Here is a 56,477-nt window from a genome sequence, read left to right as displayed (position 1 = left end):
TTCTGAGTTTTTCTGTTTTATGTTGTTCTATCTCCTAGCATTTAAAAAATTTCTCGTTTTGAAATAATGGGTTATAGTTTTCATCTATTTTTCTGCTTCATATTCTCTTTTTTATTATAACAGCTTTAAATAGGATTCAATTACTATTCTTTTCATGGCGTAATTTTAGGCTAAATAAGTTATTCTATATGTGTAGACAGCAGTGGGTAGAATAGCTTTTCTAGCTTCTAGAGCTTCCTTTTCTGATGTTTTCATAAAATCCTGGTCATTTCTTAGCTCTGTCTCCTCTTCTTTTCTCCCACTTTTATCTGGACCTTTTTTCTTTGCCTCTGTTGTCCCTGTCCTGTTCAATTTGGATTCTACTCCCCAAAGTTTCTCCTTAGTGTTGGGTTTTTTTTCAGGTTCATTAAGTTTTGAGAGTTCTTGGACCCTCACACCCCATGAGCACTTCCAGACCTTCCTGTTCATACTTTTGTATTCACTCTGAAATTAGAGTCTGTCAGTTTTACTGCTAATCTCACATCCATCTCCCTTGCTTTTCAGTGAATACCTGTTGGCAGTTTGAAGTCCTCCCATTCTCATGGCCTTCAGCTGCTCTGTTGTCTTCCCACTATTTCCTCTTACACAGATGCTGATACTAAGTTGGTGTTTTGCTCCCACCTGTTCATAGTTTGAGCTTTATAAGGATTCTTTCTTGTTGTAGCCATGATTTGTTCTTGTAATTAGCATCGTTCTGCTATCCTAGATGTTCTACCTGTTTTATGAAGAGATTCAGACTACAATCTCCATAGTCATCTTCCTAGAGTCTTCAATAACTTAAGAGGGGGGAATAAGGTATTTTTTAAAACATTTAAACTTTTTCTATATTTTTGAAGGCAATCCAAATGCAAGTTGAAATGATTATAGATGATAGGTTGATTTTAGATACCTTTCACATCATTTAAAAGAAATTAGGTTCTTTTTGGCTTTCTTAGCCTCAGATTAATTACCCACAAGTGTAACTCTATTCCCAGACCTCCCCAACCTACTGAAGAGTACTCTCAGACTTAATAAAACATCAGAACTCGGCTTAAAATAACTTGTGATGACTGCCCTATGTTTTCAGGCCAAGCATCTTAGAGGATCTCATAATTTTATTTATTACCATATTTTTGTGTCCTAAAATTCTGTTTTTATCTGTACTACAATCTACAGTCCAATTTAACAAACTGGCTGCCAATTGTCTGAATGTGGTCCAAGACATGTTTTGTTTAGCCTGCTCAGTACTTAAAAACAAACAAAATAGTTGCCAACACTTAAAAATCAGATTTCATGTAAAAATCCAGATTTCCGGCTGCTGTTTAAAAAAATTGAGATCTGGGCTTCCCTGGTAGTGCAGTGGTTGAGAGTCCGCCTGCCGATGCAGAGGACACGGGTTTGTGCCCTGGTCCGGGAAGATCCCACATGCCATGGAGCGGCTAGGCCCGTGAGCCACGGCTACTGAGCGTGCGCATCCGGAGCCTGTGCTCCGCAGCAGGGGAGGCCACAACAGTGAGAGGCCCGCGTACCGCAAAAAAAAAAAAAAAAGAAAAAAAAATTAAACACGAATTTTACGAATCAATGAAAATAAGATTATTTCATATTATGATTTTTACCTTCCTGTATTTTCTGAATGCTTTCTATATCTTTGGTTAAACTGTCCATTTTTTGCTGGTGCTTGGTTTGGATTGATACTAGAATCATTTTAAATTTCACACCCTATGATTATAAAGTTGAATAGCTATGTCAAAAGAAAACATTGACCCCACTGTTAAAATATGAGGGTTTTTAAAGTAACTTAACATTTTTGTTTTAAATATCTAAGGATATCAGGTATTAACGCTGAAAAAATATATATAATTATTCATAAAACAGATCCCTGAGGGACAACTGAACAGCTGTTGAAAGTTCTGGCACATCACTATGGCCAGCCTGAGTTTAATGACCTACATGTGAAGGGCTACATATCCAATTACTAATCCTCCCTCAGCTACTCGTTGGCCTGATATGGAGGCAGCTGAAAAAAGATGCCCTACTAACAGATCAGAAATGGATCCAGACTTCTCTGCCAATGCTTAGTTAAAAGATCTTTTGGACTGGAGATAATGAAGAAGCAGACATGGCTTACAACCATGTTACAGCTGACATAGTTTTTCAAGTAAAATTTGATGGTTTAAAGCAAGAGTGACTTCCATTTTGTAACTAAATTTAGAGAAATTTCAATTCTTTAAGAAAACTCAAATTCAGAATTTAATTTTCTATTCACTGAAACCTTTAAACATGTTAAAATGTTTTCAAATATCAAGAATAATTTACTTCAGAGTTCTTTCCATACTGAGATGGCAGTCTTCTATTCATTGAGTCAAACAACATTCTTCTATTCAAATTCTGCAATAATCACCTTTTAGAAGTAGGACCAGGGACTTCCCCGGTGGTCCACTGGCTAAGACTCTGCCCTTCCACTGCAGGGTCCGAGGGTTCGATCCCTAGTTGAGGAACTAGGCTCCCACATGCAGCAAGGCGCAGCCAAAAAAATAAATAAACAAAACAAAACAAAACAAAGGAGGACCAAATTAAAAACTAAATAGAAAATGACAATCTACCGGATTATGTTTCAGCCCTCCCTCAGTTGACTTGATCTATATATAGCAAAAAGATTACATAAGGTCAGGTATTATAAACAATGAAATGTCACCTGACGTTTTGCAAAATAGCATATGTAAAACGGCTCAAGAAATGAATGGAGAGTGAGACTTGCGGTTGTAAGCAAGAAAAAGCTTAACCATTCCAGGTTTACACGCATCTTATTGGGAGTTTGACTCACTTTTAAAATTTGATTTTCCATTTGAGTTGTGTAAAATCATGTGATACTAACAACCTTCTTATTAGTTACAAATAGTTTAGGCAAGAGATGCTTTCATCTCCAACACGGAAGAATTAAGAGCCCCTCAACAGTATTTCGCACTTGTAATTTTTAAGAGTAGGAATGTCTTAACATCCCCCGCCATCCCCAAAGAAATATGAGTGAATATATGACGCAGGCATAACCTTGCCTTGAAGTGGAAAAACAGACATCACGCAACTACCTCCCACTCCAGAAACCCTAACTCCAGACCCCGCCCCACATAAACTCCCGCCCCTTTCTCCGACTGCGGGTACGGAGTTGGCGCAGTTAGCTGACGTAAGACGTAACCTCCGTAGCCTCCTACGCGTAGCTACCGTGTCTGCCTCTGGGAGTTGAAGTTTCCGAAAGAGGACCTTCTGGAGTGGTAAAGACCACTACAAAAAGCTTTCTGTGCGGGCTCTCAGGTTCCCCGACAACTCCTCCGTTCGGTAAGTCTCTTGGCATGGAGGCTATCGCTCGCCTACCCTTTGATATAATCCGAGCGCAAAAGGAGCGCGCGCCACTGCTGCCTTCCGCTAGCAGTAGGGCTTCCGAGGGAGAGGGGAGTGGGACACTGGAAGCAGCAACCGAGACCCAGCTTCCGAAGGAAGTGACGTCAGAGAGCGCGCCCCCTCGCCTTGCCAAACAGATTTTTGATTCGTCGGCTACAGTTTAATCCCGCCTCCGGAATGCGTCCGCCCTCGGGCGGCCTGTAGGGAAGAGTGGGGCGCGGCTCTGTCCACAAGCGTCGGGGCTGTCGCTGTCGACGTTTGCTTGCGGGTAGCGATGCGGTCCCTAGCATGTGAAGGGTGTGCGCTTCCAAAGAATGAAGGGAGAGGGAAATCTGGACTTTGAAGGGCCGGTAAACGAGTTGTGGTTCTGCCACTTGGTGGCTAGAGAGCGTGAGCATGTCGCTTCACCTCTTTAAACCTGCCTTACCTCAGTTTTCCAAAGACGTCGCTGAGCGCTCTGAAATGTGGGGAGAGGCTAGGGCGAGGTTGCTGCAGGTGCTGTCAGCCCCACGGTGGTGAGCTGAGGACGATTTTAAGAAGTCCGTGGTGTTACTGGATTTCACTGAAATATTTTGTGTTAAAATTCGGGACTTTTTCTAGAGATATAAAGAGGATAGCGACAGAAGACTTTCTCACTTTATTTTTCTTTGTTTTAAATCTTGCCCCGTCTCCCCAGCCCGGCCCAGCCCAGCCCTCTCTGCCTAAGGGCCTCATAGCTGAACCGAGCTATGCACGTTTGGCCCGCGCGTTTTAAAAAGGGTATTCTTTATCACCGTAAGGTCATTTAATTCCATTTTGCAGTTATTCCGACATTCATTTGGATCTTTCTGTAAGGGAGGCTGTGTCATAAATTATGAAGACTTTAGCCCAATCAGTAAAACCATGAAATTTTTTTTTTTTTAACTTTTGGCCAGTCACTCATTATGATGTATGTCGTCGTTGCCGGCAGTTGTGCTAAGAAGTGGGAATACAAGGACGATTGAGATACTATTTTTTAATGTATTTATCCCATCCCAAATTGCCTTAGTCATCCTTATCCAGTTGTTAATTTTATAAGACCATCAGATAACCTGGATCTGCAACTAAATGAAACATTTTAAAAAAATTCAATGCCCCGGTAAACTAAATTTCACGCACTTATTTCTATAATTGCTACAAAATTTGTTGAACGTGGTGAATGAATGAAAATGAGCTGTATCACTGCACGTGAGGGAGGAATGCAAAACTCCATGGAGTTTATACTTTGCTTAACAGGTTAATCCAAACAAGCGAGTACATAGTGAAATGCTTATTGTATGTTGTAGGCAGTAGGAGTTGGTACGTATCTTTGTATGTAAATTATGCTGCAAGCAATAATTTATAGGATCTCAAGCTAGCATCATTTTTGTTGTGCAATGTGCAATGTATCTAGCTTATTCAAAGCTTAAAAAAATTCTCTCACTACAGTGCATTTTCTTAATTGGGAATAACTTTAAAAATAGTAGTGATAATGATGTTGACTAGCTCATGACCTTTTGTATTTGATAGGCTGTTTAAACACATTAGTATGCAATGATAAGCAAATTAGATTTAACTTAGACTTCTTAGATAGGAAAGGCGAAAGCTCCCCCTGGTGTGCATAAGCTGTAAAACATTGCTATACTTTTCTAAAATTTTCACATGATAAAGAAAATCAACACTTGCAGTTTGGAACAGAGTAGAGAACTAGCAAAAAATGCCACTGATAATAGAAATATTCTCTCTTAGAATATTAATCACTGTTTCATGAAGAAAGCAATTTGTTTCCTCTGAATTTTAATTGTGCCTTTAAGTTTGCACATTTAGCTTAATGGGCAGGTTTAGCTTATGTTTTCTCCACCCTATATTGTTTTGAATACATTTATTGCCCATTTTTATTAACGTACTATCTATGGAAAGGAAATAAAATTGATCCTAGGGGTCACAATATATAGTTATTTTCTTCTGATCTTTTCAGGCTTACTGTGTTTCTCCTGTCTCCTGTTCCTTAAATTGAATGCTAACCTTATTTTCCAGATTAAAAAAAAAAAATTAGTGAATGCACTCAAGGTTATACATTTACCCTCATTTACCTTTTTGGCCTGTAGTTCTCTCATCCTGTTATTTGTATCTAAATGCTCGGACATACTATTTTTTTGTTCTATTTTTCTGTCTGAATTCTGAGTTAGATTCTGAGGATGTCTTCTAATTCATCAATTACCTCTTGGACTCCAGGTAATCTGGAGTTTGTCTCATACGTTGAAATTTTTATATCTTCATTTCCTAGTTTCCAAATTGGTTCTTTTTTACACATTCTTGTTTTCCTATTTTTATGCCTGCTTTTGTGTCCCAATTTCCTGTTTTGTTTTTATGGTTATTACTCTTCATGAGCTCTGAAAGATTTCAACCAAACTTATTTTAAAGTCATTTTCACATTGCTCTATTCAATTTTTATAGAGTGAATTTATCTCCTGCTTATTGATTTAGCTGGAGTTTTTTTTCATCATTTCTGTCTTTTTGTAATTTTGCTTTGCAGACTCATCTTGAATGGAATTATAACTTTCCTCTCCAAACTACTGATTTTCTGGTTTCTCCCATCCATGACCCTTTTCAGTGCTTCAGCCCACAGCAGAGCTTATATATGTGGTTCAGAATTCTAATCATGTAATAATATAAGTTCATATGTCACCTCATGCTGGACCCAGGTTGTAGCCAAGAGGCTGTGTCTGTTTCCTTCAGGTTTCCCCCAAGTAGTCAGTTTTGTATAAGCTATAGTCTATAATTTTACCTGTTTTCAGGCTTTTTTCATGGAAAGAGGAGACCCACCCCTAACACTAGTTTAAGGGTTCATCTTAAACTGTCTCCCATCTTTCTCCCATCCTCTGTCTTGTATTCTTCTTCTCTTTACTTTAAAGCTAGGAAAACTTCTAGCTGCCTTTACACAGAAGGCCCAGTTCTTAACCTGGATTTTGAGAAAGGCTGTACCTTTTTTGTTTCCCCTTTTTATATTTTGTCTACTGTTGTCATATATTTCAAGATTGGGAGGCAGAGTGCATCAAAACATGAACTTTTGGCAATGATCTCTAGGAAGTCTGTCCCAATTTTTTTGGTGCAGAGGCATAAGAATAGAACTGGAGCTATTTTTTTCTCCTTATGTTTCAGTGACACAGGTCTTTTCAGAGCCCTCCAACAGCAGGGTTAAAGCAACACAACTCTTTAACATTCTTTGGAAACCCTCATTTTTTAAATAAGACTGGATTTCTGGGAGATGGTAGAGTTTGATGTGGGTTGGAATCTTAGCTCCATCACTTCATTTGTCTATTCATTCAAGTATTTTGAGGACCTACTTTGTGTGACATTTGCTCTAGGTGCCTTGTTTCTTAGGAATTATTTAATAGCTTTCTAACTTTGGGCAAGTTATTTAACCTTTGTACCTCTTCCTTTGCAAAGTAGGTATATACTATCTACTTCATAGGGTTTTTATAAAGAGTAAATTAGATAATACATTTTTTATTAAGCATAATAAGAATTAATGTTTGCTCTATTTTCATTACTTTAAAAAGTCCTTTGTAATATCGTATTCACTCATTTGTTTATTCTACCAATGTATAATAAGCATCTACGAAGTGCCAAGCACTGTATTAGTATTGGCAATATAATGTTGGGCAAAATCAGACTTATCCCTTACCCAATGGAGTTTCCAGTGTAGAGTCAAAGTTGAGTTGTCATTTCTAGGAGATGTTCTCCCTAAGGAGAATTGTTTGGTTGGTGGCATAAGGAAAACTTGTGAATTCTTACTTGTATTACTAAATGATTTTTTTCCCCTCTTAGTAATTTTGTGACCTAGTAAAATGCCAGGGCTTTTGCTCCAGCTCCTAAAGCACGCATCTTAAAATTTCTTGTCTTTCAGTCAAAATTCAGTAAACTTTCTAAGTTTGCTTTGGTTATCCCCATATGTCCTGTTATATCATTGCACTTTTAAAGAAAGCAAGAACCATATAATAAAACTACTGCTCAAATTATGTTCTGCAAAGGTTTTTTCCTTCCATTATCTGAATTGTGGGGATTGTTCTTTTTTCTTTTAGATGTTAGCTTCTCTGCACAGACTTGTTAGCTATCTCTGTAAGAGGGAAGAATCATGTATTTTTCTATAAGGCCAATAGAACATTTGCAAGCTTCATGCTTAGTCTTTGGTATGGATAAATAACATGCATTCTTAAGCTTTGATGTTAAGAATCAATTAAAGAGAAAAGATATCTCATATTTCTAGCCCTTTCTGTAATCTGAAAGCATGTTCAGTTTTAGGCAATGGATGTGAAGATGTGGGTGTTTAAATCCAAATAAAGATGTTTGAATTGGCCCTAAGTATTCCACAGCTGATTACAGAGTCAACTTGCGTATTTTGTTTTTCAGCTGTGACTTAAGTGGAAAATTGACAATTACATATTTACAGTGAAATATATTGGGGTGGGGGCAACCGAAGTTGTTCTCTGCACTGGCCAAAAGATAGAAATATATAGCATGTCTGTTGTCAAAACCCAATTGTTGAGGGTACGCCCAGATAGTGAAAGTAATATTTTTCTTGTATGGACAGCATTAAAGACAAGTACAAAAAGGTGTCTTCCATCTCTTTTAAAAATTAGTATATATTTTTTATAAAACTATATTTTCACTATATAAAATTTTAAAAATGCAGAAAGCCATGGGTGGGTCAGAATTAAAACCTGTGTATGTATTTTTTAAAACAAAATTGGACATTATGTATTGTTTTTTGCTTTGATTTTCTTATTTAACATAACCATTTCCCTTTATCATTAAATAATTTTGGGAAACATGATTTTTCTTGGCTGCTTAGTATTCCAAGCCAGTGTTATTGATGAGCTTTAATTTATTTTTAGTCCCCATTTGCTGACATTCAGGTAGTTTCTAATTTTTTATTGTTAAAAATAACAACAGTACATATATCCTTTTGCATTAATTTTGTGTGTATTTCTAATTAATTTACAGGAATTTATTCTAAGGAAATAAATTACTATGTGAAAGAGTATCACCACCATTTTAAAGCTCTTCAAACATTATAGGTCTGAGTAATTTTCTGGAAAAATTGTGCCATGGCCACCAGTACTGTATGAAAATATCCCATTTCATCAAATGATCTTTGCCAGTAAATGACAATTAATTGCCCAAATTTGCATTTTTATTCATTACTAATATGGTTTAATTTTAATCACATCCTTCAGTTTTTTTTCTTACTTTTTTTGTGTTTGTAAGTCATCTGTTCATTTCAAAGTTGCTTTTCAATTTTTCAGAGGCATCAAATAATGTCATCTGAAATATTGCCAGCATTTAGTGAGACTTCTAATGTTGAAAGAAAGCAAGACTTAAATGAAGACCAAGAGGAGAATCAGAAACCAGGATTAGGTGAAGGGTTTGAACCAATATCTAAACGGCAAATGAAGAAGATAATGAAACAGAAACAATGGGAAGAACAAAGAGAACTCCGCAAGTATGTATCAGAATGCATGTATTCTACCCCTATTCACAGGGGTATATTCCAATATACCCCTATTGGAATGTTGGACCTTGCAATAGCCCTTTGACATATTAAAAATAATTGTGTTAATTAAAATTCGGGCTCTACATATTGTTAGCTAACATTGTCAATTGGCTACTAAAACTGAATGTGTTTTATTTTTTTAGCAGTGTTGATGAATTTACACTGTACACTTTTCTCACCCAGAACCTATTGTGAGTAGGAGCACAATTTCTAAAATAACTGATTTACAAAAGGGATATAGTTAGCATCCATGTCCTAGATATGGAACAAAAATAACCACCTCAGAAAGATCAAATTTGGGCCTAACATTGATTTTGCTAGAAGAACTATTGCAGGTTTTGGTGAGAGCAGTTAGGCTGAAGCTGTCACTGCATAAAGACAGAATTTACTAGAAGAAAATATTGTTGATGCAGATGAGAGAAAAAAATAAGACTTTTTTTCCACAAACAATTTTACTTTTAAATAGGAATAGTTTTTAAAAAACCATTTTATTTTTATTGAGGTATAGTTAATTTACAACGTTGTGTTAGCTTCAGGTATACAGCGAAGTGATTCAGTTATATATATATGTATAAGTATGTACATGTATATATATTCTTTTTCAGATTCTTTTCCATTATAGGTTATTACAAGACATAGAATATAGTTCCCTACGCTATACAGTAGGTCCTTGTTTATTTTATACATAAGTAGTATGTATATGTTAATCCCAAACTCCTAATTTATCTCCCCACTCCCCTGCTATCCACTCTCATAACCAGAAGTTTGTTTTCTATGTCTCTGAGTCTACTTCTGTTTTGTAAATAAGTTCATTTATATCATTTTTTTAGATTCCACATATAACTGATATCATAAGATATTTGCCTTTCTCTGACTCACTTCACTTAATATCATAATCTCTAGGTCCATCCGTGTTGCTGCAAATGGCAATATTTCACTCTTGTTTATAGCTGAGTAATTTTCCATTGTATATATATACCACATCTTTATCCATTCATCTGTCGATGAACATTTAGGCTGCTTCTGTGTCTTGGCTATTGTAAATAGTGCTGCTATGAACATTGAGGTGCATGTATCTTTTTGAATTAGAGCTTCCTCCAGATATGTGCCCAGGAATGGGATTGCTGGACCATATGGTAACACTATTTTTAGTTTTTTAAGGAGCCCCATACTGTTTTCCATAGTAGCTACACCAATTTACATTCCCACCAACAGTGTAAGAGAGTTTCCTTTTCTCCACACCCTCTCCAGCATTTGTTTTTTGTAGACTTCTTAATGATGGCCATTCTAACTGGTGTAGGGTGATACCTCATTGTAGTTTTGATTTGCATTTCTCTAATAATTAGTGGCACTGAGCTTCTGTTCCTGTGCCTCTTGGCTGTTGCGGACCACAGGCTCCAGATGCGCAGGCTCAGCGGCCATGGCTCACGGGCCCAGCCACTCTGCGGCATGTGGAATCTTCCCAGACCGGGGCACAAACCCGTGTCCCCTGCATCGGCAGGCGGACTCTCAACCACTGCGCCACCAGGGAAGCCCCTGTCCATTTTTTGATTGGGTTGTTTGGTGTTTTTGATATTAAGCTGTATGAGCTTTTTGTTTATTTTGGAAATTAATCCCTTGTCAGTCACATCATTTGAAAATATTTTCTCCCACTCCAGGTCCCATTTGTTTATTTTTGTTTTTATTTCCATTACTTGAGGAGATGGATCCAAAAAAAATATTCCTTCTATTTATATCAAAGAGTGTTTTGCCTGTATTTTCCTCTGGGAGTTTTATAGTATCTAGTCTTAATTTAGGTATTTAATCCATTTTGAATTTATTTTTGTATATGGTGTTAGAGAATGTTCTAATTTCATTCTTTTCCATATAGCTGTCCAGTTTTCCCAGCACCACTTATTGAAGAGACCATCTTTTCTCCATTGTATATTCTTGCCATCTTTGTCATAGATTAGGTGACCATAGGTGCATGGGTTTATCTCTGGACTTTCTATCCTGTTCCATTAATCTATATTTTTGTTTTTGTGCCAGTACCATACTGTTTTCATGACTGTAGTTTTGTAGTATAGTCTGAAGTCAGTGAGGATGATTCCTCCAGCTTCATTCTTTTTTCTCAAGATTATTTTGGCTATTCAGGGTCTTTTGTGTTTCCATACAAATTAAAACAATTTTTTTCTAGTTCTGTGAAAAATGCCATTGATAATTTGGTAAGGATTGCACTGAATCTGTAGATTGCTTGGGTAGTATGGTCATTTTAACAATATTGATTCTTCCAATCCAAGAATGAGGTATCTTTGCATCTGTTTGTGTCATCTTCAGTTTCTTTCATCAGTGTCTTAGAGTTTTCAGAGTACAGGTCTTTTGCCTCCTTAGGTAGGTTTATTCCTAGGTATTTTATTCTTTTTGATGAGATGGTAAATGGGATTGTTTCCTTAATTTCTCTTTCTGATATTTCATTCTTAGTGTATAGAAATGTAACAGATTTCTGTGTATTAATTTTGTATCCTGCAACTTTACTGAATTCATTGTTGAGCTTGAGTAGTTTTCTGGTAGCACTTTAGGATTTTCTATGTATACAGAATTATGTCATCTGCAAAGAGTGACAGTTTTACTTGTTCTTTTCCAATTTGGATTCCTTTTATTTATTTCTTTTTCTTTCTGCCTGCTGTGGCTTCGACTTCCAAAACTATGTTGAATAAAAATTTTACTTTTTTTATATGGTTATAAATGTAACTCAAAAATCATGTAGGAGAAGAATGATAAAAGTAAAATTTATCGTAACTCTCAAACTCAGTATTTTAAAAGTTTTGTAAGTATGTTTAACGTGCTACCAGTAGTAAATAAAATTATTAGTATAGTTCGAATTTGTGTAAAAAGTACTATACTGTTTTTGCAAACTCATTTATTATGTAAAGCTTTTAGATAGATTATATATAATTGCTGATATCTGACATTTTTTTTTTTTTTTTTTTGCGGTACGCGGGCCTCTCACTGTTGCGGCCTCTCCCGTTGCGGAGCACAGGCTCTGGACGTGCAGGCCCAGCGGCCATGGCTCACGGGCCCAGCCGCTCTGCGGCATGTGGGATCCTCCCGGACCGGGGCATGAACCCATGTCCCCTGAATTGGCAGGCGGACTCTCAACCACTGCGCCACCAGGGAAGCCCTCTGACAATTTTTGATCCATGGAAGTGGCAATTTTGTTATGGTTTAGTCTGCTAATTTTTAAAAGTAATTGTTTCTTTGTCTACTTAGAAAAGTATTGTAAATGTATGAATATACAAATCATGAAAAGTTATTTTCAATTACTAATTTTAGACAAAAGCGGAAGGAAAAACGCAAGAGAAAGCAGTTAGAGCGACAGTGTCAACTGGAATCAAACTCAGAAGGAAGTGACAGAAAACGTATTCGAAGAGATGTTGTTTACAGCCCACTCCGCCTTATCATTGACTGCAGTTTTGATAGCTTGATGGTATTAAAGGTATCATGAATCATTGTCAGAAAAATCCTGTAACTGAACTAGGCTGAATAATTTTTGCTTTAATATGTAATATGACTTTGATATAACTTTATGTACTAAAATGCATCTTTTTTCTTTTTAATTGTGGTAAAATACATGTAATGTAAAATTTACCATCTTAACCATTTTTAAGTGGACAGTTCAGTAGTGCTAATTACATTCATGTTGCTGTGCAGCCAGTCTCCAGAAGTCTTTTCATCTTGAAAAACTAAAACTCTATCCCCACTGAATGAACAACCATTTCCATTCCCCCTCCCTCAGCCCTTGGCACCACCATTCTACTTTCTGTCTCTATGAATTTGACTACTCTGTGTACCTTATGTAAGTGGAATCCTACAGTATTTGTCCTTTTGTGACTGGTTTATTTCACTGAGCATTATGTCTTGAAGGTTCACCCACATTGTAGTGTGTGTCAGAATTCCCTTATGTTTTAAGGCAGAATAATATTCTAGTGTATGTATAGACCACGTTTTGTTTATTCATTCATCTGGTGTCCATCAACATTTGTGTTGCTTCCACCTCTTGGCTATTTTGTTCTTCTTGTGTGTGTGTTTAAAATTTATTTTATTGAAGTATAGTTGATTTACAGTGCTGTCTTAGTTTCTGCTGGGCAGTAAAGTGACTCAGTTATACATTTATACATATTCTTTTTCATATTCTTTTCCATTATGGTTTATTACAGGATATTGAATATTGTTCCCTGTGCTATACAGTAGGACCTTGTTGTTTATCCATTCTATGTATAATAGTTTGCATCTGCTAATCCCAGACTCCCAATCCATCTCTTCCCCACCCCTCCTCCCCTTTGGCAACCAAAAGTCTGTTCTCTGTGTCTGTGAGTCTGTTTCTGTTTCATGGATAAGTTCATTTATGTCATATTTTTAGATTCTACATGTAAGTGACATCATACAGTATTTGTCTTTCTCTCTCTGACTCACTTCACTTAGTATGATAATCTCTAAGTCCATCCATGTTGCTGCAAATGGCATTTTTCATTCTTTTTTATGGCTATAATCTCTAAGTCCATCCATGTTGCTGCAAGTGGCATTATTTCATTCTTTTTTATGGCTAAGTAGTATTCCATTGTATAAATATATCACATCTTCTTTATCTGTTCACCTGTTGATGGACATTTAGGTTGCTTCCATGTCTTGGCTGTTGTAAATAGTGCTGCTATGAACATAGGGTACATGTTTTGTTTCGAATTACAGTTTTCTCTGGATATATGCCCAGGAATGGGACTGCTGGATCATATGGCAACTCTATTTTTAGTTTTTTGAGGAACCTCCATACTGTTCTCCATAGTGGCTGTACCAATTTACATTCCCACCAACAGTATAGGAGGGTTCCCTTTTCTCCACACCCTCTCCAGCATTTATTATTTGTAGATTTTTTGATGATGGCCATTCTGACTGATGTGAGGTGATATCTCACTGTAGTTTTGATTTGCATTTCTCTAATAATTAGCGATATTGAGCATCTTTTCATGTGCTTTTTAGCCATCTGTATGTCTTTGGAGAAATGTCTGTTTAGGTCTTCTGCCCATTTTTTGATTGGGTTTTTTTTTTTATATTAAGGTGTATGAGCTTTTTGTTTGTTTTGGAAATTAAGCCCTGGTTGGTCGCATCATTTGCAAATATTTTCTCCCAGTCCATCCTTTGCTGTGCAAAGGCATCCTTTGCTGTGCAAAAGGTTATAAGTTTGATTAGGTCTCAATTGTTTATTTTCACTTTTATTTCTATTGCCTTGGGAGACTGACCTAAGAAAACATAGGTAGGATTTATGTCACAGAATGTTTTGCCTATATTCTCTTCTAAGAGTTTTATGATGTCATGTTTTGTATTTAAGTCTCTAAGACATTTTGAGTTTATTTTTGTGTGTGGTGTGAGGGTGTGTTCTAACTTCACTGATTTATGTGCAGCTGTACAACTTTCCCAGCACCACTTGGTGAAAAGACTTTGTTTTCCCATTGTATATTTTTGCCTCCTTTGTTGAAGATTAATTGACCATAGGTGCATGGGTTTATTTCTGGGCTTTCTATTCTGTTCCAGTGACCCATATGTCTGTTTTTGTGCCAGTACCAAACTGTTTTGATTACTGTAGTTTTGTAGTATTGTCTGAAGTCTGGGAGGGTTATGCTTCCAGTTTTGTTCTTTTCCTCAGGATTGCTTTGCAAATTCTGGATCTTTTATGGTTCCATATAAATTTTAGGATTATTTGTTCTAGTTCTGTGAAAAATATCATGGGTGATTTGATAGGGATCGCATTAAGTCTGTAGATTGCTTTGGGTAGTATAGCCATTTTAACAATATTAATTCTTCCAAGCCAAGAGCATGGAATATCTTTCCATTTCTTTGAATCATCTTCAGTTTCCTCAGTTTCCTTTATTGATGTTTTATAGTTCTCAGCATGTAAGTTTTTCACTTCCTTGGTCAGGTTTATTCTTAAGTATTTTTTTTTTGGTTGCAATTTTAAAAGGGATTCTGTTTTTACATTCCCTTTCTGAAATTTATGGTTAATGTAAAGAAATGCAACTGATTTCTGTATGTTAATCTTGTATCCTGCTACCTTGCTGAATTCATTTATCAGTTCTAGTAGTTTTTGTGTGGAGTCTTTAGGGTTTTCTATATATAGTATCATGTCATCTGAATATAATGACAATTTTACCTCTTCCTTTCCAATTTGGATACCTTTTATTTTTTTTGTCTGATTGCTGTGGCTAGGATTTCCAATACTATGTTGAATAGAAGTGATGAGAGTGGGCATCCTTGTCTTCTTCCAGTTTATAGCAGGAAGGCTTTCAGCTTTTCACCAGTGAGTATTATATTGGCTGTGGGTTTGTCATAAATAGCTTTTATTATGTTGAAATATGTTCCCTCTATACTCACTTTCGTAAGAGTTTTTATAATGAATGGATGTTGAATTTTATCAAATGCTTTTTCTGCATCTATTGAGATATCATGTGGTTTTTGTCTTTTCTTTTGTTGGTGTGGTGTATCATATTGATTGATTTGCATATGTTGAACCATCCTTGTGACCCTGGGATGAATCCCACTTGGTTATGGTGTATGATCTTTTTTATGTGTTCTTGGATTCAGTTTGCTAATATTTTGTTGAGAATTGTTGCATCTATTTTCATCAGAGATACTGGCCTGTAATTTTCTTGTCATGGTTTGTCTGGTTTTGGTATCAGGGTGAAAATGGCTTCATAGAGTGTCTTTGGGAATGTTCCCTCCTCTTCCCTCCTCTTCAGGCTTTTGAAAGAGTTTGAGAAGGATTGATATAAGTTCTTCCTTGTATGTTTGGTTGTTATTTAAGTCTAACTGTTCTATTTTATCATTTATGATATCTGTTGCCTTACTGATTTTCTGTCTAGAAGATCTGTCCATTGCTGTGAGTAGGGTGTTAAAGTCTCCTACTATTACTGTTTTCCCATCAGCTTCTCCCTTAATGTCCATTAGTATTTATTTTATGTATTTGGGTGCTCCTATGTTGGGTGCATATATGTTGAGGAGTGTAATATCATCTTCTTATATTGATCCTCTCATCATTGTATAGTGTCCTTCTTTATCTTTCTTTATGGCCTTTGTTTTAAAGTCTATTTTGTCTGATATGAGTATTGCAACCCCCGCTTTCTTGTCATTTCCGTTTGTATGAAATATCTTTTTCCATCCCCTCACATTCAGTCTTTGTGTGTCTTTTGCCCTAAAGTGGGTCTCTTGTACGCAGCATATTGTAGGCACTTGGTTTTTTATCCAATCTGCCACTCTAGGTCTTTTGATAGGAGCACATTGACATTTAAGGTAATTATTGATAGGTATGTATTTATTGCCATTTTAAACCTTGTTTTCCACTGGATTTTGTATTTCTTCTTTGTTTATTTTTCCTTTTTGTATTTCCTTTTGTGATGTGATGATTCTTTTTGTATTATGCTTGTGTTCTTTTTGTTTTCTTGTGAATCTGTTGTATGTTTTTGATTTGTGGTTACCCTGTTGTTCAAGTATGTTAACTCCTTCCTATATCTACTGCCTTTAAACTGGTAGTCATATAGGCTAAAACACATTAAAAAAAAAAACCTACATTTTGTTACTCTCCTCCCCCACATTTTATGATTTCGATGTCCTCTTACATATTCATGTTCATCCTTTTGCTGTTCATTGTGGTTATCTTGCTTTCACAGAAATTTTTTCTTTCTTTTTTTTTTTTAAATCTGTATACTGGCTTATTTAAGTGATTTACTTTCCAATTGTGATTTTCTCTTTTGTATAGATTCTTACTTCTCTATTTAGACAAGACCTTTTAATATTTCTTTTAGGATATGTTTAGTATTGCTTTTTTCTTTTAGTTTTTGCTTGTCTGAGAAATTCTTTCTCTCTCCTTCTATTCTAAATGATAATCTTGCTGGGTAGAGTATCCTAGGTTGCAGACTTTTCCCTTTCAGGACTTTGAATGTATCTTGCCATTCCCTCCTGGCCTGGAACATATTTGTAGAGAAATCAGCTGATAGCCTAATGGGGGGTTCCCTTGTAATTAACTCTTTTTTGTTCTCTTGCTGCCTTTAGAATACTCTCTTTATCTTTTACTTTTGCCATTTTTTAATTATAATACGTCTTGGTGTAAGTCTGTTCAGGTTCATTTGTTTGGGACACTCTGTGCTTCCTGTACCTGTATAACTGTTTACTTCTTTAGGTTTGGGGAGTTTTCAGCCATAATTCCTTCAAATATATTTTCGATTCCCTTTTCTCTTTCTTCTCCTTCTGGGATCCCTATTATGTGTAGATTGGCATGCTTTATATTACCCCATACATCTTATATTGCTTTAATTTTTTTCACTTGGCTTTCTGTTTGCTGTTCTGATTGTGTGATTTCCATTAGTCTGTCTTCCACGTCGCTTATTTGTTCTTCTGCATTATTCAATTTGCTGTTCATTGACTTTAGCTCAGCTTTTGTCTCAGCGAATGAGTTTTCTAATTTTTCTTGTCTCCTGTTTATATTTCCTAGTTCCTTTTCCTGGTAATCTGCATTTCTGTCAATAGCCTTTCTTACTTCCTTCAGTATTTTCATTATCTCCTTTTTGAACTTGATGTCTCTTAGACTGAAGGAGTCTGTTTCATTGTCTTTGATTGGCAATCTCTTGATCTTTTCATTGGGAGTGGTTCCTCTGTTTTCTTCATTTTACTTATAGTTCTCTTACTCTATGAGTTTAGGAGAAACAATTGTTTCCTAAATAGTTGGAGATATTTTTATGTGGGAATGTCCCTGTGTAGCCTGCATGGGTTTAATATTTTTGGTGAGAGAGCTGTTTTTTTGTATGGATACCTGCTGTTGTCTCCTCGATAGGGGGTGTGACTGGGGTTGTGGTGGCCAGAGCCTGCACTGAATATTGAGCAGGGCCTCCTCTTTGCTCTGTGGTTGTCACAGCCCTATTGGAGGCAAGGTCTGTTCCCCAGTTGTTGGAGTAGAAGCCCCCAGATCCATTTCTGAGCTGTAGTGTGAGATAAGCAGTATTGGAGCACTCCCACTGGGAGAGGAGCCACTGAGTATTCCTCTGCCAGAGCTGTCTGCTGAGAAGTGTGCTCTGTCGTGTCATCTGTCACCCGTTGTGCAGGCTCACAAAGTACGCTGTTGTGGGCACTGCCCTCAGCCTCACCTCAACCATGGGAATGCAGGCACTGTTGTTCCTCAGGTGCTGGGTTCACAAAGCCTCCAGCGCAGATCCGCTGGCACAGATCCACTGAATTCAGGTACCAGGACCGCAGTAGTTGCACACCTGAACCTGCCGTGGGAGCTATGGATGGAGCCCAGACCCCGGCCCAACTCCATATGCACACACCCACAAAGCCCACAGCTGCTAAGGCCAGACCCGCCCCAGCCATGGGAGCACCTGTATCCCACTTGGATCTTCTGCAGGAACTGAGTTTACAAAGCTGGCAGCAGTGGCCTAAACCCACAGATCGAACAGCCACAGGGAGAGGGCTCAGATATCAGCCCTGCTTCGTAAGTCACACGGCCCCTGGGGATCAGGGATCAGCTCTGATTTCAGCCCTGCCTCTGTGTGTGGACAACTTGCTGGCACTTGCGTGCTCCCAGAGCTCGTAGAGGCAGCACTGAGCCTGATGAGAGCTCACTGAGAAAGAAGGAGCTTTAGCAGGCGCTGCCCCTTAACAGTGGGGTTTCAGTGGCAGCAGCACACCTGCTGTGAGTGCGCCAAGAGTGAGGCTGCTATGGCGGACCCTGCCCTTCCCTTTGTGCACCCCTTAACAATGGTGCTTCACTTCTGTGGCCGGCCCGAGCCACAGTCCAGCCCCTTCAGGCTGTCTCCGTGCAGCCAACCCCAGTCCTCTCCCTGGGTCTGTCCTCTGAAGCCCGAGCTTTAGCACCCAGCCACCATACACAAAAGCAAAAGCAGATCTCAGACTGGGGAGTGCAGGGCGATGGCAGGGACCATTTGTGCAGGTCTCCGTCTGTTCTGCCTGCTGCAAACCAGCTGCTGTGCTCTCCTCCGAGCCTCTGAAGCTCCCTTTCTGTCCCAGCTGATCTCCCTGCCAGTGAAGGGGCTTCCCAGGGTGCAGGAACCTTTCCTCTTTCACTGTTCCCACGCAGGGGCTCAAGTCTTGTCCCGATTCCTTTTTTTTCTTTCATCCTACCCAGTTACATGGAGATCTTTCCTGCAGTTTTGGGTGTCTGAGATCTGCCGGTGTTCAGCAGGTATTCTGTGAGAATTGTTCCACATGTAGACGTATTTTTGATGTATTTGTGGGAGGAGGTGAGCTCTGTGTCCTTCTATTTTGCGATCTCGATTGGAGCCCTCTAAAATGCATCTTTTTAAAAAAATTTTTGTGGGAGTATAGTTGATTTATAATGTTGTGTTAGTTTTGGGTGTACAGCAAAGTAAATCAGTTATACATATACATACATCCACTCTTTTTCAGATTCTTTTCCCATATAAGCCATTACACAGTATTGAGTAGAGTTCTCTGTGCTATACAGTTCATCCTTATTAGTTATCTATTTTATGTATAGTAGTGTGTATATGTCAGTCTCAGTCTTCCAATTTACCCCTCCCCCACCTTACCCTCTGGTAACCGTAAGTTTGTTTTCTACATCTGTAACTCTATTTATGTTTTGTAGATAAGTTCATTTGTAGCCTTTTTTTAGATTCCACATATAAGCGATATCATATGATATTTATCTTTCTGTCTGACTTACTTCACTCAGTATGACAAACTCTAGGTGCATCCATGTTGCTGCAAATGGCATTATTTTGTTCTTTTTTATGGCTCAGTATTATTTTATTGTATATATGTACCACATTTTCTTTATTCATTCCTCTGTCAGTGGACATTTAGGTTGCTTTCGTGTCCTGGCTATTGTAAATAGTGCTGCAATGAACATTGGAGTGCATGTATCTTTTTGAATTATGGTTTTCTCCAGATATATGCCCAGGAATGGGATTGCTGGATCATATGGTAGCTCTATTTTTATTTTTTTAAGGAACATACATACTGTTCTCCATAGTGGCTATACCAGTTTACATTCCCACCAACAGTGCAGGAGGATTCCCTTTTCTCCACATCCTCTCCAGGATGTATTGTTTGTAGATTTTTTAATGATGGCCATTCTGACTGGTGTAAGGTGATACCTCAGTATACTTTTGATTTGAATTCCTCTAATAATTAGTGATGTTGAGCATCTCTTCATGTGCTTTTTAGTCATCTGTATGTCTTTGGAGAAATGTCTATTTAGGTCTTCTTCCCAGTTTTTTGATTGGGTTGTTTGTTTTTCTGATATTGAGCTGCATGAACTGTTTGTATATATTAGAGATTAATCCCTTGTCAGTTGCTTCATTTGCAAATATTTTCTCCCGTTCTGAGGGTTGTCTTTTCATTTTGTTTATGGTTTCCTTTGCTGTGCAAAAGCTTTGAAGTTTAATTAAACTTAAAAGGTTAAGTTTTAATTAAACTTTAAGCTTAATTAAACTTAAAAAGGTCCCATTCGGACTTCCCTGGTGATCCAGTGGTTAAGACTCCACACTTCCAATGCAGGGGGGCGTGGGTTTGATCCCTGATTGGGGAACTAAGATCCCATGTGCATGGCCAAAAAAAAAAAACTGAAAAGAAAAACAATAATTTGTTTGATTTTTGGTTTTATTTTCATTACTCTAGGAGGTGTATTGAAAAAGATCTTGCTGTGATTTATGTCAAAGAGTGTTCTGCCTATGTTTTCCTCTAAGAGTTTTATAGTCTCCAGCCTTACATTTAGGTCTTTAATCCATTTTGAGTTTATTTTTGTGTATGGTGTTAGGGCGTGTTCTAATTTCATTCTTTTACATATAGCTGTCCAGTTTCCCCAGCACCACTTATTAAAGAGACTGTCTTTTCTCCGTTGTATATTCTTGCCTCCTTTAGGTGACCATAGGTGCATGGGTTTATCTCTGGACTTTCTATCCTTTTCCATTGATCTATATTTCTGGTTTTGTGCTAGTACCATACTGTTTTTGTGACTGTAGCTTTGTAGTATAGTCTGAAGTCAGGGAGCCTGATTCCTCCAGCTGCGTTTTTCTTTCTCAAGATTGCTTTGGCTACTCAGTCTTTTTGTGTTTCCATACAAATTTAAAAATTTTTTGTTCTAATTCTGTGAAAAATGCCATTGGTAATTTGATAGGGATTGCATTGAATCTGTAGATTGCTTTAGGTACTATAGTAATTTTGACAATATTAACTCTTCCAATCCAAGAACATGGAATATCTTAGATCTCTCTCCATATGTTTGATTTCTTTCATCAGTATCTTACAGTTTTCTGAGTACACGTCTTTTGCCTCCTTAGGTAGGTTTATTCCTAAGTATTTTTATTCTTTTTGATGTGATGATAAATGGGATTGTTTCCTTGATTTCTCTTTTTGACCTTCTGTTGTTAGTGTGCAGGAATGTGTACTCCACCCAGCAAAGCTCTCATTCGTATTAGATGGAGAAATCGAAAGCTTTATGCAAAAGCTAAGGGAAATCAGCACCACCAAACCAGCTTTAAAATGCATCTTAAAATTAAGTTTTTCAAAATCTGTTACCCTAAATTAAAGTAGCTAATAAGTTGCTTTTATTTATATGTATATGTGTAGACAGAAGGAAAGACAGATGCTCTAAGAGATTATGAAACTCAGTAATTGCATATTAATCATAAAGTGCTGTGGGAAGTTTGTTATTTATCCTAATCAAAAGGAAGAAAATAAGAAATACGATTGGCTTAATAGAATTATTTCTTATTTAATAGTTTGAGAAACCTGGTTGTTTAAACAATGCTACTAAAAGGAATATGTTTATAACCTTTGGTAGTTATAAAAATTGTAATAGCATGACTATAAGAGAGTTCTTTTTTTCTTTTATTGTCTCTTAAGAAGAGTGAAAGTTTTCCTGAACTTGCATTTTAAGTGGCTACAAAATGTGAAATAATGGGTCACTTATAGAGTATTGACTTATGGTAATTATTTTATTAGTATGTAAGAAAACTGAATGGAAATTATCAGAAAGGACTTGTATTTCAAAAGAAAGGATGTCCCTATCTAGTCATCCCTTCTGCTTATTCTATTCCACTCGGATTGTGGAATGGCCATAGATAATTTTGAAAATATTGCTTTAAAAATTTCACTCTTTTATAGGACATTAAGAAACTTCATAAGCAGATTCAACGATGTTATGCAGAAAATCGACGAGCACTGCATCCTGTGCAGGTATGTTTGGGGAATTTAAAACAAACTTCCAATTTCCTTTTATATCTTCCTTCGGAAAAGGCATAGGTAATCCTCGTTGCTTTTATAAGAAAGAGTCTTACAAGTAATCTTTCTTAGAGAACAAAATGCCTATTTGTAAAAATGTTTTATTTTTCTACAAAAATAAAATATTTTAAACATTTTTTCATGTCATTCTCAAACACATTGTGCCCATTCATCATTAGTCTTATACACACTGACCTGTTCACTGCTGTGTAGTTGAACATCTTCATTAAAGGACTTATGCATATTTCCATGCCAGTTTCTCAGCTCTCAATTCCTTCCTTTCTGGGGAATGGGGTAACTGCCCCTGGCTGATATGTGCCATTGTGTCTGTTGCCTAGATTTTTTCTACTTAAAGGATATTGAGTCACTAATAATTTTGAAAGGTACTTTATTAGCTAGAATGAGGAAGTGATTTGTGAGACTAGTTGGCTGCTCTTAAGAGTAGGGTCATTTTTCTTACTGAATTTGTTTGAATTCTAGGCGACCTAAAAATTAATTCTGGCTCACTGATGTTAAAAACCAGAAAATCTTAATATACTTTTGGTTAGATATTTTCTTCTTATCAAGTGATAGTAATATTACATTTTTACATTCTATATTCTTCTCACCCTTGATTAGATTTGAAATAGGTTTCAGGGTTTAGAGTCAAAGCAAAATTATGAAGATTTTGGACTGGTAAAAAAATAACTGTAGTGGCAAAAGAAGGGGAAGGGAAACTTCACATGGAAGCAGGAAGTTTATAGTAAAGTGATCATTAAACAAGAGGCAGATTATAACTGCTTAGAAAACAGGATGAAAATGTAGATGGAATACAGAAGTTAGTGGGTTAGGAGATACACAAAAGTACATGTTGCTTGTACCACAAATTTATTCTTGCACGTTTAAAGCATGCCATAAATTCATTTTTTTCCAGAATGAAAATATTTTGTCTTTCATTGATAATCAGAGGAGTGTATGAGGGAATAAAATATTGACTTTAATAGTCATTTGCTCTCTCTTTGTATACCTGCCAATCTCTTTATCAGTTTTACTTGACAAGCCATGGAGGCCAGTTGAAAAAGAACATGGATGAAAATGACAAAGGATGGGTCAACTGGAAGGTAACTAAAATAGATTAACTCTCACATAATTCAGGGTATTTTTATGCTTAAAGGTCTACATGTTTTACCTAAGTTCTACACAATGCTAATAAATATAAGAGTCAGCAGCTACAAACCCTGCATATCACTGTACCTAAGTTTACCAGTGGAAGAAGCTAAGAGCCTTGAGATATAGTCTGTACTTGCTTTCATGAAATCTCACTTGCTATTTTACTGCCAACTTTAAAACATACTTTTTTAAAAAGGAAAAAATTTAAAGGTCTGTATGCAGTCTCTACCTAGCAAACTGGCTATACATTATTTATAAGAGTGAAGTCACTCTAAAATTTGGAAATGTACTTGCATTCTCTTTCTTCTAAATCTGTGCTGTACCATATGGTGTCCACTTCCACATGTGGCTGCTGAACTCTTGAAATGTGACTGGTCTGAGTTGAGATGTGCTATAAATGTCAAATAGACATTAGTACAAAAAAAAAGAGAGAGAATGTAAAATATCTCCTTAAAATTAAAAAAAAACCAAATTAATTTATTAAAATTAATTTCATCTATTTCATTTCACTTTTTTTCATGTGGCTATTAGAAGATTTCAAATTATATATGTGGCTCACATTTTTTTCTATTGGACTAAACTACTCTCAGTCATTTGCAAAGATTACTAATAGATTGGCTTTAGTACCAGTCCCTAAGGAACCTTAACCCTATTCTACTCAGAGAAGTAGTGGGTTATTCCTACACTTTTTTCCTTTCTCCAAGCCAGTTCTCACTGTGACAGACTTTCCCTGTCTCACTCACTAATCCCATAATGACTGCATTTAATTTATTAATAGTCCATAGTATAAAACATTTTCAAAGGTTTTTTAAGTTTTAAAGTACAATATATTTACCAAGTTTTATGTTCATGCCTATTTTTCTAAGAAATAACGTAATAAGTTAGAATAGGCATACGTTCAGCTATTTTGTGGCTTGTTAAATTTATTATTTCATACCACCAGTTTTCCAGAGAGATGTGAGTTGGCTGGTCTCTAATTATGCACATTCCTCTTGGGGCCCTTATTCAGCATAGGGATCAAGTTTATAATATACCATTTTCCAGAAAAATGGCTGTTTATTAATCAATAAGGTATACATCTTAGGTGAGAGGTCTCCGCTTCATTTTTGATTTCCACAAAAATTATTGAGAAATGCCATCTGAGCCTGGCGATGGATGCATCTTCCTTTATTCTTTTGGTGCACTTTGCAAAATTCTGACTGCCAACTGTTGTTCAGTCTTGTACCTCTGACCTGACAGTTTTGGTGAAGAAGATTTCAAATGTGTATCTTTGTGGAAGCAGATGCATGGAATTTATTAAATCTGTAAGCCCTTTCCTTTAGATGATTCATGTAGATGGAGAAGGAAGTAATTGGAGAAGGCGTTCTTTGGCTGGAGAACGATGTGAGCAAATACGTGACAAAAATGCATTTGTTTTGTTGGAACAGAGAAAGATAGGTTACTGCTATATTCAGGAAAGAATTACTAAGTTAAGGAGTTTGAATTTTATTCTACAGATAAAGATAAAACATGATAGCGTTTTCAGAAAATGAGTGCACCATCCGTGTGTGGAAGTAAATTGGAGAGATCTGAGGCTAGAGACAGGGAAGTAACATCAGGAGGCTACTTAAATAATTGAGATGTGAGGTGAAAAGATGTTGGAGTAGTAGATTCTAAATAAATAATACATTGTTATAATATTCTTTCAAACTTCCTTTCATATATTTTTTGGATGGGTTTGTCTAGGGAAAAGAAAATAATCATTTTTAGCCAGTTTTCACAAAATCCTATTAATAACATCTTTCCCCTTGTGTTTTAAAGGATATCCACATCAAACCAGAGCACTATAGTGAATTCATACAGAAAGAAGACCTGGTTTATCTTACATCAGATTCACCTAATGTACTAAAGGAATTAGATGAATCAAAGGCCTATGTGATTGGAGGATTAGTAGATCACAACCATCACAAGGTACTATTAAGTTTTTATTTTTGCTTTTGCTCATACTTAAAATTGATATATCAGTTTTCTTGATAGTAAATACTGATAGTTGATGTTTGAGTGCCTACAATATTTCAGTCACCTTTCTAGCTAAGCAAAGCATTTTGCATATATTAGTTTGCTTTATCCTCACTGCAACCCAGTGAGGTCAGTGCTATAAAAATTTTAAAAATAGGGCTTCCCTGGTGGCGCAGTGGTTGAGAGTCCGCCTGCCAATGCAGGGGACGCGGGTTCGTGCCCTGGTCAGGGAAGGTCCCACATGCCGCGGAGCGGCTGGGCCCATGAGCCATGGCCGCTGAGCCTGCGCGTCCGGAGCCTGTGCTCTGCAACGGGAGAGGCCACAACAGTGAGAGGCCTGCGTACCGCAAAAAAAGAAAAAATTATAAAGATTAAAAAAAAAAAACATGCAAACTATCGGTTGAGAAGTTTAGCTCTTCTTCCTCCGTCACTCTGTCTTTTTGCTCTTTCAGTCCTGATTAGACCCAGGCTTTAAGGATTTTAATTTTGAGAAGAGAGAAAATTTATATTCAGCATTCTTTTAATTGACAGAAAGGGAAAAACAAAATTTATAGGCAGTTGAACATTTTTTTCAATTCAGGTTTTTATTTAATTTGTGTTTGCCATTTGTGCCTCTTAGTGTTATGTAATTGAAACATAGTTTTATCTTTTAAATTCATGGGAAGAATGATGATGCTTCTCTAGGAATTCAGTTTGTGTACTTCAAGAGAGAAAGGCAGTGTGGAGTGATGAGACGCTATTTGATCAGGAGGCATGAGCCAGGTTTTTCCTTTGGTTCTGCCACTGAGGAACTTTGTGATGGGACGGAGAGCATAATGTCTTTGGTTTCCTCATTTGTAAATTGGTTAAGACAAATGCCAGCAACATTCTAACTATACTTATTGTCAAGAGAATGTTTCCAAATTAGTGGTTAAACGTACACACACACTTTTTCAGATTATATTCTCTGAACTAAAGTCTTTCCTAAAAATTATTTATTCTTTCATAGACTTTAAATAATATAATGTTCTAGCCCAAGTTACAGTGTCTTTGTTTTAGGGACTCACGTATAAACAAGCATCAGAACATGGAATTGATCATGCACAGCTCCCCCTTGGAAATTTCGTGAAGATGAATAGTAGAAAAGTTTTGGCAATTAATCATGGTAAGTTATAAGGGGATAAACTGAAAATGTACCTGAGTGAACACTGTGAAAAATAACATTACATTTACATTTTGGACAAGTAGAAAATATACACCTTTGGAAAACACACAATTTGGGGTACAAAATTATAATATGTCATCATTTATGATTTGTTTGAATAATATATGCATACTTTACAAAATTTTGAAAATGTACAAAAGTATAAAGAAAAATAAATAGGTGTAATTTCACTATGCAGAGATACTTTGTAGAAAGTTTTTGGTGTGTTTTCTTCCAGTTCTTTTCCTATGCATATATAATATTATTTATTACATAATTGGATTCTTACTCTATTGCATAAAATGTTATAAATCCGGGGTGTTTCCCCCCATTTATTATTATATTTATTGAATCACTGTTAGTGGCTATGTAATTTTCCATCATCTAAATACACAATAATGTAACCATTCTCCTGTTGTTATTTTTTTTCTTTTTACTATTGTAAATATCATTGTAATAGACATCCTCAGACTTAAGTCTTTGCCTGGAGTTTTGCTTTTTAAAACTTTTTCAGTAGAGATTTTTGTTAGTACACAGCTACTAATTGGGCTTTTAAATTTTCTCTATAGCAGGCTCTAGGGAGTTATAGAAACAAACTTATTGAGTCAAGGAATGAACTTCTTCTAAGACTTTTGCTAAATTAGTGGAAATTACTTTTCTATCATAAAGTAATCCAAATTTCCCCCAGCAGTGTAGTAAAGTGAAAGGACATTGAAGATAGTATTTAAAAAAAAAAAAGCAGGCAAGACACTCCCCAGAGTGAGTGGCACTATATAGGAAAGATAGAAGAAATTTAGGTTAACACTAACCCTTTTTTTTTTTCTAGTTTTATGTTAGCACATAAAGGATAAAGAAGTGGAAGGAAAAAAGAATAGTAAGGAAACAAAAAAGGTCCTCTGTCTATTATAATTGACAACAGATAATGGTAAACCTCTGAGTGCTTAAGAACTGAAATGAGAAAAAGCTACAAAAGAGGTAGCAGCGTTGAGAGCCTTAGGCATATTGGCTCTGACAGCTAATACAGGAGGAAGAAGTAATAAGAACAAAGTAATTACTAGGACATACTAGCACTCTTAACACAAAAGCAGTGTGTTTTAAAGCATGCACCATTGTGATGAACTAGGTTAAGAAACACATGGAGTTTGTCTTTGTTGCAGTGTTTGAGATTATTCTGGAATACCTAGAAACAAGAGACTGGCAAGAAGCATTTTTCACTATCTTACCCCAAAGAAAAGGAGCTGTTCCCACAGACAAAGCCTGTGAAAGTTCTTCACATGACAAGAAGTTCACCAGAGTTGAAGGTGGATTGAACAGTGATTCCAGTGAGGAGGAAAATAGAAATGAACTAGATTCACCACATAAGGAAGAAAAGCAGGATAAAGAAAATAGCACTGAATCTACAGTGAACTCTATACTACACTAATGTCATTTTTTGTTTAAGTTTAAGGAAAATTAGAAAATGAATATAGAATTTCATAGAATATTTCAGAGAATATTTGAAATGGAAGAAACTTTCATTTTCTCTTATTTCTGTTGTGAATTTTTTAAACTTTCTTTTTTTAGAACTAAGTGATAAAAAGCACTAAAAAAGCATTTTTTTGTTTTTGCATAAGATTTAAATGTGTAATTTAAAAAATAATTTTCTAAGCCTCAAATAAGCATTTCTTGAGAATTTTACCTTATTAGTAAACCTTCATTCTCTTTTATTTACAAGATTGCATTCTTCAGAATGTGCCTTCTGACCTTTCAGTTTTATTATTATATGTTTATATCAATGTCTTTCTGATTTATTGCCTACTTATTTATGGAGGCAGCTATCCTGAAACTCCTTTAAGTCCACCAAAATGTTCTGTATGGGTGGTTACCTCCTATTTGCAGCTTTTATATTCAATTTAGTTACTTCAAAGGAATATAGTGATTTTAGGAATAAGTGTTGGATTGAGAAACTCAAGAATTGATTTCTTTTGGACTACGGAGCCCATCTCTGTTCTTCCTTTGTAATGCCTTTGTGGTTCTAAAGCAATCACTGAAGAGTTAAGACTCTCTTTAATATATTTTCTTAATTTCAATAATGATGGTAAATTATTTCAATTACAAAATTTAATTTTTCAGGCTATATTATTTTAAAAGGCTGTTGAAGGATCAATTTTGTCATTACCCAAATTTAAAAAGAAACAGTTCTTAAAAAGAAAAACAAAAACGTAGCTCTTAGCAGCTATTCTTTTCCTTCCATATGTACTTCTTTACAATAAAATATATTGGTTCTTAAGCAAATAAAGTTAACTTTATATGTGCATCTGTCTACTATCATATAATAATATTCAAGCTAATGTAAATGTATGTTTCTATAAATAATATAAGCATATATGAAAATATGCATGTAATTGTATATACATCTATTTGTCCATATCATGTATGATTCTCAGTTATTAATCAATGATAATAGGATTGAGTTGCCATATATCTGTTTTATTTGTGTGAATGATTGTGCTGAATATCACTAAGGAATTTAAATTTCATAAAGTGCAAAAATCCATAACTCAACATTTGTATGAGGGCATTGGCAAGGGAAGATGGGGCTCGAAAAAGATATTTTAGTTCCTACCAGTAAATGTAGAGCAATTACGTTTAAAGTGATTATTCTCTGTCACAGCTAAAGTAACATTTCAGAAGCCTTTTCTGAGTTTGCATAATTGTTTCTATTCTTTTTACTCATTGGCATCTCAAATTATATATATATATATATATATATATATATATATATATGTATATATATTTGGTAGAAAGTTCATTGAATTTAACATTGATGTTCACTGTCTCTTACACTGCTTTATTCTTAGTGATCTTTATAGTTATCCGTCTAAGGTCTGTGAGCAACGTATGTAAACAAAGAAAAGCCCCCGCAATGGTAGAAGAACAAAGCTTAATGTCTTAAGTTGTTTCAAAGTTCCAGGTTTTTCTGAGTAAATCTAGTTGGTGGCATGGAACATTATGCCTTTTCCTTAAATTACTCCATATGGAATAAGGCACAGTTTAATATTGAAAGGTGGAGAAAGATCATTACAAGCACTACAAAGTTTAATTTTCACCGATTATAAAAGCCCTGTAATTGTTTCCTAGGGCTGCCATAACAAACTGTTGCAAACCAGTGGTTTAAAACAACAGAATTTGTTACTCTTTAAAAAAACAAAAACAAAATAAAAGGACGTGGAAAAATGCTCAAAATCACGAATAATTAGAGACATGCAAATCCAAACAACAAAGAGGCATCACCCATCATGAGTCAGAATGGCCATCAGCAAAAAGTCTACACACAAGAAATGCTGAAGGGGTGGTGGAGAAATGCATACCCTCCTATGCTGTTGGAGAGGTGTAAACTGGTAACAGCCACTAAGGAGAACAGAACGGAGGTGCCTTTAAAAAGTAAAAATTCCATATGATCCTGCAGACCCACTACTGGGCCTATAACCTGAGAAGACCGGAATGGAAGAGACACAGGCACCCAAACGTCCACTACAGCAAGATTTACAATAGCCAAGATATGGAAGCAACCAAAACGGCCATCAACAGATGAATGGACAAACAAGAAGTGGTACATGTAGCCAATGGAATATTAGCCACGGAAAAGAATGAAAAAATGCTGTTTTCAGCACCATAGATGAGCCTAGAGATAATCATATGTGAAGTAAGAACAAGAAAGACAAATATCCTACGATATCATGTATAGATGTTATCTAAAAATTGATACCAATGAATATATTTCCACAGAGAAAGATACTCACAGACTTAGAAAACAAACTTATGGTTAACCAAAAGGAAAGGCGGGAGGAATGGATAAATTAGGATACGGGGGTTAACATAAATATACTAAAATAAAATATATAATCACCAAAGACCACCATATACCAAGTGAGGTCTACTCAACACTCTGTAATAACCTATATGGGAGCAGGATTGAAGATGAATAGATAAACGTATGTGCATAAATGAACCAGATTCTGTACACCTACAACAAACACAACGTTGTACTGGAGTTTACTCCGATAGAAAATAAAATTTAAATTAAAAAAACAAGAAGTAATGAGACATAAGCTTTTGGGGGTTTGTCCTGGCACCTTCCACTCTGATTTACAACCTAGGAACATGTCTTCCAAGAAGGCTCTGTTGCCCTAGTAACCAGAGTTGGGGATGTAGATATTGCGCCGCCTTGTGGCCATTTCCTGAAACAGCAGCTTTAAACCTAGTGCTAATGGTCACTTAACATTCACAAGGCAGGGCTGTAAATGACACCTGCCCTCCAAAAATGTCCTACAGTCTGAAATTGACAAAAAAATTCAACACGGGGCAAATTTTCACAAGGTAAAGTTTACTCTTTTTTTTATTAAAAAAAAGACATGGAAAAATGGTCAACATAATGAATAATTGGAGACATGCATATCCAAACAACAAAGAAGTATCACCTCACACCAGTTAGAATGGCAATCTGCAAAAAGTCGACAAACAATAAATGCTGAAGGGGTTGTGGAGAAATGCATACCCTTTATGCTGTTGGTGGGATGTATACTGGTGACAGCCACTAACGAGAACTGAATGGAGGTGCCATTAAAAGGTAAAACTCGAGCTACCATATGATCTGGCTGACCTGCCTATCAACCGGGCCTATCAACCGAGAAGACCAGAATCTAAAAGACACAATCACCCAAACGTCCACTACAGCAAGATTTACAGTAGCCAAGAAATGGAAGCAACCAAAATGTCAATCGACATGTGAATGGACAGAAGTGGTACATGTACACAACGGAATATTAGCCACAAAAAAAGAATGAAACAGTGCCCTTTGCAGAACCATAGATGAGCCTAGAGATAATCATACTACGTGAAGTCAGAAAGAGAAAGACAAATATCCTATGATGTCATTTATAGGTGTTATCTAAAAACGGATACCAATGAACATATTTCCACAGAGAAAGACACAGACTTAGAAAACAAACTTATGGTTAACCAAATGGAAAGGCGGGAGGAATGGGTCAATTAGCATGTTGGGGTTAACATACATATACTAATACAGATAAAATAAATATATCAAAAAGGACCTACCTCATTGCAAGGGAGGTCTACTCAACCGTCTGTAATAACCTACACGGGAACAGGATCGGTACATGAATAGATATAGGTATATGCATAAATGAAGCAGGTTTTGTACACTGAGAACAAACACAACATTGTAATCAAATTTACTCTGATAGAAAATAAAAATTAAATTAAAAAAACAAAGAAGTAATGAGACATAAGCTTTTGGGGGTTTGTCCTGGCACATTCCACTCTAATTTACAACAAAGGAACAGGACTTCCAGGAAGGCTCTGTTGCCCTAGTAACCAGAGTGGGGAATTGAGAAATCCTGCCACCTTGTGGCCGTTTCCCGCAACAGCAGCTTTAAACCTAGTGCTAACGGTCACATAATATTCACAAGGACTGCAGGGCTGTAAATGACACCTGCCCTCAAAAAATGTCCTGCGGTCAGGAATCGACAAGAAAATTCAACACAGGGCAAACTTTCAAGAAGACAATTTCAAGAGGTAAATTCTACTCACACCGTTGTTTCTTTTTTTCTTAAAGCACATGAAAAACTGCTCAACATCACTAATTATTAGAGTCAGGCAAATCCAAAATACAAAAAGGTATCACCTCACACCAGTTAGAATGGCCATCAGCAAAATATCTACAAACAAGAAATGCTGAAGGGGTGGTGGAGAAATTGGTACCCTCTTATGCTGCTGGTGGGATGTAAACTGGTAGCAGCCACTAATGAGAACAGAATGGAGGCAGCTTTAAAAGGTAAAAATTGAGCTACCATATGATCCGGCAGTCCAATTGCTGGGTATGTATCTAAAGACCAGAATTCGAAAAGATGCACCCAAACGTGCACTGCAGCAAGATTTACAATAGCCAAGACACGGAAGCAACCAAAATGTCCATTGACCAATGAATGGATAAAGAAAAAGTGGCACATGTCCACAATGGAATATTGTTCAGGCATGAAGAGTATGAAATAATGCCAATTGCAGCAACATAGATGAACCTAGTTGTAATCATACTAAGTGAAGTAAGTCAGAAAGAAAAAGACAAATATTGTATGATACCACTTACAGGTGGAATCTAAAAAGTAATACCAGTGAAGCAATTGACAAAAGAGAAACAGAATCACAAAAGTAGAAAATAAAATTATGGTTAACAAAGGGGAAAGATGTGGGGAAGGATAATAAGAAGCGGGGATTTACAAATAGAAACTATTACATATAAAATAGATAATCAACAAGGACCTACGTATAACAAGGGAGTTCTACTCAACATTCTGTAATAACCTATATGGGAAAAGAATCCGGAGATGAATAGATATATCTATATGTATAAATGAAAAAGATTCTGTACACCTTCGAAACACACAACACACAGCATTGTATATCATGTATACCAAGACTTTAAGCAGATGTACCCTCCCTGTGGGAGGCAGAATAATGTCCCCCCAAAGATCCTAATCTCTGGAACCTATGGTGTTACATGGTAAAGTGGAATTAAATTGCTAATCATTTCACCTTAAGATAAGATTATCTTGGATAACCTGGATAACAGGCAGGCCCAATGTAATCATAGGGTCCTTAACAGTGGAAGAGGGGGGACGGAAGAGTCAGTATCAGTGATGTGTTATGAGAAAGACTCAACCAGCCACTGCTGGCTTTAAAGATAGAAGGGAGTCATGAGGCAAGGAGTGTGGGTAACCTCTAGAGGTTGGACAGGCAAGGAAACAGATTCTCCCCTAAAGCCTCCAAAAGGAATGCAGCCCTGCCAACACCTTGGTTTTAGCCCAGTGAGATCCATTTTGGACCTCGGCCCCAGAACTGTAAGAAACTTGTATCGGCTTAAGCCACTAAGTTTGTGGTAATTTATTACAGCAGCTATAGGAAGATACTACTTTCTTTTGCCAGCAGGAAGAAATTAACAGTGAAACTCTAGATAACGGTAGAGCCAGAAGATGGAAGGATCCAGGGCCTCTGAATCACCAAGTAAAGTGAAGTCATCTGCTGGTTGAAAACACACACCTTGGACTCTTATGTGAGAAAAACCTCTGCTGTATTTGAATGATGACATTTTTTACAACTGTTTTGTCTCATCCCAATGAGTACAACTCTCTGTGCCTCAGAGAATTTAAACTTATTTTTAAATAAGTTTTCTTATTTAAAAAAAAAAGTGAGGGGCTTCCCTGGTGGCACAGCGGTTGAGAATGCAGGGGACATGGGTTCGAGACCTGGTCTGGGAAGATCCCACATTCCACGGAGCAACTGGGCCCGTGAGCCACAACTACTGAGCCTGCGTGTCTGGAGCCTGTGCTCCGCAACAAGAGAGGCCACGATAGTGAGAGGCCCGCGCGCCGCGATGAAGAGTGGCCCCCGCTTGATGCAACTGGAGAAAGCCCTCGCACAGAAACGAAGACCCAACACAGCCAAAAATAAATTAATTAATTAATAATAATTAAAAAAAGAAAAAAAAAGTGAGTATAAAAATAATAGCTACCTCAAATAGTTATGGTGAAACTTAAATAAGTTACTATATCTAAAGTGTTTAGAATGATTCCTGACACACAGTAAGTGTAGTATAAGTGTTATCATTAAGAGTGTGTGCATACATATGGTCACCTTATCTTTGATAAAGGAGGCAGGAATGTACAGTGGAGAAAGGACAGCCTCTTCAATAAGTGGTGCTGGGAAAACTGGACAGGTACATGTAAAAGTATGAGATTAGATCACTCCCTAACACCATACACAAAAATAAACTCAAAATGGATTAAAGACCTAAATGTAAGGGCAGACACTATAAAACTCTTAGAGGAAAACACAGGCAGAACACTCTATGACATAAATCACAGCAAGATCCTTTTGGACCCACCTCCTAGAGAAATGGAAATAAAAACAAAAATAAACAAATGGGACCTAATGAAACTTCAAAGCTTTTGCACAGCAAAGGAAACCATAAACAAGACCAAAAGACAACCCTCAGAATGGGAGAAAATATTTGCAAATGAAGCAACTGACAAAGGATTAATTTCCAAAATTTACAAGCAGCTCATGCAGTTCAATAAGAAAAAAACAAACAACCCAATCCAAAAATGGGCAGAAGACCTAAATAGACATTTCTCCAAAGAAGATATACAGATTGACAACAAACACATGAAAGAATGCTCAACATCATTAATCATTAGAGAAATGCAAATCAAAACTACAATGAGATATCCTCTCACACCGGTCAGAATGGCCATCATCAAAAAATCTAGAAACAATAAAAGCTGGAGAGGGTGTGGAGAAAAGGGAACCCTCTTGCACTGCTGGTGGGAATGTGAATTGGTTCAGCCACTATGGAGAACAGTATGGAGGTTCCTTAAAAAACTACAAATAGAACTACCATATGACCCAGCAATCCCACTACTGGGCATATACCCTGAGAAAACCATAATTCAAAAAGAGTCATGTACCACAATGTTCATTGCAGCTTTATTTACAATAGCCAGGACATGGAAACAACCTAAGTGTCCATCATCGGATGAATGGATAAAGATGTGGCACATATATACAATGGAATATTACTCAGCCATAAAAAGAAACAAAACTGAGCTATTTGTAATGAGGTGGATAGACCTAGAGTCTGTCATACAGAGTGAAGTAAGTCAGAAAGAGAAAGACAAATACTGTATGCTAACACATATATATGGAATTTAAGAAAAAAAAATGTCATGAAGAACCTAGGGGTAAGACAGGAATAAAGACACAGACCTACTGGAGAACGGACTTGAGGATATGGGGAGGGGGAAGGGTGAGCTGTGACAAAGCGAGAGAGAGGCATGGACATATATACACTACCAAACGTAAGGTAGATAGCTAGTGGGAAGCAGCCGCATAGCACAGGGATATCGGTTCGGTGCTTTGTGACCGCCTGGAGGGGTGGGATAGGGAGGGTGGGAGGGAGGGAGACGCAAGAGGGAAGAGATATGGGAACATATGTATATGTATAACTGATTCACTTTGTTATAAAGCAGAAACTAACACACCACTGTAAAGCAATTATACCCCAATAAAGATGTTTAAAAAAAAAAGAGTGTATGCATAAATGCACACACACACAAAATTTATCATATCTGTTTTGAATATCAGTGCAAACATTCTAAACAAAAGATTGGGTAAGGAGATGACCATTTTTCCAATAGTCCAACAACATTGAAACACAGTAGATTGCAAAAAGTAGCTCAGATGTTAAAATTCTGTTTATTGTTGTTGTTTTTTATTTTTTATCAGATTTTGGGGTAGTGTTGAATTGAAATTGCCTAATTCTGATTATGGATTTTTCTAGTATCAGAGCCCAATGCTTATGTACTAATATTAATAGTAGCAAGACTAGAAATATAGTATATAAATAAACATATTTCTTTTAAACATGGTACTAATTTAACTACAAATAGAAATATTATCTCCCTTAATATTTATTTAGTATCATTATATACAGGTGCTTTGAGATTTACATGTACCAACATATAGAGGAGCTATTGATTCCTCCATACCAAAAACATGTTTTTAATAATTTGATGTTATAACAAAGTGAAACTCATGTTTGTGAAAGACTTAGCCCAGTCTAGAATTTCTACCTTTGGTGTGTTACAGGATAAAATGTTCTCTGGGGAGAGAGACTGTATCCTTGCTGTATACTCCTTGCTTATGTTGGTTTTGTTGATATGCTCTCTTGAGTTTTAGGTCTGGGAAGAGGCTTTGGCTTGCTGAAATATTCTGCAATGGGTATTTTCATCTTATTTCTTCTTATAAACAGTGGAAGCTTGTGCTCAGCCTCTGAAATAGAAAAAGTCTCAATAAGACCATAATTGAGACATTGAATATAGTAGCTTCTGCCATGTTTTAGTAGCAAATCACACACACACAAAATCTATATGAAGTTTAGGGGAATCAAATACACCCAAAATTCATAAAATAATTTATTCTCATCTTTCTTAGCACCTGCTCATCTTTAGTGAGTTATTTGTTCTATAACATGCAAGATATGTTCTTTCAGTCTTAAAATCAAACATTATTTTGGTAGGAACGACTTAGAGCTGGTGATGAGTAAAGGTGAGGGATAAGGACGGGACCAGTGAGAGAAAGGTGAAGGATATATGGTCCTGACAGACAAAAAAGAAAGTAGGCAAGCCGGTTAAAACAACTGCACTCAAAAGACCTTCCCAAGGCCTACACTGCTTACACCTAAACAGAAATAAGGATTTGGGGAGACGCTGAATACCAACACTAGAGACAAAGAGGTATGATTTGAGGATTTGTATACAAGTATCTAGACAGGGTAAAATATATTTGAGGCCTACAGATAAGACATAAAATTATGTAATAGAAACCATCACTGTCATGATTTTGTGATCATAGGGTGAAGAGTTTGTTAAAAGTCAGATACAATAGACCATCCTTGGAGTGTCAGAGTAAGGAGGTATTTTCTAATTTCTAAACTATACTTATTATTGCCTATTAGCAAATAGCATTTCTTTCGGGTTTGATTAATCCCAACAGAAACTGCTGGAGTCTAGAGTGACCTCCAGAAACTCTAATTGATTGCTATGTCATTCCTGGTATAAGGGGGACTTGCAGAAATAGGAAGACAGACTTTTGTTTGAGGCTTGTAGACAGGCCTCATAGTTGTTGCCCTATAGCCATTGCTGCTATGTTTGTTTTAAAGCTAGGAGCTGCCAAACCCACAGGGATATTTTGATTGGACTATTCTGGACCAAACTAGGACTTTCCACAATTCTTGATTTTGCTTGGTCCAAATTGAAGGCTGGGGCTGGACTGCTGATGGGGACATAAAACTGCTACTCTCTGTTGTATTTCAGCTGTGTTGTGGGCATATGCTTGTGGCTAATTGTCAAAATTTTATTGTTTTCTCTGGCTGGCTTTGTTTCAAGCGAAAATCATTTAGCCCAATGACAGTTAAGCTGTGAAGAACCAAAACTCTGACTATCACTGTCCTTTTTGTTAGGTCAATGCAGGTTGTCTCCTGTCACTGGATTGGCATGACCAAACTTAAGAGTTCCTGCTGTCCTTCTGTCTTGCTTCTCAAAGAGTGCGATGAGGCACTCTGCCTTTCAAAACAAAGTCAAATATAGGTCAAATTTATCTCATTGAGAAATTCAGCAGATGCTGTCCCTTAAGAGTAGCTGTAAATCGCTATTGTATTATACTGCCTTTAAAACCACAGATCCTTAACATCCTTGTCTCTAACTAGTTAGATACTTACTGGTTTCCTTATACCAACTCAGTAATTATCGCAAACTGTACTTAACCTTTCAGGACTTCCTTATTTCCTTCAGATCCTTGACTTGACACTCTAAATCAATTGGAGAAAGAGAAAATGAAATTCACAGATACAAACAAGTATTTCCCATAGACTGCATTATCATCGACAAGCTAAGTATGTATGTTTCTTAAATAAGCTACCCCAATTCTTCATTTTTCAATGCAGACAGCATTAAATGTACTTTCCAATGAAAAATTCTTCTAACTTTGAGTAAACATCTGAACAGTACATCAGATATTACTCAGTAAGGCAGAGAAACTGACTCTATCTCCCAGTTTCCAATTTTATGGAAACTTCAAGGTGGCGACCGATTAAAATGTAAAATTCTTCCTCTGTCTTAATAATGCTTTTTTAAAGTGACATGTTATGTGTTTTGAATATATATTTTCCCTGAATTTAAGATTTGCCCAACTTTTAATTTTAAAGCAACAAGATATTCTCTCGCAGCTTAAATAACATCTTACCATATTCTTTCACCATGCTGTTAAACATAAACATGTATTTTCTTCTGCCATTGAAATTACAAAGCTTAAGACAAATTTCTACTGAAATAATTCCAAATTCCCTTAATAGTTGTTTTCCCTCTGGCAGCCCCCAGGCATACGTCAGAGAAAATTAAGTGGAGCAATTTATTTTAATCTTGCATTGTTCTAGACAAAAAAAAAGTGATTTAACAAAATAACAATGCAATTTTGGTTTTCTTTATTGCTTCTATTTTTAGATAAACTAAAAACCACTGCATTTTCTTAGATTTCTGGGTGGCTACTCTTGCTTTACCCTGAATGGAAAGGGAACTTTTCTCAAAAAGATGGGTTGTTAGGTAAGGAAGACATGGTCTCTGCCAAATGCTCTGAACAACAGGATTTAGAATGATTTCTCGTATTACGTTTATGAAACTGAAAGGAAACAAACACTCATTGTTGTCATTTACTGAATAAGGAGGATACTTAAAACTTCAGCGATTTTAGTGTTTTGAAAGATAACCAAAAGGGAATTCAGGGCTTCCCTGGTGGCGCAGTGGTTGAGAGTCCGCCTGCCAATGCAGGGGACACGGGTTCGTGCCCCGGTCCGGGAAGATCCCACATGCCGTGGAGCGGCTGGGCCCGTGAGCCATGGCCGCTGAGCCTGCGCGTCCGGAGCCTGTGCTCCGCAACGGGAGAGACCACAGCAGTGAGAGGCCCGCGTACCGCAAAACAAACAAACAAACAAACAAAACACAAAAGGGAATTCAAAGTCTTTATGGCCCCATAGGTGGCCATTAGGCCTAATTACCTGCTCTGTTGATGTCCTTCCCTAGAACTGGTTAGCACTTCGGATTTTGCTGGTGAATCTGAGGGTGATTTAACTTTGGGTGGCCTGCCAGTCTCTGCTGCTAGTTCCGCTGAGGCGTTTCTTCTGAGGGGAGTTAACAAGTTTATCTCAGCCAGTTTAGCATGAATCAAAGCTGAGACCCACTCCTTTTCTGATTTAAAAAAAGAGAGGGGCATGAAGGTTGTAATTATCATGTTGGCTAGAAACACAGGATTAGTTCTTTTACTCAGCACTCCAGTGTGAAAGGTAATCTGTTTTCTGGGTAGGCACCTACGTGTGAGTTAAATTTTCTGTAGAAAAGGTGATTCACATCAACCTAATTTCTGTTGACCTGTGATATTGTATAGCTCTCAGAGTACTCACTGGGGTACTTGTCCCTGAGTGGCAGTGGAATACATTTTAAATATTGAGTATAAAATCCAGACTTACAGGCCACTGCCAAATAAAAACAAATAAGGATACCTATAAAAAGTATTAGTACCATGCGATCTCATTAAAATAAAGACTAATAGTTAAATAATAAATAGTTTTAAGCATCTCTACAAAGATATATACCAAAGTAGTACTAAAGTGATGTCCGTGATAATTTTATTATTTTTCCTCTTTTATTATTTTTTTCTGGTTGATTTGTTTTTCACCCCCAAATAAGCACTCAATACTTGTGTAAATTTTTAAAAGTTATATTCTTAAAAAGGAAAAAAAAAGAATAACTAAAAACTCCTTATCCCCAAATACTTCTCAATTGCCTGCCAAGTAACCTTCCTGAGGTAAGGTACTATCTCCAAAGTACTCCCCATTTAAAAACATTAGTCTGTTCCTAACACATTGGTATTTCCTAACATTGATTACTGCAGTGATTTTCAAAGTGTGGTCCCCAGACCAGGCTTATCAGTGTCACCTGGGAACTTGTTAGAAATGTCAATTCTCAGACTCCACTCACCTCAGTTTTGCCTCAGTCAGTCTGATGACCAGCTAGGTCTGAGGTTAGCTGCTCTATGCTATTTATGGTTATCTCACTTGGGACTGGCATGTGCTTTCATGGAACAGGTCAGAAGAGCCTAAAGGAGGCTGGGAGTTGACTGACTTGATGGTTTTGGTGAGGAATTGGCAGAGCTGTTAGAATCTGGAATTTGGAAGGCTGTGCTATTGCCATCCACATAAAAGGAGGGAAACAGGCTGTATTCAGGGGTCACAGGAGGCCAGAAGATATGCTCAGGGAGAGCCTGGGTGTGCGGACTCAGGAGGAGAAGCACAAACCAGCTCTGGACACAAGTGTTTCACATCACCCGAAGAAGTTCAGCTTGGGGCATACCAAATTGTGGGTCATTGTATGGCCAGCTTGTGTGCAGTTGGATATACAGGACTCTGATACTGAAACATCAGGGAAATAATATTGCAACCTTGTCTTTGCAAATCCAAGGTAGAAAACTTCAAACACTGGCACATTCCTAGTTTCTGACAATAAACTGAGCTCAGTGTTCACAAATGCTTAATCTCACCTTTTGAACTTGCATGGAGCAGCCACTGTAGAACTTCTGCCAGAGAATCAGTACGTAGAATGTTACAGATCTTTTCCAGAACCTGACAGAGAACGTTAGAGTTACATAGTGAGCAAGGTTTGTAAGGTTTCCTTTACTTACTCCACAATCTCATCTTCCCAAATGTCACTCTGTACACAATGCTCAAGTCGATTGGGATTTTAGCTTGGGAGCCAGATTTCAAACAGGAAAAAAACATCTTCAGTACAAGTACATTTGACCCTGCAAGGCAGGGTTAGGGGCGCCGACCCTCCAAGCAGTCGAAAATCCAGCTATAACTTAGAGCCAGCCCTCCATACAGGTGGTTCCTCCATATTCACAGTTCCACATCCACAGATTCAACCAACTACAGATCATGTAGTACTATCATATTTACTATTGAAAATAATCCATGTATATAAGTGGACCCACACAGTTCAAACTTGTGTTGTTCAAGGGTCAACTGTGATAGTTTAGGTTAGGCGATGCAGTTTTGTTTTGTTTGTTGAGTACTAACATCTTCTGGAGGAGCAATTCACTTTTCTTCTCTTTCGGAATTGATACTTTCCCACTGCAGCATGGGGTTCTTTCAGTCATGGAGCTGCCCCATCTGTACTTCTCCTCTCTATAGTGAGTGAATCTAGCTGAATTCATCATTGTTCCTCAGTCCCCTGAACACAGTGATTGGCCCAATAGGATAGGAATACAATTACCTGTAGTCTATCAGAATCCTTCGTTGACTTTTTAATCTGGAGTTAAGGGCTGAGTGTGGATGACAGAGGAGATATATGAAATAATTCTAATAAAAATGGACTATAATAAGGCATTAAAGTCCAAAGTATTAAGCACATGTAGATGTTTCTAGTTTTACCCTAAATTGTGTCTGTTCTTGGAATTTAGACACATCTGAAATCCAAACCTGTCTCCTGAACTTCAGTCCTATTTATCCATCTGCCTACCAGACGTATCCACTTAGACATACTGTAGGTACTTTGAACCCCAAATATCTAAAGCTAAACCCAGCTTTCTCTTCATAAAACCTGCTCCAAACTTGTTGTTTCTCCTGGTTCCCCTATCTCAGTGGACACACCAGCATACATTGAACATATGTCCAAGCAACACCCTGGGATTCATACTGGACAGCTCCCTTGTCCTTTTCTACAACATACTACCAACAAGTTCAGTAAATTCTTTCTTCTAAATATTTCTCAAATATCTCTATTTCTCTTTATCCCCACAGCCTTGACCCAGCCTAAACTATCATCAATTCTGCAACTGCAACATCCTTTTTCCTAGGCTTTCTGGCTGAAATCCTTTCTTAAAATACTATTAATTTAACAAATATTTGTGTCTGTCATTGATCTAGGTGCTGGAGATATAGAATTTAAAGTAAAGGGCAGAAAAATCCACTGTCCTTTATTGAGCTTTGTTCTATTATTAAGATTCCTGTCCTCAATAATGCCTTATCCTAGAAGAGAGAACAAGTTAAATTTGCTCCTAATTTCACAATAAATCAGTGGCCATGGCAAAAATAGAAAAATAGCCCTGTGGTATTATATTATTCTCTAGGCCACTCTGCCTCTCATGATTGTCATCAATATGGTGATTGCACATCACTCCCAGCTTCTTCTAATCCACAGGTCACTCATTTACAACTTTGAAAGAATATAATTATCCTTTTAGTGAGAGAAGATAGAATAAGTCCTCCTAGGAAACTTTTTCTTCATTGAGTTTTATTCTGGAAGCCAGTTAATAGATTGGTGGGTGAGTTTGATCTGTTGAAATTTGATTTTAGGATTTGAGTGTAGGTCTAGAGTAGCCCCTACTGTGGGTTAGTATACCCTATTCTTTTTCTAAAGTGTGACCTTTCTGGGGTCTCAACTGCATTCCTGGCGTGTTCAGCAAGGTCTCTCCACTCTAGCAGATCAGAACTCCATCATCTTTAAGCAAAATGCTCCCTCCCATTAGCTCTCTTCTGCCAGGTCTCAGACTCTCATTCTGTGCACATACAGCTTTTATTGGGCTAAAGATTCAGGGAACCCGATACAGATTTCTGGAGCTCATTCTGTCCACAGATCCTTCTTCTTCAGTTTCTTAATTTGCGAATTCCAGCCACTTCAGCATCCCCAGACACTGAACTCTGTTTTCTCTACCTAGTGAAGCTCTTACTCTCTGTTTGGGCTCCACTTCTCTGTGCCATGATTAGGAATGTGCCCCAGGAAGAAATCTGGGTTGAATGTGGAAATTATCCCAATTGTTTCACTTCCCTTAATGGTCATAAATCTGTGCTGTCTGGTGTCCAGTGCCTGGAAACAGTTTTTTGTTTGTTTCCCAGATATATTGTTGTTTACAGTTGGAGGCTAATGAACCTAACCTATCATTTTGGAAGCAGAGTACCTTGCTGGAAATTTTCTTCCCCCTCCCAAATTAATTCTGCATATTATATCTAGAATGATTTTTCTAAAGTACAACTCTGACAATGTAATTCTTGTACTTACAAAGTAATTCAGCCCTTGGGATGAAATCTGGCCACCTCAATATAGCTTATAAAATACTTTATTATCTGGTTTCTGCTTAAGCCTCCAGCCCTGTCTTTTATAAACTTCTCCCAGCACTCTCTGCACCACCCATATCGTTGCTTTTAGTTCCTTGAATAGATAGTGCTCTCACATCTTAGCGTTTAGATACGAAGTTCTCTTCACTGGGAATGAGCTCTTCCATGCTTTTCTTCATTTTCTAATTATATCTTAAACATTCTTTGGATTCCTTTCTCCTTGAAGACTCTCTTAGCTCCAAATCTACTCCTATATGTCCTGACAACATCTGTACAATTCCTCTTTTTTTTTTTTTGCAGTACGTGGGCCTCTCACTGTTGTGGCCTCTCCCGTTGTGGAGCACAGGCTCCGGACGCACAGGCTCAGTGGCCATGGCTCACGGGCCCAGCCGCTCCACGGCATGTGGGATCTCCCCAGACCGGGGCACAAACCCGTGTCCCCTGCATCGGCAGGCGGACTCTCAACCACTGTGCCACCAGGGAAGCCCCCAGCTTTCTTTTGATTCCCATTTGCATGGAATACTTTTTCCATCCCCTCACTTTCAGTCTGTATGTGTCCCTAGGTCTGAAGTAGGTCTCTTGTAGACAACATATATGCGGGTCTTTATTTTGTATCCATTCAGCCAGTCTATGTCTTTTGGTGGGAGCATTTAATCCGTTTACATTTAAGGTAATTATTGATATGTATGTTCCTATTACCATTTTCTTAATTGTTTTGGGTTTGTTTTTGTAGGTTTTTTCCTTCTCTTGTGTTTCTTGCCTATAGAAGTTCCTTTAGCATTTGTTGTAAAGCTGGTTTGGTGGTGCTGAATTCTCTTAAATTTTGATTGTCTGTAAACGTTTTAATTTCTCCATCAAATCTGAATGAGCTCCTTGCTGGGTAGAGTAATCTTGGTTTTAGCTTTTTCCCTTTGATCACTTTAAATATGTCCTGCCACTCCCTTCTGGCTTGCAGAGTTTCTGCTGAAAGATCAGTTGTTAACCTTATGGGGATTCCCTTGTATGTTATTTGTTGTTTTTCCCTTGCTGCTTTTAATATGTTTTCTTTGTATTTAATTTTTTATAGTTTGATTAATATGTGTCTTGGTGTGTTTCTCCTTGGATTTATCCTTTATGGGACTCTCTGTGCTTACCAGACTGGACTATTTCCTTTCCCATATTAGGGAAGTTTTCAACTATAATCTCTTCAAATATTTTCTCAGTCCCTTTCTTTTTCTCTTCTTCTTCTGGGACCCGTATAATTCAAATGTTGTTGCATTTAATGTTGTCCCAAAGGTCTCTGAGACTGTCCTCAATTCTTTTCATTCTTTTTTTCTTTATTCTGCTCTGTGGTAGTTATTTCCACTATTTTATCTTCCAGGTCACTTATCCGTTCTTCTGCCTCAGTTATTCTGCTATTGATTCCTTCTAGAGAATTTTTAATTTCATTTATTGTGTTGTTCATCATTGTTTCTTTGCTCTTTAGTTGTTCTAGTTCTGTGTTAAACATTTCTTATATTTTCTCCATTCTATTTCCAAGATTTTGGATCATCTTTACTATCATTATTCTGAATTCTTTTTCAGGTAGACTGCCTATTTCCTCTTCATTTGTTTGGTCTGGTGGGTTTTTACCTTGCTCCTTCATCTGCTGTGTGTTTCTCTGTCTTCTCATTTTCCTTAACTTACTGTGTTTGGGGTCTCCTTTTTGCAGGCTGCAGGTTTGTAGTTCCCGTTGTTTCTGGTGTGTGTCCCCAGTGGCTAAGGTTGGTTTAGTGGGTTGTGTAGGCTTCCTGATGGAGGGAACTAGTGCCTGTGTTCTGGTGGATGAGGCTGGATCTTGTGTTTCTGGTGGGCAGGACAGTGTCCAATGGTGTGTTTTGGGGTGTCTGTGGACATGATTTTAGGCAGCCTCTCTTCTAATGGGTGGGATGTGTTCCTGTCTTGCTAGTTGTTTGGCATAGGGTCTCCAGCACTGTAGCTTGCTAGTTGTTGAGTGGAGCTGCGTCTTAGCGTTGAGATGGAAATCTCTGGGAGAGCTTTCACCAACTGATATTATGTGGAGTGGGGAGGTCTCTGGTGGTCCATTGTCCTGAAGTTGGCTCTCCCACTTCAGAGGCACAGGCCTGATACCCAGCCAGAGCACCAAGACCCTCAGTCACACAGCCCAGAAGAAAAGGAAGAAAAAAGGAAGGAAGGAAGGAAGGAAGGAAGGAGAAAGAAAGAAAGAAAATTAAAAGAAATAAAGTTATTAAAATAAAAAATTTAAAAATATTAAAAATAGAAAACGATTAAAAAGTAATTATAAAAAGAAAAAAAAGTAGAAAGAAAGAAAGAAGAGAGTAACCAGACCAAAAAACAAATCCACCAATGAAAACAGGTGCTAAAAACTATACTAAAAAAACAAACAAAAAAAATGGCCAAACAGAACCCTAGGACCAATGGTAAAAGCAAAGCTATACAGACAATATCACACACAGAAGCATACACATGCACACTCACAAAAAGAGGAAAAGGGAAATAAAAGTATATATATATACCTGTATATTAAAAAAAAAGGGAACAGAGTAACCAAATCAATAAACAAATCTACCAATGATAATAAACTCTAAAGACTAAACTAAGATAAACTTAAAAGCAGAAACCAGTCAGTCGCATACAGCAAACCCTAAGTCTACAGTTGCTCCCAAAGTCCACCTCCTCAATTTGGGATGATTCGTTGTGTATTCAGGTATTCCACAGCTGCAGGTACATCAAGTTGATTGTGGGGATTTAATCCGCTGCTCCTGAGGCTGCTGGGAGAGATTTCCCTTTCTCTTCTTTGTTCGCACAGCTCCCGGGGTTCAGCTTTGGATTTGGCCCCGCCTCTGCATGTAGGTCACCTGAGGTCGTCTTTTCCCGCTCAGACAGGACGGGGTTATAAAGGAGCAGCTGATTCGGGGGCTCTGGCTCACTCAGGCCGGGAGGGAGGGAGGGGCACGGAGTGCGGGGCGGGCCTGCGGCGGCAGAGGCCGGCATGACGTTGCACCGGCCTGAGGCGCGCCGTGCCTTCTCCCGGGGAAGTTGTCCCTGGATCACGGGACCCTGGTAGTGGCGGGCTGCACAGGCATCCCGGAAGGGGTGTGTGGCTAGTGACCTGTGCTCGCTCACAGGCTTCTGGGTGGCGGCAGCAGCGGTCTTAGCGTCTCATGCCCGTCTCTGGGGTCCGCGCTGATAGCCGCGGCTCGCGCCCGTCTCTGGAGCTCCTTTAAGCGGCGCTCTGAATCCCCTCTCCTCGCGCACCAGCAAACAGAGGCAAGAAAAAGTCTCTTGCCTCTTCGGCAGCTCCAGACTTTTCCCGGACTCATTCCCGGGAAGCCCGAGCCTCAGCTCCCAGCCCCGCCCGCCCCGGCGGGTGAGCAGACAAGCGTCTCGGGCTGGTGAGTGCTGGTCGGCACCGATCCTCTGTGCGGGAGTCTCTCCGCTTTGCCCTCCGCACCCCTGTTGCTGTGCTCTCCTCCGCGGCTCCGAAGCTTTCCCCCTTCACCACCCGCAGTCTCCGCCCGCGAAGGGGCCTCCTAGTGTGTGGAAAACTTTCCTCCTTCACAGCTCCCTCCCACTGGTGCCGGTCCCGTCCCTATCCTTTTGTCTCTGTTTATTCTTTTTTCTTTTGCCCTACCCAGGTACGTGGGGAGCTTCTTACCTTTTGGGAAGTCTGAGGTCTTCTGCCAGCGTTCAGTAGGTGTTCTGTAAGAATTGTTCCACATGTAGATGTATTTCTGATGTATTTGTGGAGAGGAAGGTGATCTCCGCGTCTTACTCCTCCGCCATCTTGAAAGTCTCCCTCCCGAGTGCTTCTTAATTGTCTTCCTGGCTCTGAGAAGAGATGTTTCATTCATCAAAAAAAGCGCTATGCATTTGATGTTTAAGGGTTCATTAAAAAGCTTGAACGAGCATTCTCTGTCGTTTGCATATCCACATTAGATATTTCACAGATATTGAGAGGTTAGGGTGACAGTTTATTTCTGACTTTTTGTTTAATGAAGGAAAAATTACTGTAGTGTGTGAATAGAGAAAAGGGGGAAAATGAGCGTTGGTGTGCCCTTTCAAAAAAAGTTAGAGAATACCTAAACTTGTCGAAGAAATATATCAGGGTGGTTGGGTGGGTTTTTTGTTTGTTTGAGGGCAAGAGGGGATTCAAAATTGTTTTCAAACTGATGTTGCTACTCCAACTCTACCAATTCCCTCAAAGAGATTTTTATTCCAGTCGCAAGGTTAAAGTTCCATGTTCATCACTAGGTGGCGGCAACACGCCATCCACAGACTTGGCTGTGTCCAGGTCAGCTAGAGCATGAAGAGCCAGAATGGAGGCAGCAACTGCTGTGGTCAGTTTCCTAAACTAATAAACCCTTTAGAAGGTAAAACTCAATGAAGAGTTGTGTATAGCCCTTTCAAAAAGATACTCTTGATAAATTGGAACATCTGCTTCCACCAGTAGATTGCTTTCACTAGTGGAGTTGACATTCTACCTCTTGGATAAGCAGAATGAACAATTAAAATAATTTCTACAAAACTGTCTTACAGAAATGTGAGCTACCATTGACTCAAGTTATTATTTCAGGTTGACTACATTTAGAAACATGATTCTCAATCCTGGGTGTACCAATGAATTACTTGGGGATTTTTTTTCCCAGGAGGCTTTCCATATATATGGGTAGAATCCACCCTCTGTGATAGCACAATAAATATTTACTGAATGCATGAGTGAATAAAAGAATACATAGGACAGGTAGGGAGTTGATGAGAACAAAGGGTACTGCCGGACTCTTTTGGCTGGACCATGCACTGGCCTGGAGAAAGCACAGCAAAGCTCCCAGCAGTGACAGCCATGGTGCTTCCAGAAAAGTTGCAGTTTGGGTAGTTGCAATAACCCTGAAGGACCTGGACAGTAACAGACCTTGTCAAAAGTCAGTAGATTGAGAGTTTTCCCCAGAGAATACTGAGCTTATTAATATCTGGCACTAGGACTCTGTATCCAAGTTGGGAAAAACAGCTCATACATCTAATCTATGGCTGGTAATCCTAGGGCAAATGTTAGCATCCTAGCCCTAAGATTTTCTAATTATTTGCTTTCTTTGAAGGCTGATAAGATTGGTCCCTGGCTGGCTGTGGAGCAGAGGAGGGCCACAGGGTGTAGCACAGGGTGACCTCTGCCCAGGATAGTATCTTGCCCCTTGGGGTAAGGCTCAGAGCCCAGGCTGGATATCAGAAGCACCTGAGTAGGTCTGTAAAAATTCTGGAGCTCTGAAATAGTACCTGCAATTTGTTTTAAAAAGCCTTTCCTGGTAGGGTGATGCAGAGTCACGGGAGGAAAAAAAAATCGCTGTGGAGCCAGGCCTCCAGCAAGATCTGCTCTGTAGCCAGAGGGTGCTGACTGTTCCTACAGCACTCAGCTGCCCTGTCCCCTGTTCACACTGGGTTCACACAAGGCCTGATTTCAGTACCTCCACCTTGGCCTGAAATGTTACAGTACTGAAGGCAGACTTGACAAAGCTCAGCTGCTCGTTTATGATCAGCTGGGCATCCTTTTTTTATTCTTAATAGCTGACATTAATTTAACAATTACATGTATTCTAACTATCCTATGAGATAGAAACTATTATCCTTATTTCACAGATGAAAGAATTGAGTCTTACAGAGAAGTCTTGGATAGAGCTTAGAAATGGCAGAATTGTGACCAGAACCCAGTTGTTTGAAACCAAAGCTTCTGTTCAGCCAAACCTCCTCCAGAACACATTTCTGTTAGCTATGATGGAAAGCCTCGTGGAAGAACCTGATTGATAACTATACACATATATATGTAATATAAACAAAATCTTATGAAGCTTGGAAGCAATACTAGTGGAAGTGTAATAACTATTGTATAATTTCTAGATCTAGCAGGAAATAGATGCTACCTCCAAGCTGAATTATTGAGAAGAGTTTAATAGATGGTAAGGCTGTGGACAGGATTTTTAAAAAGCAACAAACAAGAAGTGGTCTAGTACCCTGGAGTGAGTAAGGGGGGGCTCGGGGTGTTGGGAGGTGGGAGAGGGAGCATTTACTGGAACCAGGAGAGAGACAGAGCTGCACAGAGAGGGCCCCTGACAGCGGCTGTGGCCTTTGCTACAGGGACCCACAGAGAAGCACCTGGGAAATAAATCCTCAACCCGACTCTTTACCTCTTCTTCTGCCTATGATCCGCCCTTGGCCAAAACCCAGCCAGAAGGCAAGAAAGTCCATCAACGTATCCAGTTAGCCTTCCCTGAGGACAGAGCAGGGTAGAGAGGGAACCTTGGGGAGCAAACAGGTGATACCCAGAAGATTTGTATGAACTTAAAGTATGTCTGTAGACATTTGGGTTGAAAAATGAAAAGTATTACACTCCAAAATAATGATTAGCAATCAAAAATAAAATTATCCTGCGAGTACCTATTACAATGTGCATTTTAATTACATTATATTCTTCTAACTTTAAAACACCCCTTCAAAGACATGCCTCATTTACTGGGGCTCTGAAAAATGTGCTAACTTGGTCAAAGTATATGGCTAGTACCTGGCCAAGCTCAGTCTCTAACTCCAAAACCTATGATTTTTTTTTCACTCTAAAACACTGAAAATGAACCAAACTGAGTATGTATAAGCCAATCATTTTATCTAGAAAGACCTAAAAAGATGGGAAGAAAAAATATAGTAAATATTTTTTAGATGAATCATTAAGTTTTTATAATGGATCATTTAAATATAAAAAAATTATGTTGCTTAGTCTTATCTCATTTTTCTCTTTAAAAGGAACTATTCCAACCCCATGGTGCACTTGAAAAAGTTAATAATTTGTTTATTCTGATGAATAATTTTAGATCCACCTAATTTGTTTTGTTGACTTTCACATCTCTACTGGGGTAGATGGAGAGAGGGAAGAAGCAGAATCTGCATTTACAGAGTGGCTGTGCTTTAGCATGACCTCAGGTTGGGCTTTTTGAACCAGGATTCAAAAAAAAAAGAAAAAAAACTAGGGAAGGGAAGAGCCCCTGGGCATTGCTGAAGACTGTCACTTCAGATGCCAAGGAGGCCATCTCCTCTCCTTCTTTCATGTTGGCAGAAATGTGGCCATATCTCTGATTTTCAAGCATATTCTGATATAAAATATTCTGTTTCTCTCTTTCCATAAAGCACTGAAATGTTTCAGAAAATTCCTACATGAGTGTCCAAATTAAGCTTCCAAGATGAGGTCCGAAGTATTAAAGGGAGTGACATCGCCAGCATCAAAAGCAAACCCTTTATTAGACTGTGTTGATTTTTAATTAAGAAAATAAAATGCACTATATTTGGGGCATAATTAAACCTTTTAAGTTAGAAGTTTTTTGTTTTGAAATAATCCAGGGCAAGTTGCAGACTTGTTCTCAGTTTAGTCCTCCCCCACAGGATTATAGCTCAGACTTCATTTAGCCACCAGCTTTTGCATGTTATGCAACCCTGGGTCTTGTCGTCAGTGAGAACTGCCATGCGGCTCCATCGTGTCACATACTGTCATTCCTTGGACCAGAAAAGAAAATCAGGGCCACAGTTCTGCATGTACCGGGGGAGAATTTCCCTTTGCAGTATGGTACACATACACCTGTGTGTAAAACCAGACTATTGTACTACCTGTGGGACCAAGGGCAGGTTATCTGAAATCTTCGATAGCCAGTTTTGTTAATGCCTTCCTCAAAGCGTCATTGTAAGTTTTCAATTAAAAAAGTCCACGTAAATTGATCATGTATTAGTATCTGGCAGGTAGTAGGGTTACTTAAATATTAACTTTTGCCCCTATTTCCAGGGCTATCTCCCTAATATGCCCTAAAATAGCAAGCCACCTGGCATCTATTCTAATGGATTGTGGACCCATTCCGATTATTTGGTGCCCATGCCTTTCAGGTTTGATAACTATTCTGAATATTACATCTGTCCATTATGTTCCTCGTGCAGAATCTATTCAAAGTTATAGTGGCAAGCATTATAAATTAATATATTATAAAATTATAAATTGGTATCTAGTTTATCAATTCTTCATGGGTGTGATTCATGTGAATCAGCCTTCAGAGTCTAATCAAACTTAGGCATACTAATAAAATCAAGTTCTTGAACTTGCAAAGCTGAGAAGTTTCTAGACCAAAGATAACCTCATCACACCACAGCATCCCATGGAGACAGGATTCAACATTCCCCTGGATCTACTCTCTAACCATCTTAACTGATAATGTAAAACACAAGGAGAGGGCTTCCCTGGTGGCGCTGTGGTTGAGAGTCCGCCTGCCGATGCAGGGGACACAGGTTCGTGCCCCGGTCCGGGAAGATCCCACATGCTGCGGAGCGGCTGGGCCCGTGAGCCATGACCGCTGAGCCTGCGCGTCCGGAGCCTGTGCTCCGCAACGGGAGAGGCCACAACGGTGAGAGGTCCGCGTACCGCAAAACAAACAAACAAAAGAACAAAAAAAACACAAGGCGAGGCTGGGTGGAGCAGCAGTCACGGAAATAGCTGGTTCACTCTGAGTGCCGCATTCTCATTGTGCCAGGAAGAGAGTTCCCTCTGAATATGGAGTGGACTTTTGCAACGGAGAAGTGGTCTGCACCTACTTCTGGTGCTAACATTCTGGAATCTTACTCCATGTTTTACCGAGACAAGTCCTGAGGGGAACTCTGGAAGCAAAGCGAGAACAAATCAATGAACCTGACTTACGGCCATGCAGCGCATCCAGAGCCATCTTTGCCTCCTTTCAAGGCCATGATCCTGGCTTCTGGTCCTTACGCAGCACGCTTCCCATTGTTGTGATGGTTTGTGGCTTGTCTTCTGCAAGAAACAATCCCTAGACCCATGGCAGTAATAAAGAACTGCCGGGCCTTGGTGCCTTGAAATTATTTTCAACTCGTCCTTAGCCAGATACATGGCAAAACCAATTTCCCTAACTGTTCTGTTTTTTCTTAAGGAGAGCTCAAGAGGGGCACAAAACAACTTGGATTTATACTTTTTCCACAATTCCTGATCTCCTTGAACGGAAATTCTCATCAACCAGCATGCTCGGCTGGTGAGCTAAGCACAATGGAGAGTTTATGTGGAGCAGACGTGAAGCCCTTGCCTTATAATGAAAAATCTGCTCTGGATTCTTTTCCTGGGCAGGGTTTGCATGGAGAAGAAAAGTTTTGAAACTGCCAAGCATAATCTCACACAGCAGTTCTGCAAACTGGCACAGCACGCCTGAAAAAGGATTAGCAAAATCTTCACCTGTCAGGGTGCAGCTGCAGAAACCCCATCTCAACCCTGCTTTCCAGCTTGGCCCCATCCTGGCATGGCTTGGCATAGCGGAAAGATTAAAGGATGAGTTTCAGCTTGCAGCTGGTTGTTTGCCTTACCACCTGAGTTTGGAGTGTTTGAAAAAACAAAGATCAGAGTAAAACTCCACCCTTAAGGTTTGGTTTGCTAAGGCAGAACAAAAGTCACTGTGATTCTAGTGACTAGCAGTTGTATGCCATTGGGTACTACAATTGCATAACTATTTCTGCTATTAAGAATGATTCAGCAATAAACGGAGGTCCATTTCCCTGTGCACACAAAGGCTCTTTTCTTACTTTCTTAACCTTAGGGGTATCACTTACTGTAATTTTCATTTACTGAGTGTTCGACAGTTTAATGGGCACTTCTACACACAGTACTTCACTTCGCCTTCACAACAAGCCCTGAAGTCAGTATAATTTCCTCTCATTGTGAAAATCAGAGCATTTAGTGTCTTTTCATGAGCACTTACCAGTCACTGCTAGAGGTGACAGTCAAACCTTGCTCTCCTGACTCCACTAAGTATTCTCACTCCCCTGCTGTTATTATGAGACTGGGTGATGCGAGTCCTGGCTGGGGTCCATGATAGAAGGCTGTTACTGAGAGGGAGGGCTCAGAGCTGTGAGAGAGGAGGGCTGACAACCTGAAGCTAACGTGACCCTGTCCACCACACACACTCACATCACAGCACCTGTGTAGTGATGCAGGTGCACAGAAGGTGACCAGCTCAGCTCCATTTTATTTCTTAGATCAGGTGCTATAAGGTGTCCTGGCTTTAGCACTGAAAAGCCTGTGACTTGGAAACCCCCTCAGTCATGGGCAAACCAGGACGGTTGATCACCCCCCATATGGATAATATTCTGCCTCTTTGTTTCCATGTAAATATCTGGTAGCACCTCTAGACTCAGAAGATTCTTAGCCCCAAACTCTTAGGAAATTCTAGAGGCTTCTGGGAACACACAGTGGATCTCAACAAGACAGTTTTTACTGAGCCTGGACTCTGGGTCATTTTGCCCCAAGTGGTTACATTTTAAATATTTAAAAAATTTAAACCCTTGGTTACCAGTGGGAACCAAGTTAATAACAATGATATTTTCTACTAATTATGAAACAGGCAGTATAGGAAGTGCTTTTGATCCTCACTGCTAATCTTTGACACATAATGTGTTATTATTACTCCCATTTTACAAATGTGGTATTGAGGTCATACGTATTCAAGCAAGGCTCCAGACCCTGAATCAGGTGTATCTGACTCCAAAGCCCATATTCCTGCAGCACATTTCTCAAAGTTCTTCCAGGTCCCCTGTACCCTGTCCCAAGCAAATCGGAATTGCATGGCTACTTTGAGATCAGCACCCTTCTTTAGAGGCTCTTGGAAACTCTGGAGTGGAACCAGGCTCACAGCATTTTGGAGATACAGTACCCTGAGAGACTTGGCCCCAGAGTGTCACAGAAACACTGTAAAAAGGGTTTACAGGGGAGATTCAGCTGGTAACTTCTCTAAACCAAAAATTAGGACTAACCACATGCTATATCATGCAACATGACCATGAACATTTTTATCTCAACTTTTTTTTTTAATAGGTTACCTTCCAAATTTCAGTTTTTGACATTTTAACATCCAATCAATTATCCTGGAGAAGGGATTAGGGCCATAAAGATTTATACAGATATTAAACCTTATTGGACACACTATTTTCTTGTAAAATTTTATTTTTTTGGTTAGGTGCTATAAGATTTTGTCAAGGCCTTATGAAGGAGTTTACCAAATGAGTACTTTTTTGTTTGTGCTGATACCACCCATATTGGTACTCTTTTTCCTTTGTTCATAAGTAAACAACTATTTGTTGCTGAGATAAATTTTGGTTTCTTTGGTTTGAAAATTAAAACTCAAAATAGCTGTTTGGTCCACACCTGCTTAACTCTATCTGATAATACCTGTAAGATATGCTGGGTTTCTTCAGTGTTTTGCTGCTAAAAAAATGGTGTTCACAGTCAAGGCTGATCGACTGGTAGTGCTTTTACCTGGTGGATTTAATTTAGCCAGTGGGTTAGAATGACTAATTCTAATTGCTAATTCTATTTTCTTTTCTCATGGACTTTATTTTTTTTCCTGTTCTTTTCTAAAATAATATTAGCAATCCCACTCCTGGGCACATATCCAGACAACACTATAATTCAAAAAGATACATGCACCCCATGTTCATAGCAGCACTATTCACAATACCCGAGACATGGAAACAACCTAAATGTCCATTAACAGATGAATGGATAAAGAAGATGTGGTCCAGGGACTTCCCTGGTGGTCCAGTGGTTAAGAATCTGCCTCCCAATGCAGGGGACATGGGTTCTATCCGTGGCTGGGGAATTAAGATCCCACATGCCTCAGGGGAACTACTGAACCTGCGTGCTCTAGAGTCTGCATGCCACAACTTGAGAGCCTGTGTGCCGCAATTACTGAGCTTTTACACCACAACTAGAGAGAACTTGCACACTGCAACGAAAGACCCTGCATGCCACAATGACGATCCCGCATGCTGCAACTAAGACCTGAAGCAGACACATAAATAAATAAATAAATAATAAAAAAAGATGTGGTCCATATATAGAATGGAGTATTATTCAGCCATAAAAAAGAATGAAATAATGCCATTTGCAGCAACATGGATGGACCTAGAGATTATCATACTAAGTGAAGTTAAGTCCGAAAGAGAAAGACAAATACAACATATCACTTATATGTGGAATCTAAAATATGGCACAAATGAACCTATATATGAAACAGAAACACACTCACAGACATAGAGAAAAGGCTTGTGCTTGCCAAGGGGGAGCGGAGGTGTGGGAGGGATGGATTGGGAGGTTGAGGTTAGCAGATGTAAGCTATTACATATAGAATGGATAAACAAGGTCCTTCTTACTGCTAATTCTGAATTAGGCATATAGGTTTTAAATTGGACCTACAACACTTACTATATTGCATTGAGAGAGATATCTGTGGGCAAAGCTTATACCAGGTTTTCAAAAGAAAGTTTTGTTCATATCTGTTGTCTGAAAAAATATTTCATGATCTGAACAGCTTTGAAGACTTAGAAAACCTGCTCCACTGATTGACTCCACAAGAGTAAAACGTCCTTTGTGTAGAATAAATTTACTTGGAGGTAAGTCTGCCAGTGCACCCCCAAATAGTGTAAACAATAAAATTCATCCTGGACACTCTCCTATCAATACAGTCAGTAGATCCAGGAGATTCCAGGATCAGTGCATCTTATTTTAAGAAATAGTGGCTTGAAGTATTTAAACAGCTACTTCAGAAGAGTGAAGCACTTGCCCAAATAAAAGCCCTTTGGCATCTGAGAGCCAGTATACAGGGTGGACTTCTGCTCTGCACTGCGTGCCTTTGTGCCATGCACAACCTGTACAACTGTATGAGACAGCCGTGTATGTAACGGTGATTTGGGTTCAGACCATAATCTGTCTACGTGCAGAACTAACAAGTTTTACATATCTTACTATCCCCCAAATATCTATAAACTATAGTTATCCATACCTATGTTCTATATACCCCCAACTCCTCTTTCCAAATTTTGACCTTCTATTCCAATTTGTTTACATTTTCTTGGCCTTATTTTCATTTATGTTTAATTACATGTTTTCCACAAACTACATCATGTCTTTGTGGCATGAAGGAGAGCATCAATAAATACACACACACACATGCCTAAAATCAGCTGCGCCTTGCAGAGCAGCTAAAGAAGCATACAGTATGTTTTTACTGGGTTGTGTTGAGCTGAACTAACCTGACATGTTTTTA

General features: G+C 38.3%; 2 protein-coding genes across 6 annotated transcripts; one reads left to right on the top strand and one right to left on the bottom strand.

Moving 5' to 3' along the window:
- The first annotated feature begins 3,235 nt into the window (after positions 1–3,235).
- TRMT10A (tRNA methyltransferase 10A) lies at positions 3,236–28,005 on the top strand. Of its 4 annotated transcripts, none has more exons than XM_029235517.1 (8): positions 3,236–3,351; positions 8,721–8,917; positions 12,281–12,443; positions 22,136–22,207; positions 23,278–23,352; positions 25,202–25,351; positions 26,438–26,543; positions 27,740–28,005. In XM_029235517.1, the coding sequence occupies exons 2-8, from the start codon at positions 8,733–8,735 to the stop codon at positions 28,003–28,005; spliced, it is 1,017 nt and encodes a 338-aa protein (XP_029091350.1). In that variant the 5' UTR covers positions 3,236–3,351; positions 8,721–8,732. The 4 variants fall into 4 exon arrangements, with proteins under 4 accessions (XP_029091350.1, XP_029091349.1, XP_029091352.1 ...); XM_029235516.1 differs by lacking the exon at positions 3,236–3,351 and adding an exon at positions 3,651–3,909; XM_029235519.1 differs by lacking the exon at positions 3,236–3,351 and adding an exon at positions 3,667–3,682.
- A 7,685-nt stretch (positions 28,006–35,690) lies between these two features.
- CUNH4orf17 (chromosome unknown C4orf17 homolog) lies at positions 35,691–52,739 on the bottom strand. 2 transcript variants are annotated; one of them, XM_029234683.1, is made up of 6 exons: positions 52,616–52,739; positions 47,018–47,190; positions 40,788–40,869; positions 39,250–39,439; positions 37,964–38,007; positions 35,691–36,470 (listed from the first exon to the last, which is right to left on the bottom strand). In XM_029234683.1, exons 1-6 carry the CDS (start codon positions 52,689–52,691, stop codon positions 36,340–36,342), a joined length of 696 nt encoding a protein of 231 aa, XP_029090516.1. In that variant the 5' UTR covers positions 52,692–52,739; the 3' UTR covers positions 35,691–36,339. The 2 variants fall into 2 exon arrangements, with proteins under 2 accessions (XP_029090516.1, XP_029090517.1); XM_029234684.1 differs by lacking the exon at positions 37,964–38,007 and having other exon boundaries at positions 36,391–36,470.
- Between the last annotated feature and the right edge of the window lie 3,738 nt (positions 52,740–56,477).

The sequence above is a fragment of the Monodon monoceros genome, unplaced genomic scaffold (genome assembly GCF_005190385.1).
Source record: "Monodon monoceros isolate NGI ecotype Baffin Bay Population unplaced genomic scaffold, NGI_Narwhal_1 Super_Scaffold_20, whole genome shotgun sequence".
Lineage (NCBI taxonomy): Eukaryota > Metazoa > Chordata > Mammalia > Artiodactyla > Monodontidae > Monodon > Monodon monoceros.
Note: the sequence above shows the minus strand (reverse complement) of the source record. Positions and strands in the feature narration are given on the sequence as shown.

What these genes read in the sequence shown, in the direction of transcription:
- TRMT10A (XM_029235516.1), top strand. Translation starts at nt 3,811, where the DNA reads ATGTCGCTTCACCTCTTTAAACCTGCCTTACCTCAGTTTTCCAAAGAC. An exon ending in CTAGGGCGAGGTTGCTGCAG is followed by an intron (nt 3,910 to 8,720) that starts GTGCTGTCAGCC and finishes TCAATTTTTCAG; the next exon opens with AGGCATCAAATAATGTCATC. An exon ending in GAACAAAGAGAACTCCGCAA is followed by an intron (nt 8,918 to 12,280) that starts GTATGTATCAGA and finishes TACTAATTTTAG; the next exon opens with ACAAAAGCGGAAGGAAAAAC.
- CUNH4orf17 (XM_029234683.1), bottom strand. Translation starts at nt 52,691, where the DNA reads ATGCCAAGCCATGCCAGGATGGGGCCAAGCTGGAAAGCAGGGTTGAGA. An exon ending in CTGCAGCTGCACCCTGACAG is followed by an intron (nt 47,191 to 52,615) that starts GTGAAGATTTTG and finishes ATCTCTTCTCAG; the next exon opens with AGCCAGGAAGACAATTAAGA. An exon ending in AAATAAGGAAGTCCTGAAAG is followed by an intron (nt 36,471 to 37,963) that starts GTTAAGTACAGT and finishes TTTCTATTTCAG; the next exon opens with AGGCTGAGCACAAGCTTCCA.